Source organism: Lolium rigidum, unplaced genomic scaffold, assembly GCF_022539505.1.
Source record: "Lolium rigidum isolate FL_2022 unplaced genomic scaffold, APGP_CSIRO_Lrig_0.1 contig_45901_1, whole genome shotgun sequence".
Classification (NCBI taxonomy): domain Eukaryota; kingdom Viridiplantae; phylum Streptophyta; class Magnoliopsida; order Poales; family Poaceae; genus Lolium; species Lolium rigidum.
This window is the reverse complement of record NW_025900632.1, coordinates 1-64,151: the sequence shown is the minus strand read 5'-3', so window position 1 is coordinate 64,151 and position 64,151 is coordinate 1. Positions and strand designations below refer to the sequence as shown.

Sequence of the window (64,151 nt, the reverse complement as noted above, 5' to 3'; positions counted from 1 at the left end):
CGGCTCCGTTGAGTACGAATTTTCATAACCGTTGATTAAATCAACTGACAAGTTTTAATTGCAAGCGTATATGCCAATGCGAGCGTTGACAAAACTTCGGGCCTACCTTCTTAAAAATAACTTTAATTATTCCTAAAAAGACTTCAAGCTATTTGATTGATCGAGATCAAACTGGTCACACCTCGCCGACGGTAGTTCACAACTTCAGTGACTCGTGGCCAACCAGGGGACCATGGTGTCCATTCATGCGGTCGTTAGTGCTGGCGTGCACTCGTAGTACGTAGACACGCTGTTGGGAAACTCCAAGAGAAAGATGTGAAGAATACAACAGCAAGTTTTTCCTTATTAAAAAATCAAGGTTTAATCGGCCAGTAGGAGAAAGGCATGACTTCTGAAGGTGTTGCTAGCTGACTAGTGGCAGGACGCACTACCGGCGTCAGCAACAACTTGGAACCTTCACACAACACAACTCAAATATTTTGCCCCAACTTAAAGTGAGGTTATCAATCTCACCGGTTTGCTGAACACAAATGATCAGACGTATCGAATGGAAGGAGATGTTTGCAGAAAGTAAACAGAACATGATTGAGGAGAGAAGAAATGGTCGACGATATCGACGACTACCTCAAAACTTTGACTGACCGTGTCGGACACGAACGCGAGAAATGTAGAGAAAACTAGTGTCTCTCCTTTCTGGCGTGTATAGATGGGTGCTAGGAGAGTGTGGTGGCGAAGGGAAAGACCTCGTGGTGGTCTGTGGCGTCCAGCATGCGGGGCGGCGTGGTCATGCCCACAGCGGCGTGCATGCATGTTTGGCATTGGCATCACCATGTATGTTTGGTGGGCCTCGGCGGTATATCTGGTGTGTTAGTGATCGAATGAGGGGACGGGATTGAGGGTGCATCCCGACGGTGACCTAGCAGTGGCGGCGAGCATAGCCGTTCTGACCATGCCGATATCGGCATCGGCATCGTTTGGAGGCTGTGGTGCTCGAATCAAGGTGGAATTTTTTTCTTGTACACCAAAATGAATTTGAAACAAGTTTCATGTTGAAGGTTAGGTAATGAAAGTGTGTAATTAAAAATTATACTAGCGCCATGGTGAGGTTCTTTTTGATAGAGGTATACGGTTCGGCAAACTTTTTTGACACTTTTTAGATATTCCTTGTTGTTACACGTATGGCATCATGTATGGCAAATTTTGGGTCATTTGGAGATATTCGAAAAAATCACTTTGCTTAAGCGCGTGCCGTTTCGTCTCACTGAAACCAACTTTTCTAACAATGTGATTTTTTTCTACCTTCTCTAAATGACCTCAAATTTCATACAGATGATCTTCTATACATAGATGGATAGATTGTTTCATTTTTACATTTTTCGAACTTTTTATTTCCCTTTATAATACCCAATTGATTTTCAGGTCAAAACCTCGAAAAACAGCATCATGTATGGCATCATTTTCACCATAAATTTCAAATTTTGTGAAACTTTTCCTTTTAGATATTCCTTGTTGTTATAGGTATGGCAACATGTATGCCAAACTTAGTTAGGTCTCACTGAAACCAGCTTTTGTAACAAGTTATATTTTTTTGACCTTCTCTAAAGGGATTTTTTTCTACCTTCTTTAAATGACCTAAAAAATCATACAGATGATCTTCTATACAGAGATAGGTAGATTGTTTCTTTTTTACATTTTTTTGAATTTTTATTTCCCTTTATAATACGCATTGCATGAAAAGTAATGGCTACAACAAATCGGTGATGGTTTTTGCGTGAAAAGTAATGGCACAACAAATCGGTGATGGTTTATCATTTTTTGCGTGAAAATTAATGGCTACAACAAATCGGTGATGGTTTATCATTTTTTGCGTGAAAAGTAATGGCTACAACAAATCAGTGATGGTTTATCATTTTTTGCGTGAAAAGTAATGCCTAAAATATTTATAATTTTTAGCGCGTGAAAAATAATACAGAAACCCACCCTTTAGCATACTTAGAGGGTGGAAGCTAACCGCCGACAGAGAGAGAGGGTGGTGGCCCCGATCAGAGAGAGAGAGGGGTTATCCTGCCCGTTAGATCATACGATCAACGGTCGGCGGGAACGATCCGCGTGACATGGGCTAGACCAATCAGGGCAATGTTGCACGTCTGTGAGAATTTGTGAAGGGAGAGGGGAAAACTGAGTAGTATCAAGAAACCAAGGGCACCTGAGTAGTAAACGGACTAAGGGATTCAATATGAGATTTAAAAAATGGAAAATGCGTGTTTTGTACAATAAAACTCATCTTGGCCTATCTCAAACTATTTGCAATACAAATATACATGAGTGTGAGAATTGTGGCCTCATTTAGACAAACTATGTTTTGGGGAAAACTGTTCTGGGAAGGGCTTATTGTGGAAAACCATGCACCTTCATAGCTACTACGTGATTTGAGAAGTGGCAATTTTTGGTAAAACTTGATTTATCTATGATTGTTATGGTTCCCAACATGGACGTGCAACGGTGGACGCATAGGACGCGGGTCGCATTAACCACCCCTCGCCTTTATAGACGCCTCTGATACGTCTCCGACGTATCAATAATTTCTTATGTTCCATGCCATATTATTGATGATACCTACATGTTTTATGCACACTTTATGTCATATTCGTGCATTTTCTGGAACTAACCTATTAACAAGATGCCGAAGAGCCATTGCTGCTTCTCGCTTGTTTTTGGTTTCAGAAATCCTAGTAACGAAATATTCTCGGAATTGGACGAAATCAAGACCCGGGGTCCTATTTTGCCACGAAGCTTCCGGAAGACCGAAGAGGAGTCGAAGTGGGGCCACGAGGGGCCGCCACCATAGGGCGGCGCGGCCCGGGTCTTGGCCGCGCCGACCTGTGGTGTGGGGCCCTCGTGTGGCCCCCACGTTGCCCTTCCGCCTACTTAAAGCCTCCGTCGCGAAACCCCGATGCGAAAAACCACGATACGGAAAACCTTGCGAGACGCCGCCGCCGCCAATCCCATCTCGGGGGATTCCGGAGATCTCCTCCGGCACCCTGCCGGAGAGGGGATTCATCTCCCGGAGGACTCTTCACCGCCATGGTCGCCTCCGGAGTGATGAGTGAGTAGTTCACCCTCGGACTATGGGTCCATAGCAGTAGCTAGATGGTTGTCTTCTCCTCATTGTGCTTCATTGTTGGATCTTGTGAGCTGCCTAACATGATCAAGATCATCTATCCGTAATACTCTATGTTGTGTTTGTCGGGATCCGATGGATAGAGAATACCATGTTATGTTAATTATCAAGTTATTACATATGTGTTGTTTATGATCTTGCATGCTCTCCGTTATTAGTAGAGGCTCTGGCCAAGTTTTTGCTCTTAACTCCAAGAGGGAGTATTTATGCTCGATAGTGGGTTCATGCCGCATTGACACACGGGACGAGTGACGAAAGTTCTAAGGTTGTGTTGTGCTTGTTGCCACTAGGGATAAAACATTGATGCTATGTCCGAGGATGTAGTTATTGATTACATTACGCACCATACTTAATGCAATTGTCTGTTGCTTTGCAACTTAATACTGGAAGGGGTTCGGATGATAAGCTGAAGGTGGACTTTTTAGGCATAGATGCAGTTGGATGGCGGTCTATGTACTTTGTCGTAATGCCCAATTAAATCTCACTATACTTATCATGACATGTATGTGCATTGTTATGCCCTCTCTATTTGTCAATTGCCCGACTGTAATTTGTTCACCCAACATGCTTTTATCTTATGGGAGAGACACCTCTAGTGAACTGTGGACCCCGGTCCATTCTTTAATACTTGAAATACAAATCTGCTGCAATACTTGTTTCTACTATTTTCTCTGCAAACAATCATCTTCCACACAATACGGTTAATCCTTTGTTACAGCAAGCCGGTGAGATTGACAACCGCACTTTTTCGTTGGGGCAAAGTACTTTGGATTGTGTTGTGCAGGTTCCACGTTGGCGCCGGAATCCCTGGTGTTGCGCCGCACTACATCCCGCCGCCATCAACCTTCAACGTGCTTCTTGGCTCCTCCTGGTTCGATAAACCTTGGTTTCTTTCTGAGGGAAAACTTGCTGCTGTGCGCATCATACCTTCCTCTTGGGGTTCCCAACGAACGTGTGAGTTACACGCCATTAGCCTCCTCGCACTATCTCTGTCACTCTCACTCGCTCACGCAACGCCGCCTCTCACGTCCCATCATCTTCTCCAAAGCAAAAAACCCTCTTCCTCTCCCTCTCCTCTGCCGGCGAGATGGACAAGGAGAATGTGAATCCCATCGTCCACGACGCCGTCGGCTCCAAGCGCGACGCCTCCCTCTTCGACACCGTCCCCTCAACAGCCGTCGCCGCCGCCGCCGGTGCATCGGAGGCTGCTGCCGGTGGCGGTCAGATTCCACCAGGATGGGACCCCTATGAGGAGGTGCCGTACAAGTCACCCCCGAACCCCTACGACACCTGCATGGACGACCCATGGAACGAGGTAACTACGGTTTGCTCCCTTTTTTTGGTCTCCATTCCTTTTTGAACCCTATATTTGCTAGTGTAGATGGATCTGTAGATGGATGAGTGGGTTAATATTTGCGCCGATTTTATTCCATTTTGTTTTGATCCCTTCTTGATTTCGTTTAAGTTTTGGGGTTCGGCCGTTCGGTTAATTTATGCAAAGTAATAATGGGATCTCAATCAGTTAATTTATGCAAGTAATCATGGGATCTCAATCAGTTATTTTATGCACGAATCAAAAGATATCAACCGTTTAATTTTGCAAATAATCTGGAATGTGTTCAAGTTCAGATCTGGAATCTGTTTCTTTGCCTATGATGAATCGTTGCGCACATTTTTTTTACAGGGAGGGTTCAGCGAACCATTGTTGTGTACAAATCTGTTGTGCATGAGCTTTGGTTCGCTAACACCGTCCCTGTAGATATATAATCGTGTCCACTCTAACTGAGGCTGCCTCTGTTTTTTCTAACATTGTTATCATGCACGTTAGTCATCGTTGCAACTCATTCACTCATAGTTTTCCGTTTGATATGGATCAGGTGTCTGGCAGCGACGTCGGCAGCGATGACGAGGACCAGCACACCAAGACTCGCCAGGTGCTGCGAAGGCTGCAGGTCGGCCAGTACATCTCCTACTTCGCCAAGGGTGTCTACAGGTGCCCCTTCTGCACTAGGAGACTCGGCGGCACCAACTTCAACTGCCTCGTCACGCATGCCGAGGACATCGGCAAGACATTCCCCAAGGTCGGCGCGACGGTGAACGTCTACTCCTTCCGCGCCAAGCACAAGGCGCTCAGCATGCACCTCCGCAACTTGCAGCGGGTGGAGATTGCCGCCGGGCGCATGCCTCCGCTCAAGCCCAAGGTGCCCAAGGGGAGCAACAAGTGGAGGCAGAGCCAGATGGGGTAGGCGGAGTCCTGGACGTGTGCTGCTGCTGCCTCCTCTATTTTGTTGCTAGCTAGGGATCCCTTGTTGTTATGTTGTTAGTATGATGGTGTTGTGAAGAACCTCGAACCTGTTACTATGTTGGCTGTTGTATGCAGCTTATTATCTAGGGAGGGATCCCTATTATCTATCCCTATTCTACTATATGAATGTGTGAATTTATCGTACATTACCCTGGAGATTTGCTTCTAGATTTAACTACATACATATGGATCAGAGGGAGTACTAGATTTGCTGCCATATTGGGCAAACAATGAGGGCCAAAAGGCACAAATAATTGAAGAAAGACATAAATGCAAGCTTCTCTAGATTTGATACTAATTAGGTGAAAAAAGATAGAGAGAAAGAGGGGGGAAAGGTACTCTTAAAAGGGAAAATGCCAATTTGGGCCGAGAGAGATAGAACCCAGCTCCTGCTCACGTGCAACCAAACGCAGTCTCGTCCTGTCCCACGCGGTCCCTTTCTGCCAGCCCCACGTGACGCGGCCCCACATGTCAGCACAGAATGGTCAACTAAACGGGAATCCTGTCGTCTGAGCTTCTTCTGCGGGTTTCAAACAAGGGCTTGGGGAAAACTGAGGAAAAACTAAGGAGCTGGGGAAAACTGAGTACAACTAAGGACCTGAGGGCACGGAAATAGAAATCCCTTTTTAATTTTCTCTTTGAACACTTCATGTCCTAACTCGAAATAAATACTATACATCTCTCTAATTTTGTTGTTGTTTTCCATTAAACCTAACTAGTGAAAATTTTAAAAAAAACATCAACATGGAAAGTAAGCATGGAATAAACTAAGCAACAATAATAATAGCTATAATAGAAACTAATTTTTTGTGTGTTTTAGATATAAAGACAACTATAAAAGTAAACTAATTTTTTGTGTTTTTGATATAAAGCAAACAAAAAAAAGTAAACTCAGCAAACTATAACAAAGTAAAGAGATTGGAGATGAGAGACTCCCCTTGCAGAAATCCTCTTTCTCCCCAGCAACGGTGCTAGAAAAAGTCTTGCTGGCGCGCACTCGTAGTACGCAGACACACCGTTGGGAAACCCCAAGAGGAAGGTGTGAAGAGCACATCAACAAGTTTTCCCTCAGTACGAAACCAAGGTTTAATCGACCAGTGGGAGAAAGGCGTGACTTCTGAAGGTATTGATGGCTAACTAGTGGCAGAGCGCACTACCGGCGTCAGCAACAACGTGGAACCTGCACACAACACAATCCAAATACTTTGCCCCAACTTACAGTGAGGTTGTCAATCTCACAGGTTTGCTGAACACAAAGAATTAGACGTATCGAATGGAAGGTGATGTTTGCAGAAAGTTAACAGAATATGATTGCAGTTGAATTTATCAGTAAAGGAAATAGGACCGGAGTCCACAATTCACTAGAGGTGTCTCTCCATAAAGAAATATCATGTTGGGTAAACAAATTACAGCTGGGCAATTGACAGAATATCGATCGATACATGACAAGATGATTACTATGATAATTTGGTATTGGGCATTACAACATAATACATAGACCGTAATCCAACTATATCTATGACTAATAATCCACCTTCAGGTTAGCGCCTGCACCCCTTCCAGTATAAAGTTGCAAGCAACAGACTATTGCATTAAGCAATGTGTGTAAACTAAACAATAGAATTACCCTTGGATAAAACATTGTTGGGTTATCCCTAGTAGCAACAGCACATCTACAACCTTAGAAGTTATAAAGTCACTCTCCCAGATTACCAGACGCATGAACCTACTATCGAGCGTAAATACCCCCACTTGGAGTCACAAGTATCCACTTGGCCGGAGTTTCTACTAGCAACGGAGAGCATGAAAGATCAAAAATAACATATGACATAAATATATAATCAATCTTAACATAGTACACAATATTCATCGGACCCTAGAAAACCAAACATAGAGGATTACATAAATATGATCTTGATCATGTAGGGCAGCTCACAAAATCGATACATGAAGCACAAAGTGGAGAAGACAACCATCTAGCTACTGCTATGGACCCATAGTCCAGGGATGAACTACTCACCCATCACTTCGGAGGCGGGCATGGCGATGTAGATGCCTCCGGCGATGATTTCCCCCTCTGGCAGGGTGTCGGGAAGAGCTTCAGAACCCCCCCCCCCCCCAGATGGGTTCGGCGATGACGGCCGCGATGGAACTTTTCGTGGATTTTGGCTCAGGTACCCAGGGTTTTCCCGAGATCGTGAATAAATAGGCGGAGGATTCAGATTGGTGGGGCGCCTGGGGGGGGCACACCATGCCTTGGCGCGGGCCAGCCCTAGGCCGCGCCAAGGGCAGGTGTGGGAGCCCTGGTGCGCCTCTTCGTCCCCCCTCCGGACTTCATCTTCGTTTCGGTAAAATATTGACTTCCTCTTTTGTTTCGTCCAATTCCAAGAATAGTTCCCGTACAACTTTTCTGAAATACAAAAATAGCAGAAAACATGGAACTGACACTGTGGCATCTTGTTAATAGGTTAGTACCGGAAATCATGTAAAAGTGCAGCGAAGTCTAAATAAAACACATATGAATTGGTGTAAAACAAACATGGATCATCAAAAATTATAGATACGTTTGAGATGTATCAGTTTACGCTGGTTGCAATGCTTCATTCGTTGACATGACATTGTTTTTTATGCTTCATTTGTTGACTGATCTAGGGGGGTTATGAAGGTTTTTAGATGAAACTGCAATAGGCTAAGGAGTTCTCAAGAAGGCGTGGATACACTACACCGCTAGCAAGGTATTAATCATACTTAGGATAATCTATCACTTCCTTCATGTGTATGCATGTGGTGGAGCTCCATAATTATATGACAACGGATCGCCCATCAATTCTCATCCCTCATAATCACCATACCGATTAATAATCAGCCACTTTAATCCAACTATAATTAAGGGTTTTCTCGTGGTTATGGATAGGTTCAGTGAGTCTCCTCATACACCCCTTGAATAGGTAAATCCGACGCAACATGTCACTTAGCACCTTCAACAACACCCTCTACCCAAGAGTAGTTTCTTCTCCCGTACTGAAGGTAGATCTTGTGTGGTCGACTTCACACAAGATCAAGAGAGATAACTAATACATACAATCATAAATTAAATAATGAATAATATTTATTTCACATCATAATATTGTTGGGGTTTCTCCATATGCCCAATAACAAGGAAAACTACTCAGTCATGGAGGTAATCGACATCATCAAAATAATATGCATGGTACACAAATGGATGGATGCATACTTGTGCAAATCCACAATGGGGTCTAGGGAGTACAACAAGAACAGAGGTAAATGGATGCAGATGTTGATGACGACGGTGGTAATGGCGATGGCGATGGCGACGATGAAGATTATGCTTGAGCCTCCAAGGATCTTCGTGGTTGCACCGATCGATGCCCTCTGCTAGTTCCCCCTCCGGATCCCTCCTGGAGGTCAGGTTTTCGCGAGTTCTAGTGTTTCTGTGCCTCGGATCTTTGATTCGCCTGCAGGGGTGAAGGTATTTTATGAGGTAGATCTGCCGACACCCGATACGGGCAACGATACATGCGGGTTGTGCCCATATCGTTGCTTGTTAAAGTCCCTAGCACTTGTCTCTTCGGTGGCTTTTCACCCAGATATGTGAATAAATATTCAGAGCACTTCTGCAACTTCAGTTTGGCAAATTTATCTTCAAAAATAATAGCTTTAAAAGGTGTTTCCATCGCACTTTAAGATGTCGGGATCCTAAGGAAGCAAGCATAAAAAGGTGCACACAAGCGCGATAAAATATGAAAATCCTAATGTAACTAGTGCAAAAACCATAAGGTAAAAATGTTGCAATTTGGACTCATTATCTTCCCCATGCTTAAGATGATATGGGCACGGAGGCCTATGTGGAGCCCCGATTCAGGACTCCACCAGCTTAGTTATCTTATTTTATGTCTATGGTCATATGTGGGCCAATTAGGATTTTTAATAAATTGAGCCAGTTTGGTTTGGGCCTGTCCAAACCAAGGTAGAGAGGCCCACTAGGGGCTGGCCAATAACTTGTATGGCCTAGCGAGATCTCTCGATTGGTCCTGTCGCCAATGCAACAGCTCTCAACCTGCAAGATATTCGCAACTCCACACACTTGCGCACGTAGCCGTCCGACCACGAAGCGGTAAGTTGCAACCGTCTAATTCCCAATGGAACAGCAGATCACACAAGACTTAAACAGGATCTACACAATATCCAAGCAATATGGTGTAGGGAATTCAATAGTTTTGCGAGCAAACAACTAAGAACTAGGGTTTATCTTAAACGTGGTCTAAAGCAACTAGGGGGCGTCCTGGGCACTTTATAGGTGTCCGGGACGAGTTCCGATCGAAAAGATACAAAATAACCGGCCCGGAATAGATCTGAGTCGAGACAGACTCGGACTCGGTCCGGTCCGGGATCCGGTCAACCGGGCTGTGGACCGGGCTGTCCGGTTGTGGTCCGGTCAACCGGGCGGTGGACCGGGCGGTCCGGTCAGTGGTCCGGTCAACCGGTCGGAAACCGGGAAGCTGCGAAGTTTCCGGTCTCGCCCGCTACGATAAATTTCCTCCGGCTGGTGGCCGGTTCACGACCGGTCGACCGGACCAGGGACCGGGCTGGCCGGTCTGGGGGCCGGTCTGACCGGGTTCTGGACTTCTTCTTCTCCTCTCGCGCATTCCTCCCGCTCCTCCCTCGCGCGTCCATGAGATATCTTCATGTCCAGCTCCATGTCCAGCTTCACGGCCTTCTTGACGTCCATCTTCATGTCCAGCTGCTCCTCTCCTCGTGCGATGCTTGTCTCCTCTTGATACCTGATGATACATAAGTAATAGGACTTAGGCAGTATAAAGTTCTCATCAATCAAAGTATCGTTTAGGAACAAGTTCACCTTTTGTTTAAGTAGCTTCGCACGAGCTCTTGTAATTGGTCCAATCCGAACTTCATTGGCCTTGAGCTTCACAGCAGGTTCATCTTCATTTGTTAATGACGGAGGTAGTAGTGAGGTAGGGATGTCCTCATCATCTCCCCCTTCAAAAGGCGTCGACCCAGACGCTCCAAGGTCTTCTCCAGTCATATGGTGTCAAATCGGCAACATTGAAAGAATTACCGACACCAAACTCATCAACTGGAAGATCTATCGAGTATGCATTATCATTGATCTTGGCAAGCACTTTGTAAGGACCAGCACCACGAGGCTTCAACTTAGACTTCCGCGGCTTCGGGAACCTATCCTTGCGAAAATGTACCCGAGACCATATCACCAGGCTGGAACAACATCTCTTTGCGCTTCTTGTTCATCCTTGCAGCATTGCTCTTGCCTTTCTTCTCGATCAACTCTTTAGTCTTCACATGGATCTTACGCACAAAATCTGCCCTCTTGGATGCCTCCATATTAACTCTCTCATGTATAGGTAAAGGCAACAAATCAAGTGGAGTAATGGGTTTGAAACCATAAACCACCTCAAAAGGACACAGCTCCGTGGTAGAATGTACCGCCCTGTTGTAAGCAAACTCCACATGCGGCAAACACTCTTCCCACTCCTTCAGGTTCTTCTTGATCATGGATCTCAACGAGTTGTGACAAGGTTCGATTCACCACCTCGGTTTGACCATCAGTTTGGGGATGACAAGTAGTACTGAACAGTAGCTTTGTCCCCAGCTTTCCCCAAAGTGTCTTCCGAAGTAGCTCATGAACTTCACATCACGATCGAAACAATAGTCTTCGGGACTCCATGTAGTCGAACAATCTCCCTGAAAAACAGGTTAGCAATATGCGACGCATCGTCGCTTTTGTGGCAGAGCAATAAAGTGTGACATCTTAGAAAATCTGTCCACTACCACAAATATAGAATCATGGCCTCTCTTAGTACGCGGCAAACCCAACACAAAATCCATACTAATATCTTCCCAAGGTGTAGTAGGTGCCGGTAACGGAGTATACAAACCGTGAGGCTTCAGCTTGGACTTGGACTTGTTGCAAGTAATGCACCTCTTCACATACCTGTCCACGTCCCGCCTCATCTTTGGCCAATAAAAATGATCAGCGAGCATGAGTAGCGTCTTCTCACGCCCAAAGTGACCCATCAAACCTCCAGCATGTGATTCCTGCAATAAGAGCAAACGCACAGACGATTCTGGAACACATAGTTTGTTAGCTCTAAACAAGAACCCATCATGTATGTGATATTTTTCCCATGCTTTACCAAGAGCACATAAGCGATATGGTTCAGCAAAATCATGATCGATAGCATACAAATCACATAGTATCTCTAAACCAGGAATTTTAACATCAAGTTGAGTTAATAGCATATTCTTCCTAGATAGAGCATCAGCAACAATATTATCTTTTCCCTTCTTATGTTTAATGATGTATGGAAAAGACTCAATGAACTCAACCCACTTAGCTAAACGCTTATGCAAAGTAGATTGGGCTTTCAGGTATTTTAAAGCTTCATGATCAGAATGTATGATAAATTCTTTTGGCCACAAATAATGTTGCCAAACCTCAAGAACTCTAATTAAAGCATACAATTCTTTATCATATATAGGATAGTTCAACTTAGCACCAGATAATTTCTCAGAAAAATATGCAATTGGGCGACCCTCTTGCATCAACACACCACCAATTCCAATACCACTAGCATCACATTCAATCTCAAATTGTTTATTGAAATCAGGAAGTGCAAGCAACGGTGCTGAAGTTAACAATCGTTTCAGTTCATCAAAAGCATGATCTTGGGCAACGCCCCACTCAAAGACAACACCCTTTTTAGTCAATTCATTCAAAGGTGTAGCAATAGTAGAAAAATTGGGCACAAAACGGCGATAAAACCCAGCTAGACCATGAAAACTTCTAACTTGACTCACATTCATGGGAATAGGCCAATTTTGAATAGCTTCAATTTTAGACACATCTACTTCTACTCCATGCTTAGAGACAACATAACCCAGAAATATGACCTTATCTTTGCAAAATGTGCACTTCTCAAGATTACCATAGAGTTTATTATCACGCAACACTTGCAAAACATGTCGAATATGTATAGTATGATCGGATTCATTGCGGTCTGTAGATTAAAATGTCATCAAAGTATACAACCACAAATTTGCCAATAAATTCACGCAAAACATGGTTCATTAGTCTCATGAAAGTGCTAGGTGCATTAGTTAACCCAAAAGGCATTACTAACCACTCATATAAACCAAATTTTGTTTTAAAGGCTGTTTTCCACTCATCCCCTTCTTTCATCCTAATTTGATGATAACCACTACGCAAATCAATTTTAGAGAACACAGCAAGCACCACTCAATTCATCTAGCATATCCTCTAAACGGGGAATAGGATGACGATATCGAATAGTAATGTTGTTTATAGCTCTACAATCTACGCACATACGCCAAGTACCATCTTTCTTAGGAACTAGAATAATAGGAACAGCACAAGGACTAAGGCTTATGCGGATATAACCTTTGTCGAGTAGCGCTTGTACTTGCTTCTGTATCTCCTTTGTTTCTTCGGGATTAGTGCGATATGGCGCCCTATTGGGCAGCGATGCTCCGGGAATCAAGTCAATTTGATGCTCAATACCTCGCAATGGTGGTAGTCCTGCGGGTACCTCCTCCGGAAACACGTCGCCGAATTCCTGCAAAACACTAGAAACACCAAGAGGAAGAGGGGTCATGTCGTTAGAAACCAAAACCGTACCCCCTGTACAAAAGCACAAGAGGCATGGCCGTAGGATCCTCACTAAATTCTCTCATGTATTCTTTGGTGGCTAATGAGACTAAGGAATTCACTCTCTCACTTTTCGTTATATCACTCACGGCATTACAATTCTCTCGCCTATCTATGGATGCATCCTCCAAATTCACTTCAATCTTCTGACGAGACTCATTGACAATCTGTTGTGGTGACATAGGCTGTAAGTTAATTTTCTTGCCCTTGTACTCCAAGTGATATGTATTGGCTCGGCCATTGTGTTGTACAGAACGGTCATAGAGCCAAGGCCGACCCAATAAGAGGTGACAAACCGTCATAGGAACCACATCAAAATCAATGCAATCCTTATACGGTCCAATCTCAAACTCAACACGCACCATATGGTTTACCTTCATCTCACCATTGTCGCTCAACCACTGAATATAATATGGATGCGGGTGCGGTAGGTACTTCAACTTCAGCTTGGTGCATAACTCCTTGCTTGCTAAATTGCGGCAACTCCCGCCATCAATAATGACCTTGCAAGCCTTGTCAGGACCAACCAAAGCTTTGGTTTGGAACAAATTGCAACGCTGAGTAGATGCACTAGGCAACACATTAAGAGCACGCTGCGACACAACAATGGTACGAGCATCAGAAGGATATGCATCTTCACCATCAGTGTCATAGTCATCATCGTCCGGAGCATTTGGATCAACATCATCTCCAGTCTCATACTCATTGTCCTCATTGATAAACATGACTTTGCGGTTAGGACAATCTCTCTTGAAGTGACCCTTGCCACCACATGTATGGCAAAGCATATCGCGGTTACGCGTTGTAGACACACCAGAACCACTCGTACTTGCCGCAGATTCGGACTTCTTTGCATTAGATACATTGGAGACCGGTTTGCTAGGCGGAGTAGAGTAAGGAACGGAGCGCGTCGAAGGTGCCGGCGCCGTAGAAGGCGCGCGGGGTGTAAAACGCCCAGCTCCCGTAGCACGTCCTTTAACCTTTGCTTCTTCAGCCAACTGTGATTCAGCTTCTCGTGCATGATGTAACAATTGATTCATATCGGTGTAGGTGTAATGACGAACAATGCCTTTAACATCATACTTCAATCCATTGAGAAAACGCTGCATTGTCATCTCGAGAGACTCACGGACACGACCACGCTCGCATAAGCATCTCCATCTCCATGTAGTACTCATCAACAGTCTTCACACCTTGCCTCAATAGTGTTAGCTTATCAAATATATTCCGCATGTAATTTGTAGGCACAAAACGAGAAGTCATAACCTCCTTCATCGCACGCCATGTACGGATAGGTTGTGCACCATCTTCGTCGCGGTTACGAATCAAAGAATCTCACCAACGTAATGCATAACCATCAAATTCGGAAGAAGCAAGCTTGATCTTCTTATCTTCGAGTAGTTGGGATGTAAGCTCCATAACTTCTCAATCTTGAGCTCCCAAGTGAGATATTCTTCAACATCAGCTCCCCCTTCAAACTTGGGTATGGAAAACTTGGGCTTACCCAATCCATCTTCTTCATCTTGCCCACGACCATTACGGCCAAGCGGAGCGCGCCCACGCGGACGATAATCACGAGGCGCACCACGAGCATTATGTACGTCATCTTCAAGCTCATGATCTTCATCATCGTCTTGTTGTTGTTGTGCAGTCAAATTCTCAATAGCGAGGCGCATATCGGCAAGATTGCGCTGTATATCAGTCATTTGATCAGCCAAACCAGTGACGGTGACATTAGTAGCATCCAACGTCTGTTTGATCTCGTCAACTCGTACCCTTAAGCTCATCATCCTTAGTGCGGAATTCACGTCGCATCTCGTTACGAAGAGCTTCATACTCCCTCCATGTGATGATATCTGCCGAATTCTTGTTTTCCCGATTAACAATCTTAGTATCACTAGCGAGACATGATTAGTAGGTTAGTGCACTAAATCAAAAATATATGGTGGTACTCTCACAACTCACTCAAAACTGATAAGAAAAGGAAATCTTACCGTTCCAAAGTAAATTAGTGTTGCTTACCACTTGTAGTAACAACTAGTGCACGGATGTAGCGAAGCGAATATCAAGGGTATAAGAACAATCACACGACAAAGCAGGATATATGTGGGGCTGTAGGTAGGCTACCTATTTGCACCAATAACAAGCTCTAGCGCTGACCGTAGACAACCAATGATACTCACACAAGGCGATATAATGGGGCAATGCAACTATATGTGGGAAAGGTTGCAATGCACAAGAGAGACGCTAGCAAAGCTCAACGAGACAGGCACAAGATTGCTCAACTACAGGTGCAGTAAAGAAAACTTAGGCCTTTCACTTGATTCAACTAGCACGACACTTTTCTTTTTGTATTTTTCTTTTTGTATAACACACGCATCTATGTAGCTCTTTTGCTTCTTTTCAATTTTCTCTTTTTGTTTTTAAGACTCAACTCCTTGATAACACGGCCAACAAGATATGCAAAGCACCAAAACCCTAATGAGCAGCCTGTCGAGCGGTAAAACTAGTCTCTTCTGGGGAAGTTCCTAGTCACGTATATCGAAAGGCTGTAGCTATGGTTTGGACAAACACACTGTATGCTATGTGGACTCGGAGTAAACAAAAAACTGACTCTAGATGACAAACTAGATGAAAAGAAAACACAAACCCTAACAATTCTACTAGAAGAAAGATAAAGGTACGCAAAAACAACTACGAAAAGCAACTAAAACTCGAAATTAGTGCAATCTAAGGCTATGGCAAACCCTAACCCTAACTTTTTATGGCTTTTTCTGGATAGGAAAACACTCACAACTCAACTATGGGGTGGATTGTGGATGGCTTACCGAGGAAAACTGGAAATCTGATACCAAGATGATATGGGGTGGCCCGATCTTCTCAGTAAGCAACGGTGGTGATGATGATCACGGGGTGATGGCAGCGGAGGAACACGACGATGTAGTGGATGATAACTTGTATGACGCAACGAGATCTCTCGATTGGTCCCTGTCGCCAATGCAACAGACTCTCAACCACCGCAAGATATTCGCAACTCCACACACTTGCGCACGTAGCCGCCGACCACGAAGCGGTAAGTTGCAACCGTCTAATTCCCAATGGAACAAGCAGATCACACAAGACTTAAACAGGATCTACACAATATCCAAGCAATATGGTGTAGGGAATTCAATAGTTTTGCAGAGCAAACAACTAAGAACTAGGGTTTATCTTAAACGTGGTCTAAAGCAACTAGGGGGCGTCCCGGGCACTTATATAGGTGTCCGGGACGAGTTCCGGTCGAAAAGATACAAAAATAACCGACCCGGAATAGATCCGGTCGAGACAGGACTCGGACCGGTCCGGTGCGGGATCCGGTCAACCGGGCTGTGGACCGGGCTGTCCGGTTTGTGGTCCGGTCAACCGGGCGGTGGACCGGGCGGTCCGGTCGGTGGTCCGGTCAACCGGTCGGAAACCGGGAAACTGCGAAGTTTCCGGTCTCGCCCCGGTACGATAAATTTCCTCCGGTTGGTGGCCGGTTTACGACCGGTCGACCGAGCCGAGGACCGGGCTGGCCGGTCTGGGGGCCGGTCTGACCGGGTTCTGGACCGGCCTGGACTTCTTCTTCTCCTCTCGCGCATTCCTCCCGCTCCTCCCTCGCGCGTCCATGAGATATCTTCATGTCCAGCTCCATGTCCAGCTTCACGGCCTTCTTGACGTCCATCTTCATGTCCAGCTGCTCCTCTCCTCGTGCGATGCTTGTCTCCTCTTGATACCTGATGATACATAAGTAATAGGACTTAGGCAGTATAAAGTTCTCATCAATCAAAGTATCGTTTAGGAACAAGTTCACCTGTTGTTTAAGTAGCTTCGCACGAGCTCTTGTAATTGGTCCAATCCGAACTTCATTGGCCTTGAGCTTCACAGCAGGTTCATCTTCATTTGTTAATGACGGAGGTAGTAGTGAGGTAGGGATGTCCTCATCATGTGAGCCTTCTCTTTGTGCCTCTAGCAGTAGCAGATACACTAGCACTTGTAGAAGGTTTTGTACCAGTACCTTGAGCTTCTTCGGAAGGAGAGTTACTAAGAACACCGCCGGCAACAATCGAGCTTGACACTGCCGGCTGAGAAGAATTGTGCTCCGGGGAAGCCATTCAACTTCCTGCACGAAAACACAACAAATGAGATGGCAGTGGTCTCAAACATTCACGAATTTGCAAGCAGTACACATGCCAAACATAGCAAAAAAAGACCAAAATCCTAAACTAATGCAGTGTTGCTGGCTTGATCCGTGGGAGATGCAGGGGCAGCAGGGGGCAGCGACGAACTCGACGGCTTGCCCACAGAAGGGCGGCGTCCCAGGAGATGCAGGGTAGCAGGGGGCGGCGGCCGACGGCTTGCCCACGGAAGGGCGGCGGGACTGCGGCGACCGGGACGGCGACGAACGGGCGGCGGGACATGCGGGAGTTGCAGGGGTGGCGGAGAAGGGGACCGCGTGGCGGTGTCCGTCTAGATGGCGGGACGGCGACGACCGGACAACGGGACGGCGGTTACCAGGCGCACCTGAGAGGAGGAGGGCATCGTGACTTCGTGAGTTCGTGACCGTGAGGAGACTCAGGAGAGGCAGAGAGCATCGATGAATTGGGGATTTGGGGTCTGGCGGCTAGGTTAGGACTCGCCAGTTGCCACTCGCCAGTTAGGTTGGCTTGCTGATGGGCCTGGATGGGCCGGGTTGTGGTGTTTTCAGTTTAGAACTCCTAGTGTAGACATGCGGTGCTCTTTATTTAGTATGTAAGGGCCCACCTGCCAGCTAATCGGGCGAGCCATCGGGCGATCCATGGGTACAAGTCTGTACCCATACCCTGCCCATGATTAATCGGATCACCCATGGATGAATATAGCAACCCATACCCGACTCATTCGGGTCGGGTGCCCATGGGTAAAACTGCCGGCTTGAGTGCCAATAGTTGGCACGCCACCGGACCATCATCTGCTATTTGGTTGGGCGCCAAAAGATTGGCTAGCCCAGCCCAGTTTCCACACGGTAGTCACTTTTTTCGCCGCCAATGGCAAAATATTGGTGACGCCAAAGTTGGTGTCAGGTACTAGTAGTGGTGTGTATTAGGGAGATTAGTGTTATGTAGTAGTTGGTTATTAGGTGGAAGGGTAGTATCGGTATTCTACCTGTTGTGTCATGTTGTAGTTGGTTAGGTCTATAAAAGACCATCCTTGTATCCTGTTCCCAGTTAACCATGAAATAAAAAACTGCAATTTATCTTTTATTTAATTTCTGCAATTTATCTGTTTTATCGATCGATTCCTCCCAAATCCCCAATTCTCCGGATCCAATTCGTCACGGATCCACCGGGACCCTGACAGAGTGGTATCAGAGCGGTCGATCGCTCGGCCTGCTTCCCACCCATCCCTCCCTTGTCTTCGTCTTGCGATCCGATTCGCAAATCTCTCCTTCCAATCGCACCGGTGATTTCTCCTTCTTCTCTTCGATCCAGCCCGCAACGGCGATTCGCATCCATGGCGACTTCGCCCTCGACCTCCGCCTTCTTGTCCTCCACCACCGTACCCGCGTATGCACCCACCATCGTATTTCCTCCGCCCCCATTTGGCTTCGGAGCACCAGCGTATGGACACTACCCCGCTCCATCCCCTTTTCCCTCCGCCGGCCACCACCAGCACCACTCTTTCCCCTCACAAATCCACACCCAAAATGGCCACCTACTGCTCCCACCCAAATCCATGGCGATCTCCACCACCACCACTTCCCGCCCCCCCCATGATCTCACAGTCCAAGCGACTCCACAACACAGAGCTGCCCCAACAGCTCCAAATCGAGCGCATCCCCAGCCCCAAAGCAGCCACGCGCCGTTGCTCCAGCTCCTCGACGGAGAGGTCAACGCCTTCCAGCGCCACACCTTCGACGCCTCGTCGCCGCCCAAGGAAGTGGGCAAGTACGCAGCGGGAGCTTCCCGACCACACGCCGCTGCTCGAACCCCTCGACGCAGACGGTTCCGTCCTCACGCAGATGGAGCCCGTCCTTGCGCATATGGCCTCGACGGCCTCCTCGACGACGTCTTCGACAACATTCCCGAGACTCGTCTGGATCAGCTGCAGGCACGTGACAGTATCTCCTGCGACACAATCCAAGGTGCAATTGCTCGCCTTTCTGCAGCTGTTGCTCGTATGGATTCCTCGGTGTGCAAGAAAAACAATTCCAGCTCCGAAGCTGCTTACACAAATGAAGCTTCTGATGATTCCCCAAATTCCCAACCTCAAGGAAGTCACAACTACAGTTCAAACATTGCTGCTACTGCTTATGGCAACCATAAGGTGCCCGGTGAGATGCGGCAGTCTTATGGTTTTAACACACTCATTAGCCAAAGTGTGTTCCTAGCTGATGGTACTGAACGTCGCTACTATGCGCTACCAGAGGATTATCCCTTGGAATCATCTTCAGTAGTGGGAAAAGTTGGTGTCACGGCTCCGCCATGTGTAGAAGAACAAGCAACCGGTCTAACTCCTATTCTCTGCTCTAAAGCAAACATTACTGCAGGTTCTAAGTCGTTGCTTATTCCCAACATGCAATGGCCAATGGATGTGCAAGATGATCCCCATGTGTTTAAGGAAGCACCTGTATATGATACATACGAAGAAGAAGATAGTGTTGGCCTGAACACTACCTCAAATGTGCAAGATTTCACTTGTGAGCAGCAGCCATATAAAGAGCAACAAGAAAGTGGTCAGCTTCTTAAGTGTGTCGGCAAGGCACCAGTGTTTGATGTCTATGATTTTGATGGCTGCTCAAATGAGTTTGTTCATGTGTTCTCTAGCACTCCTGAGCAACAATCATATGAAGAAGAGGAGCAAGACAGTGAGCAGATTCTCAAGTGTGTCAAGGCACCAAAAACGGAACAAACAATTGCTTATCTGAATTACCTCACTGATGTGCAGCAGCGACACGGTGTTCAGAAGGCATCAGTACATGTACAGCAGCTGAGAGACCCACAGTCGAATGTATCAGTAATTCATGAGAAAAGAAAAGAATGGAATCCAGGAGCTTCAGCATTACTACACTTAGCCAACTCTCAGTTTGATGAGGAACTCAGTTATGTGGCTATGTTAGTCCCTAAGGCTCTGAATTTTTGCAACCAAGTTGGTACTAGTGTACAGCAGTTGGTAACCCATGAGAGTGAAAAAGAATGGGATCCGGGAGAAGAGACAATTCTGAGTTCAATACTGAACAGAGACCTTGTCAGTGTCCAATATCACACTACTCAGGTGATGCTAGTACTCTCGGCAAGGTTCATCAGAAGTACAAAAAATCACTTGGCTGATCGGGAGCTCATGACAGATACTTATACCAAAGTGGCAAATCTTACATGGTACAACTCATTACCTGGACCACTATTCATACTACTCGGCAGTAGCACTTACACATGGGATCCTGGAGTTCATAATTCTGCACTCATATCTTGCAACCCATCCTCTGGGTACACGTTATGGGTTTTTCACTCAAGTGCTGCAACCTATTTTTGCTTCAGCTGTCAAGTGTTTCATTGCCTTCGGTTTGGAATGGACAGAAGTGAATGCAGCGGTTGTACTGGGTCTACTTGTCACATGTTCTAAAGGCAAGTCTGTAGCTCAACTTTCTCTGTGTTCATCTCAAACAACAACAATAGCAGGGCAAACCATTATTTTCCGAAGCTCTACAGCCAAATCACTGCAAATGACCAAACACAAGCATCCTCGGGAGTTCTTTTTACTGGCTGAGTTGCAGAATGGGAGTGATATCAGAGATGGACAGCTAGCATACACGCCACAGGGTACAAGCATTAATCCTCGTGAATGGGTAGGACATATGGTCACTGTTTTGTCTTGCTGGTCTCTTTCATTTGAAACGGCCAAACTACAATGGGACCCTGGAATTGCATCTGTCTATCGGAAAGGTGTCCACAAGAACTACAGCGCAAAGAATCTACTATTTTCAGAGAACTATCTTCGGACCTGGGAAATGGATATTATCTTCATTACATTCCTACCTCCCTGATGTGGTGAATGAATCCTCAAGGAAAATTGATAATGATAAAAGTTTCTGAAGAAACTTGTCCATTGCTGAGCAATGGTCTTGGGGAGGGGGTAATGTCAGGTACTAGTAGTGGTGTGTATTAGGGAGATTAGTGTTATGTAGTAGTTGGTTATTAGGTGGAAGGGTAGTATCGGTATTCTACCTGTTGTGTCATGTTGTAGTTGGTTAGGTCTATAAAAGACCATCCTTGTATCCTGTTCCAGTTAACCATGAAATAAAAAACTGCAATTTATCTTTTATTTAATTTCTGCAATTTATCTGTTTTATCGATCGATTCCTCCCAAATCCCCAATTCTCCGGATCCAATTCGTCACGGATCCACCGGGACCCTGACAGTTGGTAGGGCCAGCTGAGGCGGAAAGTTGGAAACCAAACGTACCCCAGATCTTCTGGTACTAGCTAGTCTAGTCCTCCCCACCCCGCTCCCGTGATCCATGGACGCATCACCACCGTCGTCGGCGCCACGCGTGGCCATGGCGTGCGTGCTGACGTCGGAGGTCGCCACGGTGCTCGCCATCATGCGCCGCAACGTCCGCTGGTCCGGCGGCCGCTACGCCGGCGACGAGCTCGACCACCCCCTCATCGCGGGGCTCAAATCCCTCCGCCGCGCCGTCGCCACGTGGGACCCGAGCCGGTGGGGGGACGTCGAGCCGCTGCTCTACCTCCGCCCCTTCCTCGACCTCGTCCGCTCCGACGAGGCCGGCGCGCCCACCACGGGCGCCGCGCTCTCGTCCCTGCACAAGATACTCTCCCTCGACCTCGTTGGCCCCGACGCGCCCAACGTTGCCGATGCCATGTCCGCCGTCGTGGAGGCCGTCACGGGATGCCGCTTCGAGGTTACTGACCTGGCGTCAGAGGAGGCCGTCCTGGCTCGGGTCTTGCAGGTGCTGCTCGCCTGCGTCCGTGCCCGCGCCGCGCCGGCGCTCTCCAACCGCCACGTCTGCGACATCGTCAGCACCTGCTTCCGCGTCGTGCAGCAGGCTGGTACCAAGGGAGAGCTGCTACAGCGCATTTCCCGCCACACTATGCACGAGGTTGTACGCTGTGTCTTCGCCCGCTTGCCGGACATTGATGCCACCGCGGCTGAAGACCAGCAGGTATGATTTCCTCTAAACATACGAGTCTAGTGTTTGCTTAGTCGCGTACTGGGAATGATTTCCTTTTTCTTCCACTTACCATTGTACTGTTTTTTTGTTGTTGCAAGAACTTACCATTATAATTGAACTGCAATGCTCATATGGGATTGTGTAAAAGATGAAATGTATAGAGCCCTATAAAAGAGAATGTGTTCATGTAATTCTTCTTGTTAGAGGAGTTATTGGTTATACTTTATTCACTAGCAATCTGAACTTGTGAAATTGAGTTCAGTTTTCCCTTACTGTAAATTAAAACCTTACTGAAATAAGTTTTGCTGGCATTTAGTAAAGATAGTTTAGAAATAAGTACATTGGCAGAAATAACTAAGAAAACTCATACGTAGCATGTCCATATAGCAAATTAAAACATTACTACTGATTGCATTTGTTTTTTTAACCTGCATCACTTGTTATTCTCTTTTGCAGATTGCTGGTAGCAAGCAACAAGGTTTCAGTGCTAGCAAGATGGGGAATGGTAACGATTCTGTGTGCTTGAGTAGTTCCAAGGATGAAGTGGGAGGTAAATCTGGTGTTGTGCAAGACAAAGCTATGATGGAGCTGTTTGGGGTTCCTTGCATGGTAGAAATATTGCAGTTTTTGTGCTCTCTTTTGAACATAGCTGAAGACAATGAGGTGAACCCAAGGATGAATGCAGTTGACTTTGATGAGGATATGCCACTCTTTGCTCTGGGGTTGATCAATTCTGCTATTGAGCTATCATCTTCATACATACACAGACACCCCAAACTACTTGGTTTTTTACAAGATGAACTGTTCCGCAATCTAATGCAGATCGGCCTGTCAATCAGCCCCTTGATTCTATCGACGGTATCCAACATTATTTTTACCCTCTTCTACCATTTACGCCAGGAACTTAAGCTTCAACTTGAGGCTTTCTTTGCATGTGTGATCCTAAGACTATCCCAGAGTAGATATGGAGCTACTTATCAGCAGCAGGAAGTTGCCTTGGAGACTATAGTGGAGTTTTGCCGACAGAAAGAGTTTATGGCTGAGATGTATATGAATATGGACTGTGATTTACAGTGCTCTAATGTTTTTGAAGACCTAGTTAACATTCTGTCTAAAAGTGCATTCTCTGTGGAAGTTACTTTGTCACCTTTGAATGTGCTATCTTTGGATGGTTTGCTTGCTGTCATTCAGGCAATAGCACAGAGGACTGGCAATTCACCTCAGCACTGCCAGCAAACGGTAGAAGAAATGAGAGAGTATTTTCCTTTTTGGCAGTTGAAGTGTGAGAACATTAATGATCCTAATCAATTGGTTAGATTTGTTAACCAGCAGAAAAGCATCAAGAGAAAGCTGATGGTTGGTGTTGAACATTTCAATACGGATAAAAAGAAGGGTTTTGAGTATTTGCAAGGTGCTCATCTCTTGCCTGAAAAACTTGATCCACGTAATGTCGCCCTGTTTTTCCGCTACACACCTGGATTAGACAAGAATCTTCTTGGGGACTATCTGGGGAATCATGATGAGTTCTCCATTCAGGTCCTTCATGAATTCTCTAAAACCTTTGACTTCAAGGAGTTGAACTTGGATGCTGCCCTAAGGCTCTTCCTGGAAACCTTCCGGCTGCCTGGTGAATCACAGAAGATACAAAGGATTCTTGAGGCCTTTTCTGAGAGGTACTATGAGCAGTCACCAAAATTGTTTGTTAACTGTGATGCCACTCTGGTGCTGTCATACTCAGTTATCTTGCTCAACACGGATCAACACAATGTACGGGTTAAGAAGAAGATGACCGAGGAAGACTTCATCAGGAACAATCGCCATATCAATGGTGGGAATGATCTTCCAAGGGAGTTCTTGTCTGAGATATATTATTCTATTTGTAAAAATGAAATCAAAACCATTCCCGACCAAGGAGTGGGATGTTCTGAGATGTCATTTAGCCGCTGGGCTGATCTGATGTTTAAGTCAAAGAGGTCATCAGCTTACATTGCTTGTCACTCCTACCCTTTTCTTGATCATGACATGTTTCTTATCATGGCCAGGCCAACAATTGCTGCTATCTCAGTGATTTTGGGTAATGTTGAGCAAGAAGAGAATCTTGCGAGATGCATTGATGGTTTTCTGTCAGTGGCTAGGCTGGCTGCATTCTATGATCTTAACGATGTGCTGAATGATCTTGTTGTGGAACTTGGCAAGTTCACCATTGTGTGGAACGCTTCCTACGATGATCCTGTAACAGCTTTTGGTGAGGATACCAAGGCTAGAATGGCAGCGGAGGCTCTTTTCACTATAGCAACTATTCATGGTGATCACATAAACACAGGATGGGGAACCATAATTGATTGCATTTTAAGATTTCACAAGACAGGCCTTGTTCCTGCTCGCCTCTCTAACGATACAGCTGATGATCAGGAGCCCTCTTCTGCTTCATTGCCTAGCAAGATTTCCTCTTCATATTCCGCTGCATCTCAAGTCATGCCAGTCAGCACTCCTAAGAAAACATATGGGCTAATGGGGAGGTTCAGTCAACTATTGTATTTAGATACCGAAGAGCCAAAGTTCCAGCCAACCGAGGAGCAGCTTGCTGCTCAGAGGAATGCTTCAGAGACCATAAAGAAGTGCCAAATAGGTACAATCTTCACCGAGAGCAAATTCTTACAAGCTGACTCACTCTTGAATCTGGCAAGAGCCCTCATTAAGGCAGCTGGCCAACGTCGGAAGATCTCCAGCTCGATAGATGATGAAGACAATGCAGTCTTCTGCTTAGAGCTGATCATTACTGTTGCATTAAATAACAGAAATAGGATTGTCCTTTTATGGCATGATGTTTATGAGCACATAACTCATATTGTTCAGTCCACAGTGACGCCCTGCAATCTTGTGGAGAAAGCTGTTTTTGGCCTCCTGGACATTGTTCATCGTTTGCTTCCTTATAAGGAGAATCTTGTGGATGATTTACTGAGGTCGCTTCAGTTAATCTTGAAACTCGATGCTCGTGTGGCTGATGCTTATTGCGAGAACATTACCCAGGAGGTTACACGCCTTGTCAGAGAAAATGCAACACATATCAAGTCCCAGATTGGTTGGCAAACTATCATTTCCTTGCTGTGCATCACTGCTCGCCATCCAGATGCTTCTGACGCTTGTTTTGAAGCCCTAGTTTTTATCATGTTTGAGGGATCACACCTCTCACCTGCGAACTTTGTCCTTTCGGTGGAGGCCTCAAGACAGTTTGCGGAGTCTCGGCTTGCGTCTGCAGAAAGATCTATCCATGCTTTGAACCTAATGGCGGAATCAGTGAACTGTCTTACACGCTGGTCACATGAGATTAAGGAAGCTAGTGGAGATGCGGCAAGGATGTCGGAAGGAATTAATGAGATGTGGCTACGGCTAATTCAGGCTCTACGGAAGATGTGCACAGATCAGAGGGAAGAAGTGAGGAATCATGCTCTGTTATTGTTGCACAGATGCTTAGTAGTTGATGGAATGTCAGTTTCATCTTCAGCATGGTTGATGTCATTTGACATTGTTTTCCAGTTGCTCGATGAATTTTTAGACATTGCACAGACTTCCTCACCAAAGGATTTCAGAAACATGGAGGTGTCTCTCTTACATGCTGTAAAACTGTTATTCAAATTATTCTTGCAGTCGCTTAATGATCTTTCAGCACAGAGCAGTTTCAGTAAGCTGTGGTTGGAAGTCTTGGACATGATGGAGAAGCTCATGAAAGTCAAATTTAGAGGGAGTAGGACCGAGAAGCTACAAGAGGCCATCACAGAGCAACTCAAGAACATACTGTTGGTGATGAAAGCGAGTGGGATCCTATCAAAGAAAAGCATCAGCGGGGATTCCAGTTTGTGGGAAGCAACATGGCTTCAAGTTAGCAATATCACACCTTTGCTTCAGTCAGTAATTTTCCCTGGTAATGATGGTGATGATGCAGCACAAAGTACACAAGACAAGTTGGATAGTCCAGCAGTTTCTGAGGGGAGATTAGTTAGCGTCAAATGATGTCTTCCAGTAAATCGGCTACAGTTATGCAAGTGCTTCCTAAAACAATAGTATGAATGTACATTGTGTCCTTGCATTCTCCAGCTGCTACTCGGTCAGAAATAAATACACACAGCTTGCACAAATTAGTCTAATTTTCTCAAAATGCTGAAATTTGTGTCTATGTAACTTTTAGGATTTCAGAAACATTTCAACAGAACCTGATTAGAGAATGGCTATTAGTTATTTGCTGGCTTACCTGTTCTTTTGTCACTAGTCAGCAGACCTGCTTTTTTGTAAATTTATCTGCTGCTATGCTGGTCGCTTATTGAATTTCGTCACCAGCTTTTAGTTTAGCCAGTTAGCTTTCACAAGACACTTCATCGCTCTAAGTGACAAATATTAAAAACTTCACATGTATTTGTTTGAAATGCAATTTTGTTGTCGTGTTTGTGTTTCTCGCCAAAAGTAACCCTATAGGAACGATTTAATATGGCTATCATATAAAGCAAAAGTAGTACAGGGTACAATGAGGCACTTTAGCGAATTCAGATACGAGATTTGGTCTTTCTTTTGCTGCGGCATACACAATATCAAATGCACAATCAATAGTGACCATGTGATGCTGCTTACGTTTTACTTTGGAAAATGGACCTTTGAAGATTTGGCGTACTACTATTACAATCCTGTTAAGAAATGGAGAACTTAGAGGTTCTGGTTCTGGTCCCTAGCACCATAATGCTGAATGAATTGAGATTACTTTATTGTGGTTTTTGCTTGTTAGAATAATAGGATAATTTTGACACCGTTGACCGGTCAGGTTTTGCTCATAATGGTGCACTGTAGTATCTATAACCTGTGCAGCATGCAGGCAAATGCTTACATTCCTTAATCCTTCTATTTGTAGAATGGTGAATAGTAAATCACTTTTCTACTTAAAAGGTGAAATAGATAGGCTATTTGTGAAAGAGAAAAAATGTTGAGAGGAGCTATGGTTTAATGGAATTGTCAAATCCAGTCCAGTGCCAGCAAGGAATAACCTGAACTATATCGGAAGTGAAGAGGTACTTCTACTAATATACTTCGTCTCCTGTCATGATATATTTTCAATGTATTTTGAGCCAATATCAAAATTCACCATGCAGGATCCTATGTGCGTCATATGCCGACAGTACCTGTATCTTTCAGCATTTTCGTTCTTATGTTTGCCTTGAGGTTTGTCTTATGACATTGTTTTGTTAGTCAATTCTTAACTCTATGTCGTCTTTACGAGTTGCTACATTTATTGCTAAACTTGTCTGTGAATATCATATTTTAACTGCTGTATGGAAGCAAAAAATCATCTTTGATAAGCATGTCCATCTTATGTAGTAGCGTTGATAGTGCTTTCAGAAAATAGATTTAAGCCAAGTTTGTTAAGAATAATTCCTTTTTTCCCAGCACTGGAAGCACCTTTGTGAATGCAGTCTGGAGAAGCATCGCTTACTTTACCACCACACCCTTGCAGAGTTGGGTGATTTAGCTTGCGAGGTCAAGGCTCTCTGAGGGGAGAATGTTAAGCAGAGCCCATTCTTTCTTAATGACATTCCCGCACGATGGACTACAATGCACCTCTGCAGTTGAGTAATATGTTTTCAATATTTGCACTTAGTTGTTCTTAAAGAATAGTATGCATGGGGTAATTAGCTTGCTTTTTACGGTGGTACTGGTACCATAATTTGTGCTATGGAAGACCATCTCGATCATGTCTGTTTCTTTTCCGTTATCTCTTTCTTTTGACAGGCCCCTATTTGCTGTCTCTAGGTGAAAGATCGGTATATATCATATGCACAACATGCTGAGGATTGGCTTTCAGAATCTGATCGTATTCTCCATATCCCGTTCCTGGATACTGCTCTGCCTTAAAAGCTGCTGAACATGGCACTAAAATTAACTGATGCTAAGAAATGGGTTCTGAGTGCTAGAAATTGTCTTTCAAGATTGATGATATTTTTCTTTGTAAATACAAGTGTTTGGAGAATGTAAAATATGTGGACATCAAAGAATTAGTAGCTGTAAGATGTAAATCATCCTGCCAATCTAGTCTTACGCAGCTGCAGGTATGGAAAATCAGGTTCTGTTGTAGTTCATTTCGTGAGACCCTAATATTTACTCTGTTGCTAAGATTCACAGAGAAAGGTAATGATGATTAGTGAAATAAACATTGCGTTATCATCCTGCTCAACGGTAATCTTTATTTTTTGTTCATAAGTAAACCCATAATTCTTCTGTAAGATAACTACAATCAGGAAACACTTTATGTGGGAAACAAATGATACTCACATTGCAGAGTTAATTTCTTGAACCTACCATTTCTTATTTTGTGGTGACAATCTTTCGTCATTGCCATGTTTTCTTAGGTTGACCACTTGGAAAAGTTACACTCCCTGGCTTCAGAATTCCCGGTTGAGCTAACAGAAACATCAAATTTGTCTTCTGAGATTTCTTTTGCAAAGGTATACACTTTATTAGTGTAATGAGTTTATCCCTCCGATCCAAATTACTTGTCGCAGATCCTAAATCTGCAACAAGTAATTTGGATCGGAGGGAGTATTTGAGTTTGTTACATGCTAGTGGTATTTTCTTGTCCTATTCTAATCAATATTCACTTTTTGACATACATAACTTCTTGAATGTTTGCGTTTCACTTGTGCTGTGGGTCTTGGTTGAAGAAAGCACATGATATCTTTGAATGGAATAAACTCGAAAAGTCACTGAAATAGATATCCGGAAAAGTTCATTCGTCTTGCGCACATTGGTCATGTGGATAGCAACATATTAAAAAAGGGACATTATTTTCATTATGAAGTTTAAATAGTACTACCTCCGTTTTAATGAATAAGGCTTATCTTATTTTTCAAAAGTCAAACCATGTAAAGTTTGACTAAGTTTTTACAAAAAATCATTAACATGCAAAATACAAAATCAATATCGTTAGATACATCATGAACTATATTTTCAAATGATTTCTACAAAATACCATATTTCTTGATACATTTTTCTATAAGTTTGGTCAGACTTTACTTGGCTTGACTTTTCAAAAAATAAATATAAGCCTTATTCATTGGAACAGAGGAGTATGAACTATAGTCTACTCCGTACAACATATAAGAAAAAATACTGCATGATTATACATTACGAAAATTGTCTACTGCAAAGGAGGGTACAATTAGTTCTTCTATAACAACTAGGGTTCAAAGTTATTTAGCAATGCATGATTTTGTAACCAAAATGTAGATCTCATTTTTCTGAAGATTTTGATATATTATACACATTTTTCCGATTTAAAAGAAGGAGTTATGATTTAAACAAGTTTTAATTCAATTTCTAGAATCTAAAGTTATATATGATGCCCCCCATAGGGGGCCTCACAGCGATTCTTGCTTCTGGATCGTCGGATTTTCTCATCTATTCATCTTATCCGTTGATTCCTGGCCCGAAGCGAGCGCACTGACTGGCTGTCCTCGCGCGTGGCTGCTTCCCGGTTGGTTCCTCCCGCTAGATATCCCCATGGAACGGCCGTTTCGTACCCGCTTCCCTCTACGCGTGGGCCTGACCGCGAGACGGCCCCGCTCGTCGGTTCCTGCGGCTGAGAACGGTGTTGGTCAGGTGTACCGTGGCCATTCGTTTTTTTTAGAGCAGGGTATAAAATGGCAGTGAAACCCTAGCCACCCGTAATCCCCTCGCGCTGCTTTGCCTCCTCCCTGTTGCCGAGCAGCCCGGCGACGGCGGCCGTGGCTGGCGGGGCGCCCTCGCGCAATACTGCCACGCCGGCGTCCGGCACCGCTGGACAGCTGCAGCCGACGGTCGGCGCGGGGACAGCGGACGGACGGTGAAGCGCTCTCCCGCCCGGCCATGGCGGCATCCGGCGACGATGGGCGGCTGCTGGGCAGCTGAGGACCTCTGTATTGCGGGCCCGGTGGCTGGCCAAGCTCCACCTCCTCCATCCCTGCTCGACGACCTCGTCCTGAGCACAACGGAGCACAGGTTTTTATCGTTGCAGCGGCTCATCGTCTTTCTCCCGCAGCCAGCCCGTCCCTCTGCATCCCCCTTTGATTAGATTAACAGGAAGCACATACACTTGATCTCAGGTCTCTCTCAGTTTACTCCTTATGCCCTTATTCCTGCAACTTTGTTTGATTGGCATGTTATTACCTACAGAATGTTTCAGAGATTTCCCCTTTGGTTAGATTAACAGGAAGCACATACACTTGATCGCAGGTCTCTCTCAGTTTACTCCTTATGCCCTTATTCCTGCAACTTTATTTGATTGGTATGTTATTACCTAGAGAATGTTTCAGAGATTTCAGTAATGTTTACCTAAATAGGAGCACTTGACTATGGATTTGGATGGTGGGATTAGTAAGATTTATAGATATATTAGGTTATAATTAGGTCTGGTTATACTAATTTAGCAGATTGTTTAGCTTATATGTGTATGGATTTGGATGATAGTGGATCCCCGCAGTTGTTTTATTCGCAGGGCATGCTTTGTGTCATATTTGCAGTTGTTTTATTCGTAGGGCATGCTTTGTGTCATATTTGTGTCGTGCAGATAGATGGGCATGTAAAGACCATTTGGATGTTGGTCATCCCTGCAATACAACAGCAAGGTAGAAGGCCCTCCTTCCTCGATTGCTTCTCATGTGTCCCCCATGGCTCTCTTTTATTGTTTTTTGTGCAATGCATGCTTCAGTCTTCAGAATGGGAGTAAATGATAGGTTTGGGCAATGGTAATATCTATTCAATTTTCTGCTTTTGTTATATTACCCATATGTTGCTACTTATGATGATTTATTTGATTTAGGTACAAATATATATCTTCCTTAGCTAAATATGCTCTTAGTTGTAGAGATTCTGCTATTATTTTATTTAGCTTCAGTTAGTCGTGTTTCTCAGATTTTTTTTATGTTGCTTCTTTATGCAGGTTGAGTTAATCAAGGCAAGAGAATGGTAGTTTTTTCAAGTGTTACCGTGTATGCTCGCATAATTTTATTCTACGCTTATGAATCGTCATCTGCTCCACATATGACTCCCTAGGTGATCTTGCGACTTCAGCACTCAACTTCATGTGGTTCCTTTCAGCTTATTGCTGAAAGATTCTAGCTACATTCTTTCGCAGAAAGCCAATGATCATCTCACTTATATTTTTCTAATATTATTTGAAGGATAGATGCTCAGTTTTGTTATCGGTATTGGGTCTGTGGAAGAGGGTGTCCACGAGCATGATCAAGAATTCAAGATGTTCTTTATATCAACGATAAAGGCCCCTATATATTTCATAATTTCAGTATGTCCCCTCCGTATGTATTTCTATCACATGAGCAGTTCAGTGGGTATGAATGTCTCTTCTCAGTTTATTTCTTGGATTTTTACTTGCACATCAGATAGTCACAACCATATTTTAATGTCTGCATATACATGTCATTCTGTCTTGGTGCTGTTTTTTGGTTTATTCATAGCCATATGAATTTTCTGCTTGCAAATCCAGTTGTCCGTTATTTCTATCTTTAGACGATGCAAGACGATCAGGTGATAGATGCCATCGATTTTAAGCTCATGACTGAAACCTCCTCCAGGACAATCTACCTTCTCTGTATTCCTTTTTTTTTGTTGAATACATTGTTGCTTAATCGTTTTTTAGGGTCATGGTGTGGAGCTTGCAGCTGATGTGTTCGACATGTACAATAGATACTCTGCCTACTGTATTTTATTTTGTGTTCCAGGCTGCAAATTAGCCTACACCTTGCACAGCAAGAACATTTTAATATATGCAATTTTTTAGTTGTGCTTTTGTGATTTCTTTGAAACTGAAACTAATTTGCATTTATATCTTATTAAGTTATGGTAACCAGCCATTTCTTGCATTATATTGTTACTCATCATTTGCCTTGTGTGCGACTTGTTCACAGTGATGCTATGTTATATTTCTCCTATTTAAAGTACAAAACAATGCGTTGAAATATATGCCATTACTCTCTGTTGTTATCACTTGTCCTGTTAGCCTTTCTTTTATTTTGTGATTGTTCACTCATCCATATAATAGTTTAGTCCTTACATGATTCCTGTTTCGCTCAGGTCCCTAACAAAGAATAAGTGGAAGAAAACATTTAAAAGCACCTTAGGTAATATTGAGGCTAATTCATATGGTCAGGTGATTGTCCTCCCTCCGCTGCCGGCCGTGCATAGCGCGCTGGACTCCATACGAATACATTAATCATGCAATTTATGATTTAATCTTGAAGAAGAGAGGATGATTCTACACAGTAGTCACTGGGGTGAATAGCATCATGTAGATGTGTTGATACATATTTTTTTTACAATTTACACCGAAGATTAGGTACTGATTAGATAATTGATTTGTAATCTGGATAGACACAAATGGTGTTGTGCTAAAACAAATAAACAAAATTTTAATTATTCAATTGTAACATTGCATTGAATTCTTCCTTTCAGGGTTCCCCTACTCAGTAGGTGGCAAAGAAAGATCAACTATTCATTGGAACCTATTTCAAAAGCATCTGCTTCAGCAGGACACTGTATATTTGGAGTTAGAGGAGGTAATTAAAAGAATACTTCTGGGTCATTTGCTCCTGTGAAAATGCAAGTTTTGTCTCCAGTTTTAAGACTAGATTAAAAACTTGAGAGTTAAAGCATATATTGGCTCTATTACCCGTCTTGCTATTAAATACTACTCCGTACTTAGTTCTTAATAACTTTACGTATTCCATACTATGAGCTATTGACCATCTTAGTTCAGACATTTAAGTTATGCACGCTGCCAATGCATGCACTCGGACATTATTTTTATAGCTAAATGCTTCTGTTAAAGTTGTAGTACCTTACTGTATGCTTATTTGCAGTAGCTAATGGTTTGAGTGTGTCTATGTACGTAGATTCGAGATGATAGCCTCCTATACTTCCGTACTTTATACTAAGATGTTCTTACATTTTTCTGCAACAAAGAAAATACAATCTTGCTTAGTTTGACATGTTTTGGTGGCCTGTAACTGTCATGTAGTGCAAATTTTTGCCGGGTTTAAAATTCTGCTTTGTTCTTCAAAAGCATTAAGCTTGATTTAATTTTATTATAGAATGGTTGCCATCTTATGCTCCGTAACTGAATGTACTTGAACTTTAAACATGAAATATGATAGTCTATATTCAGGCTCCTATAAATGATCTGAGAAAAATATTCATATAGTGTTCCAACGAAAGTTGTTTCATTGCTAAATAGATAAATCCGTTCATATTTATCACTAGAGCCTCTAACAAAAAAATCATTTTGGTGAAATGATCAATGGTTCATACATTTTCTTACTAACCTACGCAACAATTTCAGTATGTCTAGATGCCACATATATTCAGGAGCATTGTGAGATTCGATTTTTTGAAACATTAGCTTACTGCTGTCCATGGTCTGGCTTTGTAGATTTTCTTTGTTGCACCACAAAATTAAGATGGTGATTACGATTTTCTTTACTGCAGTACAAAATTAAGATGGTAATTAATACCAAGTTTGTCAGGCAAACCAGATCACGGATGAGCAGTTCTATTTGCCAAAGTCAGGGGCAGACACTTGCTAAGGTTGGTGTCTACCAAAGCCAGGGTTCGCACATGGGCAGTTCTATGTTGCCATCTCAAGAGTGATATCTAGGAAAGGATTGAAAGTACTTGCACATGAATCCGGGGTGCCAACCATAGAAACAAGGAATATAGTATATAGAGAAGTCGTTGGTCATCTCTAAGTATGTTAGCTCACATGTAGTTTTCTGCATTTTTCTATGCATGCATCCTCTGTATTTGATTGATTAAGTGATGTCTTCCATCGTTTCTTTTTGCTCGAGTTCACTTTCTACTGAATACACAAGGTTCCATTCTGTCATTCTTACATTGGAGTTTTTGGTGGCAAGTGACTTAGTATTGCTGATCCTGGGTGCAAGTGTCGCCCAGTAGTGTCTGGTGGACCTTTTGTGATCATGTGTTCTGTTTGTATGAATACTATTGAGTTGTTTCAAGTGCGACGTTTAGGTTTAAACATGTTGGTTTGGTTCATGCTGATGCTATCCTACATGGAACACTTACTACTGTGGTAAGACTGTATATACTGTATAATTTGAGAACTTCCATTGTACACACAGAATAAGAACTAATCATCTAAATCAATTGCAGGATCAGGATCATATGCGAGTAATCAGCTCAAAATTTCTACAGCTGCCGGTTCTGGTTTTTCAGTATCTGAACTAATAGGGGATGGTTCACTTGCACACACAATGTATTTAGTCTAGATGAATGAGCCGTGTACTCAGTTCCCTATTCCCTGTAAATGTTGTATGTCAAGGTATCTCACCTCATCCAGACAAAAACCTTGAGCCATAGTAAGATCACTAGCATCATATCTACTATTTTATTGCTATAAAATCAAACATTCATGCAAATGTTGCCATATATCCTGGCATATGTAAATTTTTAATCTTCTCTTGTATATAGATAGTCAGCCATGCTCTCTTTAGCTTGCTTTTTTTTTTCTTTTTTTTCTTTGTTTCTTGTATATATCTACTTTTTTGGTGAGGAAATAAAATTTTACTGTGGGCCTTTTACTTAGGGTTTGATCTTGTGAGCAGTCTACACAAAATGCTAAAGATAATGAGCTTAATCGTGTGAGCATTCAGAACTTACCAAAGATTGTGTACTTCCCCTTTTATGAATTATGATACATGGTTCATGGTATTAATTATAACTGAAAAAATGAGTGTATTAAACATGAACATAAATGGATGGGAAGGTGCTAAAACTGCATATGTATGGTGTTCCTATTTGCTCCGTGAACATGAACATACTTCCATGATAAATATTGTTGCAATAATGGTTTTCTTTTTCTCCGTTTGTAGTCTGTAGTGGTCAACTGCAGTACGCTGCCATTAAATTATGTTAGCTTCAAATAAATTTGATGCTGATGTGATATATGTCCGAGTGTTGCCCTTCTCATGATATTATAGTATATACCTATAAGGTTGACTTCGTTAGTTTTATTATTTCTGGAACATGATCGTGGATTTTGATTGCTAATAAGGCAATTGTTCCATTTTGCAGCGTTGTATTGGGAGTTGGAAGGAATTGCATATGAGACTACATACATGTGCTGCCTAACTGGCGTGGATTTTGCTGTTGTCATGATCCGGATGTCGCCACCACTAACTGGACATCTGGATATCTGGCCGTTAGCAGATTTGTTGTCTTCAGATACGGCTAAATGTGAGCAAAACTATCAACCTTTAGTTCTTGAAGTAACAATCTGGAACAGTGCTCATGGTTCTTACATTTACTATCTAAAATGTGTTTTCTCTATGTTGTCTTTGCTGTTGGGGAATCGGTTAATTTTTGAGTTAAATAAAAAAGGTGATGCAAACAAAAAAGTGTGCCTTCCTCTATGTTTCTCAAAGATTTACTATAAAACACATGCATGATTTTCAACACCTTTAGTCTATAAAGTAAATGTATCCTCTCCTCTCATTGGTTCAGATATATTCTGGAGATAATAGCTTCCGTTATCGGCATATGAACACACACGGTTTCAGTTATAGTGTCATCACACAGCGGCAATAGGTAGTGTCATGTTGATGTGAGAATTTAAGAGAGAGAGAGGCGGGAAGCTAATTAAATGCAGACTTTTAGAGGAGATGAATAAATGTCATAGTGTATATGGGCAGTGACACTATTTATAGATTATTTTGATCAGACAGCTAGGGGAAAAAGGGAATCTACTTATGCAAACAATAATTTACTTTACACAAGATAATTTCTAGAGCACGTCAAAATTGGGCTATGCATGTGACCAATCCATCTCAGTGTGTTTTTTGTGCATTCTAGATGTATTGCTAGAAAATATTCAAGATGAGGTTACCGATTGATCAAAGAAAAAGAGACGACTTTAATCTATTCAAGTTTTTTGTGCATTCTATTTTGGTGAAACAGTTACTAGAAGAACCTGTATTCCTGAAACTAAAGAATATTATTGCAGGAGATTTCGTGACTACTTGACTTGGTTTTTTGTTCATAGTTATTTACCTTGGTGCTAAAATTCACAACGGCCTTATTATTCAATGAAATACGACAAGGAGCAGAGGGGCGGGTTCAATGCCCACTTCCATTTAGTGAAACACAGGTACTGGATGTTCTCTGCTTTGTTTTTCCATATATTTATGGTTACCCATGTATTGTTGGTTCTTCAATTTCCTTATTAGGCAAGATATTGTCATCAGTGCATACATTAACTTAGAACATCATGTTCAAGCTTAGCACCTGCGAATTTAGACATGCTATCAAGATTATTTGATGTAATTTTATTGGTTTTCTCTAGCACAAATGATAATCCGCCACTTAGACAATTTACTACTTTTTCGTCATATATTGCACGCTTTCCTTATTCCCAAGTGAGACTACCTTGCGGACTCTTCTTTTCCTATTCTTGCACTCCATTGATATTTTGTTATTATGAATTTTATATTGGTAGACAAATTACTTAGTTATTAAATTTGATGTAGGCTAATTTTGAACTTAAAATTTAATATATCAGCAGCATAAGTTGATATATTTGTTACTTGCATTTCTTCTAAATCCTAATGTTTATGCGGCGACGGTAATCTGCTCTTGCTTGTGCGCTATAGTTTTCATTTTTTTAATCTATTCATAGAGATTGTTCGTGGATTTTTTTTGTGTATGCTTAAATCCCGTACGAGGTGGTTTGATCCCACCAAGATTCTTTAGTTCGGAACCACGCCAAAATTTAACAGCATGGACATTCCAAATACTGTAGAATGAACAACTGGATTCTTTATGGGAATTTGATATACAGCCCCAGCAGTGTTTGTACATGTCCATTCGCTAACCCATATTCTATTTGAGCTATTTTTAGGCATACATAGCCCTCAAAGGAGTCTAATATCGAGACATGAGCCAAGAAGAATAAAATCTAACTTATCATCTCCGTATGGGGTTGGTGCCAGACAACCCTTTCAGCTGGCCTATTTATCTTTTGTTTGTTTCAGGCTCCACGTGATACCAACATCTGATTCAAGCTTTGCTTCTTTTTAGGGGTCTTACCTCTTAGGGTTGTAAAGTTCTTTCTTCTGTGTTCTTCACATTCCATAGACTACAAAAAAATATGTGTTACACCTTTTATGGTCGTTTGGCACATCTGAAGTGGAGACCGGTGAAACATCTATATCCATTTGTTCCTGTTATGTGTGATATATAAACCCTACATTATCTACATCGACTTGTATGCCTAACATAGTGACTTACAAGGTGCTAAAGTAGCTGAAATTAAATTCGGTTCCCGGGTGCATATGGTCTCTCTATTAAAAAAATATATTTTGAAATGTTGAGATTTTTTAACAAAAAATTCTACATGTACATCTCGACAATATACGTGCATTCATCAAGTTTCGCGAGGAACCAATATTTTGCATGGTCTATGTAAAAAAGAGAAAAATATTTTCTGAAAAGCCTTACTTTTAGCAATGAATTTTATCTTTTTTAAATGCGTCACACGACAAGTCGATTTTTCATGAAGTGATGTATGTGCCAAGTTTTCGTTTTAATTTTTAAAAAATTTCAGAATATGTGTAACATGCATTTCAAAATAGATGAAGCATATGTTTCCATGTGCCAAAACACCACTACCACTTAGAGCATCTCCAACAGGCGCGCTATATAGGCCGCGCGGCATAAAAACGTCCGATATAGCGCGCGCGGGACAGAATCAGGCGCTCCAGCAGGCGCGGTAAACGGCGCGGTGCTGTAAAATTTTTAGGGCGCGCGGCGTTTTGCACAATCCGGAGCGGCATATCCGGCGCGTCGGCTACGGCGCGCGGCATCGCTCGTCCAACCGCGAAAAATCCCCCGCGCCGAAACTTCCTCCCCGCGTCGGCCGCCCGGAGCCCAATCCGTCGTCTCCGCGCGCCGCCGGCGATCCCGACGATGGACGACCCCTCCGGCAACCCGCCGACCCCTCCCTACTCTGTCACACCCTCCGCCGCCGCCGCCACTTCCGCCGCGCCAGCGCCAAACCCTAGCGGCGGCGCCGACGCCGGGAACCCAACGGCTGCTGCCATGGGAGGATCAAGCTATGGAGGAGTGTTTGGAGGGACCATGGGAGGCTCCGTGAGTGGTGTGTACGGGAGTATGGGAGCACCACCGGGAGGCTTCGTGTCTTCCATGAATGCTACTATTCCTCCTTCAACCCAAGATGACGAGGACGAAGAAGAAGGTGTTGACTTGGAAAATGCGGAAGTGTGATATGCATTTGTGATATGCATTGTTTCACTTTGTCCATTTGAACCATATGTCGTGTGTCATTGTTGAACTACGTCATTTTGTGTGTCCTTGTTGAACTATGTGATGTTGTTGCACTTTGTGTCATTTATTTCATGAATTGTGTCATTTCTTTCATGAATTGTGAATGCAAAATAGACTAGAAATCTGTTTTCCGCGCCGCGCGCGCTGTATTTTGCGGCGCCCGGCGGAGGACCATTTTTCCCGCGCGCGCACGCGCCTGTATTTTGCCGCGCCCGCGGAGGAAAAAACGGCACAGCGCGCCATATCTGTTTACCGCGCGCGGATTCTTGGTTTTAGCGCGCCGCGATATAGCGCGCCTGTTGGAGATGCTCTTATGTATTTGTGATGCACATGTATTGCTAAGAGTGCTTGTTCTCTCATACTATAAGTGCTTTACAAGATGTTTATCAGTGCAAAAGATTGGCCCGTTTGCCGCTCCTAATCGCTTCCAGTAACTAAGAGTACGAGCTTTTGTAATTATGGAGATTTTTACCTTAATTGTTTCTATTAAACCTAACAAATGTATATAATATTGATAGTTTATTTTAATCGCAGTTATACAAAATGAATATTGGCATCAACTCACGGGATCGTGCGCCAAGGCGCACATCTAAATCTAGTTTCCCTTAAGCGACGCTGTCTGACGGCTAGGCAGTGCTAGGACCCGCTTCCATCTCTTTTCCTCGGTTCGAAATCTGCGCCCCAATCTCAGTCTCTTTCAGTCAGTTCTCTCTCCTTGGTACCTTACCTCATTTGCTTCTCTCGCTCTCTTCTCCCTGGATCTATTGGCTGGAAGGGAGGGGAAATAGGCTCATTTCGTTTTTGCCATACATCTAGTCGAATTTCTTTTCCTCTATGGCGGTCTTGGGCTTTGCCTAGTCAGTTTTGGAGGCACCAAGGAGATTCCTTGAAAGAAATCCATGGCATGGCCGGCTTTGTGGTTCAGCTAGCTACTGGCCTTGTGGTTGTGTCTACGAAAGGTATCCCTTTCCCTAACCTCCTTGTTCAAGGTCTTGTTTACTGATCTAGTCCGCTCTTCTTCTTCAATTGCTTCCCGTCGGGAACAGGATAAGGTTCTGTGTCGGCAGATCTGACTCTGTCTATTTCTACCAGTAAATCCCTTGACCGCATACCATCCATCCTCAGCTAGCTTCAATTTCTTCTTTTTCTTATCTCTTGGTTTCTTCTCCTTTCGTGCTTCAGATCTGCCTTTTTTAGATCAAGGCATCACGTGCTCGCTCAGATTGGTCGAGTTTTACATTTTTTTATTGCTTTCTCATTGAATCTTGTTTTGGTGATGGTTTGCTGCTCGTTCATATGCACCAAGATGAGCAGAGCTTCTCTTCCAAGATTAGTCTATACACGAGCTACTGTATTTTCTTTCCTTTGTACTCCAATATGTATCGGCTAGTTCATTTTTTTCCTTTGCTAGCTAGAGCGGGGTCTTCGTAAAAGGTATGCTTCTAAAATACTTATGTTCTTGGTGATTTCAGAGGGGTACAATTAGTTCTTCTAAAACAACTAGGGTTCAAAGTTATTTCGCAATGCATGATTTTGTAACCAAAATGTAGATCTCATTTTTCTGAAGATTTTGATATATTATACACATTTTTCCGAATTAGTTACGATTTAAACAAGTTTTAATTCAATTTCTAGAATTTACTGGAAAATAATAAAAATCTGACATGCCGGACTCACCGTCGGGGTTTTAACAATTTATAACATTTAGGAAAATAATAAAAATCTGACAATGGGCCCCACGTGTCAATGTATTTACCAAAAATAGAAATAAAAAGAAAAGGCCGTTGGGGCCCACCGGGTCAACCGCCGGTGGTTGACCACGGCGTTGTCCGTCGGTGACCGCGCAACAGCGGTGCACGTGCGGACGCACGGTTGCGTGAGCTCGACACACAGGACCGCATGGAGGCGTATGGGGGCGGTGCCACTGGCTAATTGTTGCCGGAGCGATGACATCCGACGGCGGCGCACGCCGACAGGGAGCTGCAGAGCGAGAGGGGGGGTAACGAAGGGGTCCAGGAGGACCTCCAGCTCACCAGGAGCGTGACGAGGTTGGTGGCGAGGCCGGAGATGGCTGGAAGACGAGGATAGCGGCGGCGATTCGGGTCTCCACCGACCAGATTCCTTCGACGGGGAGGTCGAGGACGACGAGGCGGAGCCGACGGGGGTGACGGCTAGGCATAGCCCTGGCCCTTGGCATAGCCTCTAGGGTTAGGGGCAGGTTTGGTCGAGTCGGACCCGCACGCCAACGCCCAACCCGAGCCACACCCGCACGCCAGCCGCCCGAGCCCGAGCTGCGCCCGCCCGCGCCGCCACGCTCCGCCTCGCCCGCGCCGCCACGCGCTGCCCCTCCCCGCCGCCCGCCGCCACGCTCCACCGCCCGCCGCCCTCCTCCTCGCCGCCATCCGGCCGCCCGCCGCCACGCTTCGCCCCCGGCCGCCCTCCTCCCTCGCCCGCCCTCTCTCTCCTCGCCGTGCCGTCGTCATCCTCTCCCTGCCGGTGCTGCCTCGCCCTCCTCCTCCTCCTCGCGCCCCGCCCGCCGTCCCCGGCCAGGCTTCTCCTCGCGCCCCCGCCCACCAAGTTCCCTGCTCGGCCCTTCCCTGCAGCACACACGGTAAGGAATAGAAATGTGTAATTATTTTAGTTTTAGTTGTTGTAATAGTAATTGAAATGTGTAATTGATTTGAAATAGAAAGAAAGAAATAGTAATTGAAATTGAAATTGAAATTGATAGAAATAGAAACTGAAATTGAAATTGATTTGAAAATTGGAAAGAAATAGAAATGAAATGGAAATGTGTAATAGAAATAAAAATGAATTTGTTTAATAATGGAAATAGAAATGCAAATGTGAATTTGTTCTAATAATGTGAATTTGTAATAGGCCATGTGGTGACCGCCTCGTCATGAGCGCCCCGGCGTGACGATCCTGGATCTTGACGCGCTTCTCGACGGTCGCCGACATCGACACTCGGTTGTTGGACTACTTCCTCTACAGCTGAGGGTGAGCTAAATTTCTAACTTATTCTCCGCATTTTCTTATGTCACTAAATTCATTTTCCAAGTAAAGTTGCGTAACCTAGGTGTCACTTCCCGTCCGCGAGCGTTACGCGGATAAATATGCATTAGTGGTCAGCATATTTTGAACCGTAACGCTTGCGGCATTTACGGGACAATCGGCGGATGCGTAGTTGTCTACGTTTTCCATGTTCTACTCCGGTCCGAGTCAGGATTTCGGCGGCGCCTCCCGTTGTTCTCCGGATGCACATCCTCTCGGCTTTTTGCCGAGACGTGTATCGGGAGAGCAGCGGGGAGGTGCTTGCCGAAATTCCGACTTGGACCGGGGTAGAGCATGGAGAACGTAGCCAACTACGGATCCGGCGGCTGCTAGGAGCCCACCTAGTAGAGATGTAGGATGATGCATGCGTTTCGTCCGGTAAAATAAATAAAAATATGATGCATTTAATTTCCTATTTGATATAAATGCTATGTATGTGGTTTGGCTCCCAATAAAGCAGAGATGGCTGATAATGGATGGATGTACAATGAGCGTGTTAGTGCGACTGAGAAAACAACTGAGTGGATAAGGAAGACCCATTTTCTAGTGAAAGAGTTAGCGCGTGGTACAAAGGGCTGGATCGGGCACTTTGCCCCTGTGTTCGCTACGTGAAGCGTCAACGTCGTGGAAACGATGAAATGTATAGACACCTTCTGCAATATGGGTATATGCATGGGTACGTCACGGAAGTCGACTTTGATGAGCGCGAACGTGACAGAGGTGAGGTGATGCTGTAACGGCTCAATGGCAATGAGTACGATGGAATTAGAGACTTTCTAGATGATCCCGTCCATGCCGATGTCTGATGACCCACAAGTATAGGGGATCGCAACAGTCTTCGAGGGAAGTAAAACCCAAATTTATTGATTCGACACAAGGGGAGGTAAAGAATACTTATAAGCCTTAACAACTGAGTTGTCAATTCAGCTGCACCTGGAAAAGCACTAGTAACGAGGGTGATGTGAAAGCGAGCAGTAATATGAGAGCGAGTAGTAACAGTAACACAGCGACGATAGCGAGTAATATGAGAGCAATGGCACCGAGAAAATAGTTGATACTACTTCCAATGACATGTAGGAACAAGTATATGATGATGAAAGATGGACCGGGGTTCCCGGCTATCTACACTAGTGGTAACTCTCCAATAACAAGTGTTGGGTGAACAAATTACAGTTTGGCAATTGATAAGATTGAAATAGCATTAAGACAGAACATCAAGATTATTAATCATGTAGGCATGTTTTCCATATATAGTCATACGTGCTCGCAATGAGAAACTTGCATAACATCTTTTGTCCTACCAGTACGGTGGCACTGGGCCTCAAGGGAATCTATCGGCAATTAAGGTACTCCTTTTAATAGAGCACCGGAGCAAAGCATTAACACTCCGTGAAAACATGTGATCCTCATATCTAAGCCTTCCCCTCCCGGTTATCCCGATTCTTGTCACTACTGGGGCCTCGGGTTCCGGACATAGACATGTGCAAACAACTTGTAGATACAATCTAAGCAATAAGTATAGAGCTTAAATCTAAGATCATGCCACTCGGGCCCTAGTGACAAGCATTAAACACAACAAGATTGCAGCAACAATAACTTCACAAACTTATATAGATAGACTAATCATAATGTAACAATCCATCGGATCCCAACAAACACAACACCGATTACATCGAGATGAATCTCAATCATGTAAGGCAGCTCATGAGATCATTGTATTGAAGTACATGGGGGAGAGAGTACCAACTAGCTACGGCTAGAACCCGTAGTCCATGGGGGAACTACTCACGTAGCATGATGGAGGCGGTGGCGTCGATGGAGATGGCTTCCGGAGCACTTCCCGTCCCGGCGGCGTGCCGGAACAGAGATTCTGTCCCCCGAATTGGAGTTTCGCGATGGCGGCGGCGCCCCGGAGTCTTTCTGGAGTTTCGTCAATTGGTATCGCGTTTTTAGGTCGAAAGGGCTTATATAGGCGAAGAGGCGGCGCAGGAGGGCGCCTGGGGGTCCCACCCCATAGGGCGGCGCGGCCCCCTTCCAGGCCGCGCCGGCCTATGGTCTCGGGGCCCCAGGCCTCCCCTCTGACTCCCCTTCGGTGTCCTGGTCCGTCTCGGTGAATTATGATGTTTGGTCTTCGTTTTGTCGAATTCCGAGAATATTGCCCGAACGGCCTTTACGGAACCAAAAACGACGAAAACAGAAGCGGCACTTCGGCATCTTGTTAATAGGTTAGTTCCGGAAAATGCATAAAATCATTATAAAGTGTGAGCAAAAGATGTAGGTATTTTCATAAAACAAGCATGTAACATCAGAAATTATAGATACGTTGGAGACCCGTATCAGCATCCCCAAGCTTAGTTCCTACTCGCCCTCGAGTAGGTAAACGATAAAAAGAATAATTTCTGTAGTGACATGCTACTTACATAACCTTGATCATACTATTGTAAAGCATATGAGATGAATGAAGTGACTCAAGGCAATGATCTATATTTGCTAACAAATAGATAACATATAGCAGAACTTTTCATGAATAGTACTTTCAAGACAAGCATCAAAAGTCTTGCATAAGAGTTAACTCATAAAGCAATAAATTCTTAATAAGAGGTTTGAAGCAACACAGAGGAAGATTTAAGTTTCAGCAATTGCTTTCAACTTTCAACATGCATATCTCATGGATAATTGTCAACACAAAGTAATATAATGAATGCGAATAAGCAAGTATGTAAGAATCAATGCACAGTTGACACAAGTGTTTGCTTCTAAGATGGAAGGAAGTAGGTAAACTGACTCAACATAAAGTAAAAGAAAGGCCCTTCGCAGAGGGAATCAGAGATTAAATCATGTGCTAGAGCTTTTCAAGTTTTGAAATCATATAGAGAGCATAAAAGTAAAGTTTTGAGAGGTGTTTGTTGTTGTTAACGAATGGTAGCGGGTACTCTAACTACCTTATCAACCAGACTTTCAAGAGCGGCTCCCATGAAGGACGTTATCTCTACCAGCAAGGTAGATCATCCCTCTTCTTTTTTGTTTACACATGTACTTTAGTTAAGTTTTTTTTTATGGATGACACTCCTTCCAACCTTTTGCTTTCACAAGCCATGGCTAACCGAATCCTCGGGTGCCTTCCAACATTTCACATACCATGAAGGAGTGTCTATTTATTTTAGTTTTATTTAGAGATGACACTCCTCCCAACCTTTGCTTTCTCAAGCCATGGCTAACCGAATCCTCGGGTGCCTTCCAACATTTCACATACCATGGATCGAGGAGTGTCTATTTGCAAAATTAAGTTGCTTACTGATGAATCAGAGCAAAACATGTGAAGAGAATTATTAATGAAAGTTAATTAATTGGGGTTGGGAACCCCATTGCCGACTCTTTTTGCAAAATTATTGGATAAGCGGATGAGCCACTAGTCCATTGGTGAAAGTCACGTCGAAGTAAATGACAAGATCGAAAGATAAAACACCACATACTTCCTCATGAGCTATAAAACATTGACACAAATAAGAGATAATAGCTTTTGAATTGTTTAAAGGTAGCACATGAAGTATTTACTTGGATTGGCAGGAAATACCACATAGTAGGTAGATATGATGGACACAAATGGCATAGGTTTTGGCTCAAGGTTTTGGATGCACGAGAAGCATTACCTCTCAGTACAAGGCTTTGGCTAGCAAGGTTGTTTGAAGCAAACACAAGTATGAACCGGTACGACAAAACTTACATAAGAACATATTGCAAGCATTATAAGACTCTACACTTGTCTTCCTTGTTGCTCAAACACTTTTACCGAGAAAATATCTAGACCTTAGAGAGACCAATCATGCAAACCAATTTCAACAAGCTCTACGGTAGTTCTCCACTAATAGGTTTAAACTACATGGTGCACGAGCTTAAACATGATCTACTTGAGAGCTCAAAACAATTGCCAAGTATCAAATTATTCAAGACAATATGAAGCATTTTCTGTTTCCAACCAAATATCAATAAGTGCTGCGGCTTTCAACTTCCGCCATGAACATTAAAAGTAAAACGAAGAACACAAGTGTTCCTATGGAAAAGCGGAGCGTGTCTCTCTTCCACACAAGGATTGCTGATACGTCTCAAACATATCTATAATTTCTTATGTTCCATGCTACTTTTATGATGATACTCACATGTTTTATACACATTATATGTCATTATTATGCATTTTCCGGCACTAACCTATTGACGAGATGCCGAAGAGCCGATTCTTTGTTTTCTGCTTGTTTTTGGTTTCAAAAATCCTAGTAAGGAAATATTCTCGGAATTGGACGAAATCAAAGCCCGGGGGCCTATTTTTCCACGAAGCTTCCGGAAGTCCGAAGAGGAAACGAAGTGGGGCCACGAGGTGGCCACACAACGAGGCGGCGCGGCCCAAGCCCCGGCCGCGCCGGCCAGCCGTGTGGGCCCCTCGTGACGCCCCCTAACCTACCCTTCCGCCTACATATAGTCTTCGTCGCGAAACCCCCGATGCGAGAGCCACGATACGGAAAACCTTCCGGAGACGCGGCCGCCGCCAATCCCATCTCGGGGGATTCGGGAGATCGCCTCCGGCACCTGCCGGAGAGGGGAATCATCTCTCGGAGGACTCTTCATCGCCATGATCGCCTCCGGATTGATGTGTGAGTAGTCCACCCCTGGACCATGGGTCCATAGCAATAGCTAGATGGTCGTCTTCTCCTAATTGTGCTATCATGTTCGATCTTGTGAGCTGCCTATCATGATCAAGATCGTTTATTTGTAATCCTACATGTTGTGTTTGTTGGGATCCGATGGATATTGAATACTATGTCAAGTTGATTATCAATCTATCATATATGAGTTGTTTATGTTCTTGCATGCTCTCCGTTGCTAGTAGAGGCTACGGCCAAGTTGATACTTGTGACTCCAAGATGGAGTATTTATGCTCGATAGTGGGTTCATGCCTCCATTAAATGCGGGACGAGTGACGAGAAAGTTCTAAGGTTGTGGATGTGCTTGTTGCCACTAGGGATAAAACATCGATGGTTTGTCTAAGGATATTTGTGTTGATTACATTACGCACCATACTTAATGCAAGTGTCCGTTGCTTGCAACTTAATACGGAAGGGGTTCGGATGATAACCCGAAAGTGGACTTTTTAGGCATAGATGCATGCTTGGATGGCGGTCTATGTACTTTGTCGTAATGCCCCGATTAAATCTCATAGTACTCATCATGATATATGTATGTGCATTGTTATGCCTTCTTTATTTGTCAATTGCCCAATCGTAATTCGTTCACCCAACATGCTATTTATCTTATGGGAGAGACACCGCTAGTGAACTGTGGACCCCGGTCTATTCTTTACATCCGAAATACAATCTACTCGCAATACTTGTTCTTTACTTGTTCTTCGCAAACAATCATCTGCCACACAATACGGTTAATCCTTTGTTCACGAGCAAGTCGGTGAGATTGACAACCTCACTCGTTACGTTGGGGCAAAGTACTTTGGTTGTGTTGTGCAGGTTCCACGTTGGCGCCGGAATCCCTGGTGTTGCGCCGCATTACATTTCGCCACCAACAACCTTCAATGTGCTTCTTGGCTCCTCCTGGTTCGATAAACCTTGGTTTCTTTCTGAGGGAAAACTTACTGTTGTGCACATCACACCTTCCTCTTGGGGTTCCCAACGGACGTGTGTCTCACGCGCATCAAGACTGTTTTCTGGCGCCGTTGCCGGGGAGATCAAGACACGCTGCAAGGGGAGTCTCCACTTCCAATCTCTTTACTTTGTTTTTGTCTTGCTTTACTTTACTTTATTTACTGCTTTGTTTCTTCTTTATATCAAAAATACAAAAAAAATTAGTTGCTAGCTTTACTTTATTTACTATCTTGTTTGCGTTCTCTATATCAAAAACACAAAAAAAAATTAGTTACTTGCATTTACTTTATTTAGTTTGCTTTATTTACTACTGTTAAAATGAGTACTCTTGAGAATACTAAGTAGTGTGATTTCACTAGTAAGGCTTAATGGAAAACAACAAAAATATTAGAGATCTTTATAGTATTTATCTTGAGTTAGGACATGAGGTGTTTGAAGAGAAAATTAAAAAACCTATGGAACTTTATATGCATGCTAATGGCAATATCATTAGTATGAATGCTTTGAACACCATTGTTGCTAATGCTATGGAAAATTCTAAGCTTGGGGAAGCTGGTTTTGAGGAGCATGATATTTTTAGTCCCCCAAGCATGGAGGAGAAAATTTACTTTGATGATACTTTACCTCTTATGTATGATGATTACAATGATGACTATCATATTTTCAGTCCACCTACTATTGAGGAGAAAATTAATTATTACAACATGCCTCCTATATATGATGATTATGGTGATGAGAATAATAATGATAGTTATCTTATTGAATTTGCTCCCACTACAATTAATGGTAATGACTATGCTTATGTGGAGAGTAATAATTTTATGCATGTAGCTCATGATAAGAATGTTTCATGTGATATTTATATTGTGGATTTCATCAATGATTCTACTGAAAGTTATTATGAGAGAGGGAAACATGGTTATATGCATCTTAATAATATTAAGTTTCCCCTCTTTATGTTGAGAATTTTGAAGTTACTCGTGTTTTATCTTCCTATGCTTGTCACTTTGTTCTTCATGAATTTATTTGTGTACAAGATTCCTTTTCATAGAAAGTGGGTTAGACTTAAATGTGTTTTGAATTTGCTTCTTGATGCTCTCTTTTGCTTAAACTCTTATTTCTTGCGAGAGCATCATTAAAATTACTGAGCCCATCTTAATGGCTATAAAGAAAGCACTCCTTGGGAGATAACCCATGTATGTTTTTATTACTGTTTTGTTGAGTCTTGGAAGTTGTTATTACTGTAGCAACCTCTCCTTATCTTTATTTTATTGCATTGTTGTGCCAAGTAAAGTCTTTGATAGCAAAGTCAATACTAGATTTGGATTACTGCGCAGAAACAGATTTCTTGCTGTCACGAATCTGGGCAGAATTCTCTGTAGGTAACTCAGAAAAATCTGCAAATTTACGTGCGTGATCCTCAGATATGTACGCAACTTTCATTCAATTTGAGCATTATCATCTAAGCAAGTTAAGTGCCCATGTAAAATTCGTCTTTACGGACTGTTCTGTTTTGACAGATTCTGCCTTTTATTTCGCATTGCCTGTTTTGCTATGTTTGATGGATTTCTTTGTTCCATTAACTTTCGGTAGCTTTGTGCAATGTCCAGAAGTGTTAAGAATGATTATTTCACCTCTGAATATATGAATTTTCAATTATGCACTAACCCTCTAATGAGTTTGTTTTGAGTTTGGTGTGGAGGAAGTTTTTCAAGGATCAAGAGAGGAGGATGATACAATATGATCAAGAAGAGTGAAAAGTCTAAGCTTGGGGATGCCCCCGTGGTTCATCCTCGCATATCTCAAGAAGACTCAAGCATCTAAGCTTGGGGATGCCCAAGGCATCCCCTTCTTCATCGACAACATTATCAGGTTCCTCTAGTGAAACTATATTTTTATTCAATCACATCTTATGTGCTTTGCTTGGAGCGTCTGTTTGCTTTAGTTTTTGTTTTGTTTGAATAAAGTCGGATCCTAGCATTCTTTATATTGGAGATATTACGCTCCGCTGTTTCGTATGAACACATGTGTTCTTAGCTTTATTCTTAATGTTCATTGCAAAGGTTGAAATACCTCGTTCATTGATATATGGTTGGAAACGGAAAATGCCGCATGTGGTAAATGGTATAATGTCTTGAATAATGTGATACTTGGCAATTGTTGTGCTCATATAGATCATGTTTAAGCTCTTGCATCATGTACCTTGCACCTATTAATGAATAACTACATAGAGCTTGTTAAAATTTGGTTTGCATGATTGGTCTCTCTAAGTCTAGATATTTTCCGGTTGAGGTGTTTGAACAACAAGGAGACGATGTAAAGTCTTATAATGCTTACAATATGTTTATATGTGAGTCTTGTCTGCACCATTTCATACTTGAGTTTGCTTCAAACAACCTTGCTAGCCTAGCCTTGTATTGAGAGGGATTCTTCTCGTGCATCCAAATCCTTGAGCCAAAATCCATGCCATTTGTGTCCACCATACCTACCTACCACATGGTATTTCCCCGCCATTCCAAAGTACATTACTTAAGTGCTACCTTTAAACTTCCATTCTTTGCCTTTACAATATATAGCTCATGGGAAAGTAGCCTTAAAAACTATTGTGGTGAAGAATATGTACTTATGTATCTTATTTCTTAATAAGTTGCTTGTTGTGCGGTAACCATGTTTCTGGGGACGCCATCAACTTTTACCTTTGTTGAATATCATGTGAGTTGCTATGCATGTTTGTCTTGTATGAAGTAAGGGAGATTTTCATGATCAAATGGTTTGAGTATGCATATTGTTAGAGAAGAACATTGGGCCGCTAACTAAAGCCATGAATCATGGTGGAAGTTTCAGTTTGGACATAAAACCTCAATCTCTTATGAGAATATTATTTGTTGTTGAATGCTTAAGCATTAAAAGAGGAGTCCATTATCCGTTGTCTATGTTGTCCCGGTATGGGTGTCTAAGTTGAGAATGATCAAAAGCGAGAAATCCAATGCGAACCTTCTCCTTAGACCCTTGTACGAGCGGCATAGAGGTACCCCTTTGTGACACTTGGTTGAAACATATGTTATGCAATGATAATCCGTGTTAATCCAAGCTAATTAGGACAAGGTGCGGGCACTATTGGTATACTATGCATGAGGCTTGCAACTTATAAGATATCTTATACATAACTCATATGATTTATTACTACCGTTGACAAAATTGTTTCTTGTTTTCAAAATGAAAAGGTCTAGCACAAAAATAGTAATCCATGCTTCCCTCCGCGAAGGGCCTATCTTCTACTTTATTGTTGAGTCAGTTTACCTATTCTTTCTATCTTAGAAGCAAACACTTGTGTAAACTGCGTGCATTGATTCTTACATGTTTACCTATTGCACTTGTTATATTACTTTGTGTTGACAATTATCCATGAGATATACATGTTGAAGTTGAAAGCAACCGCTGAAACTTATATCTTCCTTTGTGTTGTTTCAAAGCTTTCTACTAAGAATTTATTGCTTATGAGTTAAGCTGTTATGCAAGACTTATTGATGCTTGTCTTGAAAGTATTATTCATGAAAAGTCTCTGTTATATGATTCATTTGTTTACTCATTATCTTCATCATTGCTTCGAATCGCTGCATTCATCTCATGTGCTTTACAATAGTATTGATCAAGATTATGATAGCATGTCACTTCGGAAATTATCTTTGTTATCGTTTACCTACTCGAGGGCGAGTAGGAACTAAGCTTGGGGATGCTTGATACGTCTCAAACGTATCTATAATTTCTTATGTTCCATGCTACTTTTATGATGATACTCACATGTTTTATACACATTATATGTCATTATTATGCATTTTCCGGCACTAACCTATTGACGAGATGCCGAAGAGCCGATTCTTTGTTTTCTTCGTTTTTGGTTTCGAAATCCTAGTAAGGAAATATTCTCGGAATTGGACGAAATCAACACCGGGGGCCTATTTTTCCACGAAGCTTCCAGAAGTCCGAAGAGGAAACGAAGTGGGGCCACGAGGTGGCCACACAACAGGGCGGCGCGGCCCAAGCCCTGGCCGCGCCGGCCTACTGTGTGGGCCCCTCGTGACGCCCCTGACCTACCCTTCCGCCTACATATAGTCTTCATCGCGAAACCCCTAGTACCGAGAGCCACGATACGGAAAACCTTCCAGAGACGCAGCCGGCGCCAATCCCATCTCGGGGGATTCAGGAGATCGCCTCCGGCACCCTGCCGGAGAGGGGAATCATCTCCCGGAGGACTCTTCATCGCCATGATCGCCTCCGGATCGATGTGTGAGTAGTTCACCCCTGGACCATGGGTCCATAGCAGTAGCTAGATGGTCGTCTTCTCCTAATTGTGCTATCATGTTCGATCTTGTGAGCTGCCTATCATGATCAAGATCGTTTATTTGTAATCCTACATGTTGTGTTTGTTGGGATCCGATGGATATTGAATACTATGTCAAGTTGATTATCAATCTATCATATATGAGTTGTTTATGTTCTTGCATGCTCTCCGTTGCTAGTAGAGGCTCGGCCAAGTTGATACTTGTGACTCCAAGAGGGAGTATTTATGCTCGATAGTGGGTTCATGCCTCCATTAAATGCGGGACGATGACAGAAAGTTCTAAGGTTGTGGATGTGCTGTTGCCACTAGGGATAAAACATCGATGGTTTGTCTAAGGATATTTGTGTTGATTACATTACGCACCATACTTAATGCAAGTGTCTGTTGCTTGCAACTTAATACCGGAAGGGGTTCGGATGATAACCTGAAAGTGGACTTTTTAGGCATAGATGCATGCTTGGATGGCGGTCTATGTACTTTGTCGTAATGCCCCGATTAAATCTCATAGTACTCATCATGATATATGTATGTGCATTGTTATGCCTTCTTTATTTGTCAATTGCCCAAGCTGTAATTCGTTCACCCAACATGCTATTTATCTTATGGGAGAGACACCGCTAGTGAGCTGTGGACCCCGGTCTATTCTTTACATCCGAAATACAATCTACTTGCAATACTTGTTCTTTCTTGTTCTTCGCAAACAATCATCTCGCCACACAATACGGTTAATCCTTTGTTCACAGCAAGCCGGTGAGATTGACAACCTCACTGTTACGTTGGGGCAAAGTACTTTGGTTGTGTTGTGCAGGTTCCACGTTGGCGCCGGAATCCCTGGTGTTGCGCCGCATTACATTTCGCCACCAACAATCTTCAACGTGCTTCTTGGCTCCTCCTGGTTCGATAAACCTTGGTTTCTTTCTGAGGGAAAACTTATTGCTGTGCACATCACACCTTCCTCTTGGGGTTCCCAACGGACGTGTGTCTCACGCGCATCAAGACTGTTTTCTGGCGCCGTTGCCGGGGAGATCAAGACACGCTGCAAGGGGAGTCTCCCCTTCCAATCTCTTTACTTTGTTTTTGTCTTGCTTTACTTTACTTTATTTACTGCTTTGTTTGTTCTTTATATCAAAAATACAAAAAAAAATTAGTTGCTAGCTTTACTTTATTTACTATCTTGTTTGCGTTCTCTATATCAAAAACACAAAAAAATTAGTTACTTGCATTTACTTTATTTAGTTTGCTTTATTTACTACTGTTAAAATGAGTACTCTTGAGAATACTAAGTAGTGTGATTTCACTAGTAAGGCTTAATGGAAAACAACAAAAATATTAGAGATCTTTATAGTATTTATCTTGAGTTAGGACATGAGGTGTTTGAAGAGAAAATTAAAAAACCTATGGAACTTTATATGCATGCTAATGGCAATATTGTATGAATGCTTTGAACACCATTGTTGCTAATGCTATGGAAAATTCTAAGCTTGGGGAAGCTGGTTTTGAGGAGCATGATATTTTTAGTCCCCCAAGCATGGAGGAGAAAATTTACTTTGATGATACTTTACCTCTTATATATGATGATTACAATGATGACTATCATATTTTCAGTCCACCTACTATTGAGGAGAAAATTAATTATTACAACATGCCTCCTATATATGATGATTATGGTGATGAGAATAATAATGATAGTTATCTTATTGAATTTGCTCCCACTACAATTAATGGTAATGACTATGCTTATGTGGAGAGTAATAATTTTATGCATGTAGCTCATGATAAGAATGTTTCATGTGATATTTATATTGTGGATTTCATCAATGATTCTACTGAAAGTTATTATGAGAGAGGGAAACATGGTTATATGCATCTTAATAATATTAAGTTTCCCCTCTTTATGTTGAGAATTTTGAAGTTACTCGTGTTTTATCTTCCTATGCTTGTCACTTTGTTCTTCATGAATTTATTTGTGTACAAGATTCCTTTTCATAGAAAGTGGGTTAGACTTAAATGTGTTTTGAATTTGCTTCTTGATGCTCTCTTTTGCTTAAACTCTTATTTCTTGCGAGAGCATCATTAAAATTACTGAGCCCATCTTAATGGCAATAAAGAAAGCACTTCTTGGGAGATAACCCATGTATGTTTTTATTACTGTTTTGTTGAGTCTTGGAAGTTGTTATTACTGTAGCAACCTCTCCTTATCTTTATTTTATTGCATTGTTGTGCCAAGTAAAGTCTTTGATAGCAAAGTCAATACTAAATTTGTGAGTGCATTCTTGTGCATTAATGAGTCTCTCTTTATAATCAATGATATAAGGATTATCACTGTAACTTTCTATGCAAAAATTAAGGATAGAAGAGACATAATCTTTAAGGTCCTTACAAACAACACAAGTTTCATAATTTTTAGACATGAAGGATTCTATCTCGGAGGCTCCCATAAACAAAACAAATTGTTCTACCTCTTCGAACCCAAAATGAATATAGCTATTCCAATTATAGTTCTTAATTAAAATTTCCTCACTAAAGCCACATTGAAATTTCAGATGTTTAGTATCCTCTTTAGAGCAACAGTTTATATCATGGCGTTTAAGCAAGATTTTAGCAATTGTATTCAATTTTTCTATCACGGCACTCATAACTTTACCCTTTCTTGATTCTCTATAATTATTATATAATACTATAAGCTCCAAATAGGTTGTGGGTTCTCCCATAACAACAGTTTTTAATTTTTAGGTTTTTCAAATTTTTATGGATTTTTAGGTATATAAGAAAAGTAAAACAAGACAAAAAGAAACTAGACAAAAGTAAACTAAGCAAAATAATACTAGACAGAAATAAACTAAGCACAAATAAACTAGAGAAAAGTAAACTAAGCAAAACAAAATTAAATAAAAACAGAGAGAGAGAGGTAGAGTGTACTCCCCAGGTGAACTTATGAGTAGAGCTATGCCTCCCGACAACGGCGCCGAGAAAATAGTCTTGATGACCCACAAGTATAGGGGATCGCAACGAGTCTTCGAGGGAAGTAAAACCCAAATTTATTGATTCGACACAAGGGGAGGTAAAGAATACTTATAAGCCTTAACAAGCTGAGTTGTCAATTTAGCTGCACCTAGAAAAGCACTAGTAACGGGGGTGATGTGAAAGCAGCGAGTAATATGAGAGCGATAGTAGCATGATAACACGAAGCGGTAGCAGTAATATGAGAGCAATGGCACCAGAAAATAGTTGATACTACTTCCAATGACATGTAGGAACAATTATATGATGATGAAAGATGGACCGGGGTTCCCAGCTATCTACACTAGTGGTAACTCTCCAATAACAAGTGTTGGGTGAACAAATTACAGTTGGGCAATTGATAGGATTGAAATAGCATTAAGACGGAACATCAAGATTATTAATCATGTAGGCATGTTTTCCATATATAGTCATACGTGCTCGCAATGAGAAACTTGCATAACATCTTTTGTCCTACCAGTCGGTGGCAGTACGGGCCTCAAGGGAATCTATTGGCAATTAAGGTACTCCTTTTAATAGAGCACCGGAGCAAAGCATTAACACTCCGTGAAAACATGTGATCCTCATATCTAAGCCTTCCCCTCCAGTTATCCCGATTCTTGTCACTACGGGGCCTCGGGTTCCGGACATAGACATGTGCAAACAACTTGTAGATACAATCTAAGCAATAAGTATAGAGCTTAAATCTAAGATCATGCCACTCGGGCCCTAGTGACAAGCATTAAACACAACAAGATTGCAGCAAAAATAACTTCACAAACTTATATAGATAGACTAACCATAATGTAACAATCCATCGGATCCCAACAAACACAACACCGATTACATCAGATGAATCTCAATCATGTAAGGCAGCTCATGAGATCATTGTATTGAAGTACATGGGGGAGAGAGTACCAACTAGCTACAGCTAGAACCCGTAGTCCATGGGGGAACTACTCACGGTGCATGATGGAGGCGGTGGCGTCGATGGAGATGGCTTCCGGGGGCACTTCCCCGTCCCGGCGGCGTGCCGGAACAGAGATTCTGTCCCCCGAATTGGAGTTTCGCGATGGCGGCGGCACCCCTGGAGACTTTCTGGAGTTTCGTCAAATGGTATCGCGTTTTTAGGTCGAAAGGGCTTATATAGGCGAAGAGGCGGCGCAGGAGGGCGCCTGGGGGTCCCACCCCATAGGGCGGCGCGCCCCCTTCCGGCCGCGCCGGCCTATGGTGCGGGGCCCCGGAGCCTCCCCTCGACTCCCCTTCGGTGTCTTGGTCCGTCTCGGTGAATTATGTTGTTTGGTCTTCGTTTCGTCGAATTCGAGAATATTGCCCGAACAGACCTTTACGGAACCAAAAACAACGAAAACGAGAGCCGGCACTTCGGCATCTTGTTAATAGGTTAGTTCCGGAAAATGCATAAAATCATTATAAAGTGTGAGCAAAAGATGTAGGTATTGTCATAAAACAAGCATGGAACATCAGAAATTATAGATACGCTGGAGACGTATCAATGTCCCGGATTCGCCACCTCCAGAACCGGAGGCACCGCCAGAACCGGAGGCGCCGCCAGAATCGGAGGAACCTCCAGAACCGGAGGAACCAGAGCCAACCGCGAAGGCCTTCTATGGTATGATTGCCGCGGCTAAGAAGCCTCTGTACAAGGGCGCCGTGATTTCTCAGCTCGATGTCATCTCCCAATGTCTAACCGACAAGACCCGGTACAACACCACCCGTGAGGGCTTCGAAGCAAGTCTGAAAACAACTGGTAACATGTTGCCCAAAGATCATTGTCTGCCTAAAATCCTGCACGCGACGAGGAGAATGATAAAGGACCTCAACATGGATTATCAAAAAATAGACTGTTCTCCGAAAGGCTGCGTTCTATTTTGGAGACAGTTTGTGGAGGATGATACGTCTCAAACGTATCTATAATTTCTTATGTTCCATGCTAGTTTTATGACAATACCTACATGTTTTGTTCACACTTTATACCGTTTTGATGCATTTTCCGGAACTAACCTATTGACGAGATGCCGAAGTGCCGGTTCTGTTTTCTCGCTGTTTTTGGTTTCGAAATCCTACAAAGAAAATATTCTCGGAATCGGACGAAATCAATGCCCAACATCTTATTTTTCCGGGACCTTCCAGAAAGTCAAAGGGGGACCAGAGGGGAGCCAGGGGGCCCCACCCCACAGGGCGGCGCGGCCAAAGGGGGGGGCGCCCCCCTATTGTGGGGAGGCCCCGTGGCCCCTCCGACTCCGCCTCTTCGCCTATAAGATGCCTCCTGACCTAAATCCTCGACACCGATTGACGAAACACCCGAAAACCTTCCAGAGCCGCCGCCATCGCGAAACTCCAATTCGGGGGACAGAAGTCTCTGTTCCGGCACCCTGCCGGGACGGGGAATTGCCCCCGGAAGCCATCTCCACCGCCATGTTCACCGCCATCGCTGTCTCCATGATGAGGAGGGAGTAGTTCTCCCCCGAGGCTGAGGGCTCTACTGTAGCTATGTGGTTCATCTCTCTCTTTGTGATCTAGTTGTGTTACTCTGGTGATGTTATTAAAATACTCTATTCCTCCTTCATGATGTAATGGTGACAGTGTGTGCATCGTGTAGTTCTTGGCGTAGGTTATGATCATAATCTCTTGTAGGTTATGGAGTTAATTATTACTATGATAGTATTGATGTGATCTATTCCTCCTTTCATAGTCTGTCGGTGACGGTGTGCATGCTATGTTAGTACTTGGTGTAATTGCAATGATCTATCATGCACTCTAAGGTTATTTAAATATGAACATCGAATGTTGTGGAGCTTGTTAACTCCGGCATTGAGGTGCTCTTGTAGCCCTACACAATTAATGGTGTTTGTCATCCAACAAGAGAGTGTAGAAGTGGTTTTATTATGTGATCAATGTTGAGAGTGTCCACTAGTGAAAGTATGATCCCTAGGCCTTGTTTCCGAATATCGAATCTCCGTTTATTTACACTGTTCTATTGCATGTTTACTCGCTGCCATATTTTATTCAGATTGCTATTGCTACTCATATACATCCATATTACTTGTATTTCACTATCTCTTCGCCGAACTAGTGCACCTATACATCTGACAAGTGTATTAGGTGTGTTGGGGACACAAGAGACTTCTTGTATCGTGATTGCAGGGTTGCTTGAGAGGGATATCTTTGACCTCTTCCTCCCTGAGTTCGATAAACCTTGGGTGATCCACTTAAGGGAAACTTGCTTGCTGTTCTACAAACCTCTGCTCTTGGAGGCCCAACACTGTCTACAAGAATAGAAGCACCCGTAGACATCAAGCACTTTTCTGGCGCCGTTGCCGGGGAGGTAAGGTAAAAGGTATTCACATCCTCCGACTACTAAGCTATTTCCTAGCACTGTTGCTGGTGTGTGAGTGCTCGAAGCTATTTCCTTTAGATCCTACAATTGCATCTTTTTGTTTCTTGTTTTTATTTTCACTAGTTAGGCATAATGGAAAACAACAAAAAATTTGGTGAGCTTTTTAATCTTTTTCCTGATTTAGAATTGTTTGATGCGAAAATTAAAAAACCTATGGAACCTTATTTGCATGCTAGTAGCGATGTTATTAGTATGAATGCAATTACTGCTAATGCTATGAAGAAGTCTAAGCTTGGGGAAGCTAGTTTTTGTGATCTTTTTAGCTTCCCATCTTTAGGGGAGAAAATTTGCTCTGATAATGCTTTATCTCCCATATGCGACAACTCTAATGATGCTTCTGATATTTTAAATCCACCTACCGAAAGTATTCCATATAAAATACCTATGAAAATTATTGAACGTGTTATGGATAACCGCTATGAAGGGGATGGAACTGTCCATCCTGGAGATCATTTACTCTTTTTGCATGAATTATGCGGGTTATTCAAGTGTGCAGGTATCTCTATGGATGAAGTGAAGAAGAAATTATTCTCTATGTCGTTGTCTGGTGAAGCGGCGCATTGGTATAAACTGCTGAAGGATGAGCATCCTCTTGATTGGAAGGATATTATGCCTCTATTTTATTCTAAATTCTATCCTCCAAGTGAAATTCACAAAGACCGAAACCGAATATATAATTTCCGGCCTCATGATGGAGAGAGTATTGCCCAAGCATGGGAGAGATTGAAGTCTTTAATGCTCAAATGCCCCAATCATGAGCTTCCTGGTAATGTTATTATTGATAATTTCTATGCAAGACTTTCTTTTCAAGACAAGACCTTGTTGGATACTTCTTGTTCTGGATCATTCACGCGCAATAAAGAAGAGTTTAAATGGGACCTTCTTAATCGGATTCAGGAGAACGCTGAAGATTGGGAGAACGACAAAGGTAAAGAATCGGTATAAACTATGATTATGAATGCATTGAAAATTTTATGGATACTGGTAAATTTCGAAATATGAGTGCTACCTATGGTCTTGACTCTCAAGTTGCTGCAAATCTTTATAGAGCTTTTGCCTCTCATTTTGAATTGCCTAGGAAGAATTTTGATAAGTATCATGAACCTTTTAGAAGAGGCTTGTATGAAGGATGAAATTGTTGTTAATGATTGCAATAAACATGCTCAAACTCCTAAGAATGCTATTTCCTATAAGCATGTTAATTTTTGTGGAATGCATAGACCTTGTGGAATTAATCAAATCGAAGATGAATATTGTATCCATCATACTAATGAAAAAACTAGAAAGTGGTCTAGGGCGCTAGATGATCTTGGTAAAAAAGTTTGTGTCCTCTATCCTTTTATTTGTGAACTTTGCCATAGAGTGGGTCATTTTAATTTTCAATGCTCCTCCAATGATAATTTGAACCCCATGAGTGCTGCAAATTTGTATTGTGATGATGAAATTACTCCTAATCAGTATGATGAACTTACTTTATTTTTGTGGTGTGAAGAGTTATCAAGAAAAATTTCTTTGTTAGATATTAACGATCTTGATGTTGATGATGTCCTGCATGGGTGTTTTTCTTATTGCATTGATAATTTCCATACAAATACTTACATACAAAATATTTTAGAAGATGACACCTTGCCAAAATATGATAGGACCATTGTGTGTTTCAAACTTATTAATGAAAAGGAGGAATCCTCCCAAGTTTCTTCTATTGTTTCTGGATATAAAGCAGGTTATGTGGAGAAGCCTCTCATCAAGCCTCTCCCTCCTAAAGAAGGGAACGAGGAGAAGGAGAAGGAGAAGAAGAAGAAGAAGAAGAAGGGAACGAAGAAGAAGAAGAAGGGGAATAAAAAGAAAGAGGTAACATCATATCCCCGCGTGTATGAGATAACGATAGGTAACCGTAAGTATGTTGCTCCTGATGATTATTATGATAATGAATCTGAATACAATGATCTTCCTATGCCCTTTACCTACATTAATGATCATGATTTTAAAGAGCACACTACTTTTGATATTGCAAATCTCTAGGAAACTAATTCTGAAAATGATAATGTTAATAATTGCCATAGTATCGGTACTATCCATGCTTCCTCCCATAATGATATAGAAAGCTCTAAGCTTGGGGATGAGGTGTTTGAAAATCCTTTTGCTACTGATCATTATATGTTTGATACATCTCCTTCTAGTAACAATGATGGTATGGTCACGAGATGAACATATTGTGAAAGATAACTATTCTATTTCTTATGATGACACTGTGCCTCCAATCTTTGATGATTATTATAAAGAATGCTATGATATAGGTTATAACTATCCTTATGAAACTTGTCATAGTCATGATTGGATTGCCAAAAACAATTCCCTTAGTATTCAACTTGTTTACCATGTTCAAATTCTTGATAATAATCTTGCTCCAATTACTATTAATGAGAAGAACTCTTCTTATGCCAAAATTAACGATACTTTTATGCACATGAACCATGATAAGAATGTTTTAAGTGATGGATATATTGTGGATTTCATCAATGATGCTACTGAAAGTTATTATGAGAGAGGGAAACATGGTTATATGCATCTTAATAATATTAAGTTTCCCCTCTTTATGTTGAGAATATTGAAGTTGCGCTTGTATTGCCTTCCTATGCTTGTTGCATTATGCTTACATGACTTGTTTATTTACAAGATTCCTTTTCATAGGAAGTGGATTAGGCTTAAATGTGTTTGAATTTGCTTTTTGATGCTCTCTTTTGCTTCAACTCTTATTTCTTGGGAGTGCATCATTGAAATTGCTGAGCCCATCTTAATGGCTATAAAGAAAGCACTTCTTGGGAGATAACCCATGTGTTTATTTTACTACAGCAATTTTTGTTTTATATTTGAGTCTTGGAAGTTGTTACTACTGTAGCAACCGCTCCTTATCTTATTTTATTGCATTGTTGTGCCAAGTAAAGTCTTTGATAGCAAGGTTGATACTAGATTTGGATTACTGCGCAGAAACAGATTTATGTCTGTCACGAATTTGGGCAGGGTTCTCTGTAGGTAACTCAGAAAAATCTGCCAATTTACGTGCGTGATCCTCAGATATGTACGCAACTTTCATTCAATTTGAGCTTTTTCATCTGAGCAAGTTAAGTGCCTCTGGAAAATTCGTCTTTACGGATCGTTCTGTTTTGACAGATTCTGCCTTTTATTTCGCATTGCCTCTTTTGCTATGTTGAATGGATTTCTTTGTTCCATTAACTTTCGAAGCTTTGGGCAATGTCCAGAAGTGTTAAGAATGATTGTGTTACCTCTGAACATGTGAATTTTTGATTATGCACTAACCCTCTAATGAGTTTGCTTTAAGTTTGGTGTGGAGGAAGTTTTCAAGGGTCAAGAGAGGAGAATGATATACTATGATCAAGAAGAGTGAAGAGTCTAAGCTTGGGGATGCCCCCGTGGTTCATCCCTGCATATTTCAAGAAGACTCAAGCGTCTAAGCTTGGGGATGCCCAAGGCATCCCCTTCTTCATCGACAACTTATCAGGTTTCTTTTCTTGAAACTATATTTTTATTCGGTCACATCTTATGTACTTTACTTGGAGCGTCTGTTTATTTTCGTTTTTGTTTGAATAAACTCGGATCCTAGCATTCTTTATATGGGAGAGAGACACGCTCCGCTGTTTCGTATGAACACATGATGTTCTTAGCTTTATTCTTAATGTTCATGGCGAAGGTTGAAACTACTTCGTTCATTGATATATGGTTGGAAACGGAAAATGCCGCATGTGGTAATTGGTATAATGTCTTGAATAATTTGATACTTGGCAATTGTTGTGCTCACATAGATCATGCTTAAGCTCTTGCATCATGTACTTTGCACCTATTAATGAAGAACTACTTAGAGCTTGTTAAAATTTGGTTTGCATGATTGATTCTCTAAGTCTAGATATTTTCTGGTTAAGGTGTTTGAACAACAAGGAGACGATGTAAAGTCTTATAATGCTTACAATATGTTCATATGTGAGTCTTGCTGCACCGTTTTATACTTGAGTTTGCTTCAAACAACCTTGCTAGCCTAGCCTTGTATTGAGAGGGATTCTTCTCGTGCATCCAAATCCTTGAGCCAAAAACTATGCCATTTGTGTCCACCATACCTACCTACTACATGGTATTTCTCCGCCATTCCAAACTAAATTGCTTGAGTGCTATCTTTAAACAATTCAAAAGTTATTACCTCTTATTTGTGTCAATGTTTTATAGCTCATGAGGAAGTATGTGGTGTTTATCTTTCAATCTTGTTGGACAACTTTCACCAATGGACTAGTGGCTTCATCCGCTTATCCAATAATTTTGCAAAAAGAGCCGGCAATGGGGTTCCCAGCCCGAATTAATTAACTTTCATAAAGTTACAAATAGACACTCCTCCATGGTATGTGATTGTTAGTCGGCACTCGAGGATTCGGTTAGCCATGGCTTGAGAAAGCAAAGGTGGGGAGGAGTGTCATCTAAATAAAACTAAAATAAAAAGGCACTCCTTCATGGTATGAGATTGTTGGCAGGCACCCGAGGATTCGGTTAGCCATGGTTTGTGAAAGCAAAGGTTGGAAGGAGTGTCACCCAAAAATAAAATTTCATGGGAGCCGCTCTTTGAAAGTCCGTCTGGCAAGGGGGTTAGAGTGCCCACTACCATTCGTTGACAACAACAAACACCTCTCAAAACTTTACTTTTTATGCTCTCTTTATGTTTTCAAAATAAAAGCTCTAGCACAAATATAGCAATCAATGCTTCCCTCTGCGAAGGGCCATTCTTCTACTTTATGTTGAGTCAGTTTACCTACTTCTTTCTATCTTAGAAGCAAACACTTGTGTAAACTGTGTGCATTGATTCTTACATGTTTACTTATTGCACTTGTTATATTACTTTGTGTTGACAACTATCCATGAGATATACATGTTACAAGTTGAAAGCAATTGCTGAAACTTAATCATCCTTTGTGTTGCTTCAATGCCTTCTACTAAGAATTTATTGCTTATGAGTTAAGCTGTTATGCAAGTCTTATTGATGCTTGTCTTGAAAGTACTATTCATGAAAAGTCTTTGCTATATGATTCAGTTGTTTACTCATTGTCTTCATCATTGCTTTGAATCGCTGCATTCATCTCATATGCTTTACAATAATGTTGATCAAGATTATGTTGGTAGCATGTCACTTAAGAAATTATCATTGTTATCGTTTACCTACTCGAGGGCGAGTAGGAACTAAGCTTGGGGATGCTTGATACGTCTCAAACGTATCTATAATTTCTTATGTTCCATGCTAGTTTTATGACAATACCTACATGTTTTGTTCACACTTTATATCGTTTTGATGCATTTTCCGGAACTAACCTATTGACGAGATGACGAAGTGCCGGTTCCGTTTTCTCGCTGTTTTTGGTTTCGAAAAGTCCGTACAAAGGAAATATTCTCGGAATCGGACGAAATCAATGCCCAAACATCTTATTTTCCCGGGACCTTCCGAGAACAGTCGAAGGGGAGACCGAGAGGGGAGCCCGGGGGCCCACACCCACGGGCGCGCGCGGCCCAAGGGCGGGCGGCCTATTGTGGGGAGGCCCCGTGGCCCCTCCGACTCCGCCTCTTCGCCTATAAGATGCCTCCTGACCTAAATCCTCGACACCGATTGACGAAACACCCGAAAACCTTCCAGAGCCGCCGCCATCGCGAAACTCCAATTCGGGGGACAGAAGTCTCAATTCCAGCACCCTGCCGGGACGGGAATTGCCCCGGAGTCATCTCCATCGACACCACCGCCATGTTCATCGCCATCGCTGTCTCCCATGATGAGGAGGGAGTAGTTCTCCCCGAGGCTGAGGGCTCTACCGTAGCTATGTGGTTCATCTCTCTCTTTGTGATCTAGTTGTGTTAC

The 64,151-nt window shown here is 42.7% G+C and overlaps 1 protein-coding gene and 2 long non-coding RNA genes across 20 annotated transcripts; all 3 read left to right on the top strand.

The window, feature by feature from the left end:
• Positions 1 to 21,744: 21,744 nt before the first annotated feature.
• LOC124681519 (ARF guanine-nucleotide exchange factor GNOM-like) lies at positions 21,745 to 26,537 on the top strand. The gene is made up of 2 exons (XM_047216430.1): positions 21,745 to 22,389; positions 22,855 to 26,537. The coding sequence occupies exons 1-2, from the start codon at positions 21,766 to 21,768 to the stop codon at positions 26,407 to 26,409; spliced, it is 4,179 nt and encodes a 1,392-aa protein (XP_047072386.1). The 5' UTR covers positions 21,745 to 21,765; the 3' UTR covers positions 26,410 to 26,537.
• A 718-nt stretch (positions 26,538 to 27,255) lies between these two features.
• LOC124681520 lies at positions 27,256 to 29,613 on the top strand. Its single transcript, XR_006995918.1, has 4 exons — positions 27,256 to 27,452; positions 27,534 to 27,603; positions 27,829 to 28,006; positions 28,192 to 29,613. It is a non-coding gene; the product is annotated as an uncharacterized LOC124681520 (long non-coding RNA).
• Positions 29,614 to 30,288: 675 nt separating this feature from the next.
• On the top strand, positions 30,289 to 39,387 carry LOC124681518. 18 transcript variants are annotated; one of them, XR_006995915.1, is made up of 9 exons: positions 30,289 to 31,040; positions 31,355 to 31,467; positions 31,601 to 31,717; positions 32,506 to 32,581; positions 32,884 to 32,987; positions 33,954 to 34,519; positions 34,600 to 34,805; positions 35,521 to 35,682; positions 36,449 to 37,845. It is a non-coding gene; the product is annotated as an uncharacterized LOC124681518 (long non-coding RNA). The 18 variants fall into 18 exon arrangements; XR_006995912.1 differs by having other exon boundaries at positions 31,601 to 31,763; XR_006995907.1 differs by adding an exon at positions 39,322 to 39,387 and having other exon boundaries at positions 31,601 to 32,987; positions 36,449 to 36,592.
• Positions 39,388 to 64,151: the final 24,764 nt, after the last annotated feature.

What these genes read in the sequence shown, in the direction of transcription:
- LOC124681519 (XM_047216430.1), top strand. Translation starts at nt 21,766, where the DNA reads ATGGCGTGCGTGCTGACGTCGGAGGTCGCCACGGTGCTCGCCATCATG. An exon ending in CCGCGGCTGAAGACCAGCAG is followed by an intron (nt 22,390 to 22,854) that starts GTATGATTTCCT and finishes TCTCTTTTGCAG; the next exon opens with ATTGCTGGTAGCAAGCAACA.